Raw genomic sequence first — 72,089 nt, 5'->3', positions numbered from 1 at the left:
CAGGTTTGGACAAAATCCCCGGGGATCTCTACAAGCACGACCTGAAAATATGGGTACCATATATTAATTATCTGTGCAATAAACTATCATACAGCTTAGAATTCCCCGAAAGCTGGAAGGGAGCTGAAATTGTTTTAATATATAAAAAAGGAGACAGGAAGGATCCCGGTAATTATCGGCCAATAAGCTTAATGGACATCCTTCAGAAAATTTACTCACGTCATATCTTAGTACGAGTGAGTAACTGGTTGGACGAAAATTCATTTTTGACTAAATTCCAAGCCGGGTTTAGAACAAAAGTCAGCACTATTGATCAGTGCTTTAGATTTTGCTGCCTTTATTGGAAGTATGTAAAGATAAAAAAAGCCCACTTATATGTTGCCTTTGTTGATTTAAGGGCAGCATTTGATCTGGTGCCACGTGATCTACTGTGGAAAACGCTGAGCACAGTGGGTATGCCAAACAATATAGTAGCTCAGATTATAAAATTACATGAAGGGAACTTCGCGAGAATCAGATGGGGTCAAAATGGCGAATTATCACGGAAAATTCCAATTGAACGTGGAGTTCGCCAAGGATGTGTTCTGGCCCCAACCCTTTTTTCAATTTTTGTGAATGATATTCCCTTATACTTAGAAAGATGTAAAAATGATGCACCTAAATTGAATGGCGAAAGGGTAGCATCTCTATTATTTGCTGACGATACTATTTTGATATCCCAAACAAAAAATGGCTTGCAGAATTTATTGAATACTTTTAACGATTATTGTAGTCAAAAGGGGCTTGAGATTAATGTAAAGAAAACGAAATACATGGCCCTAAACCCAACCAAACCAGACAAGGGTTGCCTAACCTTAAAAGGATCAAAGTTGGAGTCAGTGTCTCACTTTTGATATTTAGGGGTGACACTGGATTCCAACTTTACTTGGAAAGCACAATTGGAAAAAATCAAATTGCTATTTGCTCATAATGCCAAACCAATACTTAGAGAGCAAAGCTTAAGCACCAGTAAAGCGGTGCTTCCAGTAATGGAACTTTTTAGATCTAAAGTTCAATCATCAGTGCTTTTACGGTGCCGAATTGTGGGGGCCAGGGTCCAAGGAGACCTTTAGTATCCAAGACAATAATTTCATGCGAAGCTTGGTATGGGTTCCGAGAGGAACTCCATTAGTCCCTCTGCAATTGGACCTTAACTTTAAAAGAACAGATCACCACGTTCTTATTAGGCCGCTTATGCTCTGGGTAAGATTGTGGCATGTTCCCGAACTTCAGGCATATAGAGAAGGGCTGATAGAGATCATGGCGCTGGACAGCCAGAAAAAAATCCCATGGCTTAGGCATGTTAGCATTTGGTTTAACAATATAGGCCTGAAACATTTCTGGGAGTGCCCTGAGCTGTTACCATCTAATCCCAAATTAGTCCTGAAAAAAGCTTTTTGGTCCTATGTAGCAAATGTGACTGTAAATACCATAACCAGTGGCTCATTAGTTTCAAAATTTTTAAATTTTAAGGATGAACCCTTATATGAGGCCTTTATGGATGAAATAGAGCCCCCACTTGCCAAAACATTGTTTTTAAAGTTTAGATATGGCAATCTTTTAATAAAATCAACTTTGGCTCGTTGGGCAAGGAACCGTGATCCATCTTCCGAGATATTGGACGAAGTTTGCTCACTTTGTGAAAACAACCAAAAAGAGAATGAGCAGCATATTCTTTTCTTCTGTCCTATCTACAGTCAAGAAAGGAAAAGATGGATTAAACCTATATGCCTATTATTAGGCTTGAGGTCCTGCCCTCAGGCTCTGAGAATTTTAACTACAAACACTTCGCAACAGATAGTATTCAGTGTTAGTAGATTCTTACTTTCTATTTGCTACCGTAGGAAAAAAATGGGCTATCAGCTGTGAACCAAGTCTCCTTAATCTATGGTCCTGAACTCTGGACTTGAATCTGTTTGCAATACCATTCTTTAATTGAAACTGCTTTTAGAATAATTGAGGTGTCCTCCTGTCTCATATGATTTTATTGTTATGCTCCGAGTGTTTTTCAACATATGTTGCACAGTTATATAGAATGTGTTTTACATTTCAATGGAATGTTATTAATGTTATTAATTTTAATTGAATTGTAATGTTTAATTTGTTCTTTTATGGCGTAATGCCGAAATAAAGATTTGAATGACCCCCCTTGACCCCGTAGGTTTGATGTGGGGGCCATAAAAGGGTCCCGCGGGTGAAAAAAATAAGTAATTTTTTTTCGCTTTTCGCGGGGGGAGCGCCCAGTACGCGCACCGGGGAGCGTACCGGGGAGCGTACTTTGGTGAAAAATTGTGAAAATAATAATGTAAAATAATCATTTTGAGTGATTACAGTAGGGTAGCTCTGAAAAGAGCTTTTGGGTTCTGTGGCTGTTTTAGGTACCTACAAGTACGTCCCACACACACCCACACACACACAACCCCACACCCCCACACCCACAAACTCCCCACACACACCTCACACACGCACACCTCCACCCACACCCAAACACCCCACACCCCCACACCGACACCTTACACATCCACACCCACACCCACATCCCACACACCCACACAAACACACACACCTCACCCCCCCAACAAACACACAAACACACGCACACACAGATACCTCACAGACACACCCCACACATCCCACACACACACCTCCCCCCCCCACACACACACACACCTCACAGACACATCCACACATCCCACACATACACACACATTCTAAACACATACCCCCCACACCCACACACACCCCACATACACCTCACACACCCACACCCCCACCTACACCCAAACACCCCACACACCCACACCCACACACACACCTTACACACCCACATCCCCACCCACACCCACATACCCCACACAGCTACACACACCTATACACCTCATCCCCCAGACACACACACACACACATACACACCTCACAGACACACCCCACACATCCCCCACACACCTCCCCCCACACATGGGGAAAACTCAGTGAAACACTACAGAATAATTTAAAGTGCTTAGAGGTAGGGTAGCTCTGAATAGAGTTGTTGTGTTGTGTGGGTGATTTAAGTACCAACATGTAGGTACCAATGCTAAGTCTTACATTTAATGTACACCGTTTCCTCTGTAGATATCTTGCATGTTGTTACAGACGTTATTTTGGTTTATGGAATCCATATCATAGTCTGTCAGGAAAGCAGAAAGAACATGGAGGCAGGAGATGATAAAGAGATGTCAAATACTCATTGGAGATAATATAGTGGGAGAAAGGAAGTAACTATGAGCAAAATTACTATGTAACATAAAAAAGTTGTACAGTATACTATAAGTCTGAATTTACATTATAATCAATTTGGTACTAGTTTATGAATTACATATAAAAATGAATAATGTCTCGAACAATTTTTGATTATTAAATATACATTTATTTTTCTGATTCTTTTTCCAAATTTAACAGAACTTCTAACAACACATTGTCGGAAATGTCCTCATTTTCAATCAGTGAATCTACTGCTTCTACACATTGAACTAATTCATAGTCCCGTGATTCATCCATGAAATCTAAGTCATCATTGTCTTCAATAAATTTTTCAGCGTTGTTCTCCAGAACAATTTTGAAGGAAATATTGTGCTCTCCTTCCATTTTCTTGCTGTAATTTGCATAAAAAATAAATATATCAGTAGAGATAGGGCACTGTTGGGTTTAAGTTCAGACAGGTAGTTTTGATTTTTTAACAGTGAAGTTATCTTTGGGCAGTGTATGGTATCAGGCTGGAAGTAGAAATATAAAAAAGTGTATATCATAAAGCCTAAGTAAATTGATAATTATACAAGACAAACCTAACTCCATCCATATCTATAACAGAGAAGCCTATCTCAATCTATAACTATTACAGAAGGATAGTATATAACTATCAGAAAATGTTTTCCAAATTAACTTAAAGTGCACAACATACTTCAGTTTTCAAAATAACATCTTTCCTTTGAAAACGAAGTTTAAGTTCTCAGTGAAAATTCTTTTGAAATGTACTTCAGGAAGTAGTAGTCAAAATGGCTGTGTTTCCCTCTTTTCCTATATATATATTCGTGTACATAACCAATCAAATGTCATGAAATAATAGTAGAAAATGAAAGTAACATTTTAATTGGATGTAAATTTCAGATGTGTTTTTGTCAAGTTATTCACCTCAGGATATTTAGAGAGGGCTACAGGCCAAATGGCTCAATGGAATTCCACCAAATTTGGGAAAATGATAGGGACTGGTATGTAGTATGGCCTATTCTATATTTGGTGAAAGTGTCTATAGTGGTTTTTATGTAAATTAACTTTTAAAATTTTTGGGAGCGCTTCCCGGTGCGCGCCCCGGTACGCGTACCGGCAGCGCTGCGGGAGTCCTCCATTTTGTGTTTTGGTAGATTTGAGACAGAAAATGGAGGACAAACAACGTTGGGAATGGGTATAAGGGGGCATGGTAGGCACTCCCTAACCCTGTAGGTTTTCTGAGGGGGTCTTAGGAGGCCTATATAGGCGGGGAAAAAAAAAGATTAATTTTAGCGGGGGGAGCGCCCGGTACGCGCACCGGGAAGCGTACCGGGGAGCGTACTTTGGTGAAAATTAGTGAAAAAGTTAGAGTAAAATAATCACTGTGAGTGATCAGATGTAGGGTAGCCCTGAAAAGAGCTTTTGGGTTCTGGGGCTGAATTAGGTACCTACAAGTAGGTTCCAATGCACCATCTTAAATTCAGGAGGAATATTCTATTCCCCTCATCTGAGAAGTGCACACCATCTCCTCTGTAGATATCTTACATGTTGTAACGCAAGTTGTTGTTGTATATTGAACCCATTCCATAGTCTCTCATGTAAGCAGAAACAGATTTATTCACATGTTTCCTTGCTTTCTCAATCTGTGGACAAAATTGGTTGGACCACTTCCATTTCTGCCTTTGGCATATATTGGAATATACCAAGGCAGTTTGTGGAAAAAGTGTAATCAATTGCCCAAAGGTGTCCTTTAAAACCATTTCCAGACCTACCCCAGTCAAAGTGCCTAGGTCATTTCCACCACAGTGCAAAATTATAAGGTCAGGGTGTGGCAGATGGTGAAAGGTTTTCACCAATGGTATCAATTGATGACATCTCAATCCTCTTTGGCCAATCCATTTTATGTGCACATTTGGTAAATCAAGGTTGTGAAAATTTCTGGTAGCTGCATACCTTTGAGCCCAGTGAATGTAGCTATGTCCAATAATCCAGACAGAGTACATGGTGAGAGGAGGTTCTGGTGCAGTCAGATGAAGTGTAGGAATGAAATGGCAGTTGGAACAGTAGGAGTTTGCAAAAAAAAAAAAACTGTCGAGTTTCAGTGCTCATGATTGGTGGATTCAGATAGTTGAAAAATGAAAGTTAGGGTGCATGGTTCTGTTTTGTGAAAGAAGTAATTTGAATGGTTAAGAAAAAGTCATTTAAAGAAAGATTGCAGTGGATAAGCTGGTGTATTGAGAGGTCAAACATGCTTGCTGATTTGATTTGCAACATTGTAGAATAAACTTTTAACCCTGGGAGCTCAGTGAGGAGGGAGTTGCTATGGTAACAGGTAGACAGGGCTGAGGGGGGGAAGGGTGTTGATTTGAAAATAGAGAGGGAAGAGTTTTGATTGGTTACCATGAGGAATATGTGTGTAGAATTAGAGGTTTTCTGTGCCATTAATGGTTGCAGTGCCTGGAGAACATACCTTTTGATCTGCTAAAGAAATATTGGTGTGTGTATCTGATACTGTTCTGAATCTCCTAAAGCATTTGTAAAGGTGAGTTATGATTCATTTAATATAGATAGAGACTTGTATACTCTATGGAGAAGATTTGGAAGCAAAATGTGTTTTTTTAATGTGACTTTATTTATGTTTTTTGAACATGCTTGATAAAAAGTTGTTGCTGGAAAGAGGAATTGTAGTTTGTAAAAATGTGATGTTTCAGTAGTGACCTGGAATGCTTGTACATATGACCTGCGCTTTGTTTCTAAAATGTTATTCAAAAAACGATTTTGGGGAAATCAATGGCTTTCAGTAGTGAACATGAATGCTTGTACATAGGACCTATGTTCTGTTCCTAAAATGGTAATTGAAAAACGATTTTAGTGCAGATCCATGGCTTTAACATTTTTAAGAAGGAATAAATAGTGTGTGCATAATTATTTAAAAATATTTGATTGTTTTACAAACATGTTACCTGTTTTACCTCAGATTGGGAAGCAGAGTGAGTTTCTTTGCTGTTGGTTTGTTTCATTTTTTGGGTAATGCTTGGTAGGAATGTTTGCAAGAGATGGGAAATGTATTTTGTAAAATAGTGACTTTTCAATACTAAAATGGAATGATTGTACATAGGACCTGCACTGTGTTTCTAAAATGTTATTGAAAATCGATTTTGGGGCAAATTAATAGCTTTTACATTTTTGAGAAAGAATAAAAAGTGTGTGCATGATTAAATAAAATAATTTGAAGCTTTCACAATCATGTCACCTGTGTTACCTCAGATTAGGAAGCACACTGAGAGCGTTATTTATGAAAACAGCGATGCGTCACTTTTAACTGTGCACTCCTTGTGACACCAATGATGCATTATATTTAATGTATGATGCATCATGTTTCTAGGACTTACAGATAACTCAGTATTTCTGATGTATCTGTAAGCGCAAAAGTGGCTTTCAGTAGTGAAAATGAATGCTTGTACATAGGACCTGTGTTCTGTTCCTAAAATGTTAATTGAAAAACGATTTTAGTGCAAATCCATGGCATTAACATTTTTAAGAAGGAATAAATAGTGTGTGCATAATTATATAAAAATGTTTGATTCTTTTACAAACATGTTACCTGTTTTACCTCAGATTGGGAAGCAGACTGAGTTTCTTTGCTGTTGGTTTGTTTCATTTTTTGGGTAATGCTTGGTAGGAATGTTTGCAAGAGATAGGAAATGTATTTTGTAAAATAGTGACTTTTCAGTACTGAAATGGAATGATTGTACATAGGACCTGCACTGTGTTTCTAAAATGTTATTGAAAAATCGATTTTGGGGCAAATTAATAGCTTTTACATTTTTTAGAAAGAATAAAAAGTGTGTGCATGATTAAATAAAAGAATTTTAAGCTTTTAGAATCATGTTACCTGTGTTACTTCAGATTAGGAAGCACACTGAGAGCGTTATTTATGAAAACAGCGATGCGTCACTTTTAACTGTGCACTCCTTGTGACACCAATAATGCATTATATTTAATGTATGATGCATCATGTTTCTAGGACTTATAGATAAGTTAGTATTTCTGATGTATCTGTAAGCGCAAAAGTGATAAATTGCTGGAGTGTGTCACAAAAATGACGCAACTCCAGCAATGCATCCTTTCACATGGGGAAAGCCCCATGTGAAAGCGTTTGCCTCAGTCTTACGTCTGCTGTGAGGCAGGTGCAAGATTTTGACGTAACAGTGTCCTAAAAGTGACGCAGTGAAATCTCATAGATTTCACTGCGTCACTATTACGGGGCTTTTTGCGGGGGAATGCCCCCTCTGTGTACATTACACCTGACAGAGGTATAATGTGGTGCAGAGGTTTAAAAAGTGACGCATCTACCTACATGCGTCACTTTTTAAATATGGCGCAAAAAGGCACATGTTTTATGCCGCCGATGTGTCAAAAAAGTGACGCATCAGCAGTGCAAAACTGATGCAGGGCCTCATAAATTAGGTTCATCTTTTTTTGCACACTACTCCAGTTTAGTCCTGTCCACTGCACTCCTGGACACAAGCCTCACCTTTTGTGCTCCCCTGGACAGGCTTCATCACATCTGCACTCTTGCTTAGGCCTCATAATCTTTTTTTAGAATAACATTTGAAAAACAGAGAAAAGGTCATATGTATAAGCTTTTCATTGCACTACTGAAACATTTTTGTGGGCAAATTAATGTCTTTTACATTTTTGAGAAAGAATAAATAGTGTGTGCATGATTACATAAACAAATGTGACCTTTTCACAATCATGTTACCTGTGTTACCTCACATTAGGAAGTAGATTGTGCAGATGAAGTGAGGCATGTCCAGAGGGACAGAGGAGTTGAGGCCTGTGTTCAAGACTGTAGTGGGAGAGAGGCTTTTCTTGGAGAGCGTAGGTGGTGAGACCTGTGTCTAAGAGTGCAGTGGACTAGGCTTCATGAAGCCTATCTCACACTGCACTCTTAGACACAGGTCTCAAGTTCTTTGCACCTGTGGACAGACCTCTCTTCTACTACACTCTTCAATAGAGGCCATAAACTCTTGTGCACCCCTAGACAATCCTTACCTCATCTGCAACCCTGAATAGACTTCAACTAATCTGCATCCTTAGACAGGCCTCAGCTTATTTACACCCTTGGACATGCGTCACCTCATCTGCACCTACTTACTATCAATTATACTCAATACATTGAGGCCTGTTCAGAGGACAGAGATGAGGTAAGGCTTGTCCAAGGGTAAGTGAAGGTTAGTCCTCTCCATTGTAGTCATGGACACTGAATGCTTGTACATAGGACCTGCACTGTGTGTCTAAAATGTTATTGAAAAATCGATTTTGGGGCAAATTAATAGCTTTTACATTTTTGAGAAAGAATAAAAAGTGTGTGCATGATTAAATAAAATAATTTGAAGCTTTCACAATCATGTTACCTGTGTTACCTCAGATTAGGAAGCACACTGAGAGCGTTATTTATGAAAACAGCGATGCGTCACTTTTAACTGTGCACTCCTTGTGACACCAATAATGCATTATATTTAATGTATGATGCATCATGTTTCTAGGACTTATAGATAAGTCAGTATTTCTGATGTATCTGTAAGCGCAAAAGTGATAAATTGCTGGAGTGTGTCACAAAAATGACGCAACTCCAGCAATGCATCCTTTCACATGGGGAAAGCCCCATGTGAAAGCGTTTGCCTCAGTCTTACGCCTGCTGTGAGGCAGGTGCAAGATTTTGACGTAACAGTGTCCTAAAAGTGACGCAGTGAAATCTCATAGATTTCACTGCGTCACTATTACGAGGCTTTTTGCGGGGGAAGGCCCCCTCTGTGTACATTAGACCTGACAGAGGTATAATGTGGTGCAGAGGTTTAAAAAGTGACGCATCTACCTACATGCGTCACTTTTTAAATATGGCGCAAAAAGGCACGTTTTATGCCGCCGATGCGTCAAAAAAAGTGACGCATCAGCAGTGCAAAACTGATGCAGGGTTTTGTAAATGAGGCTCATTTATGTTTTTTGCACACTACTCCAGTTTAGTCCTGTCCACTGCACTCTTGGACACAAGCCTCACCTTTTGTGCTCCCCTGGACAGGCTTCATCACATCTGCACTCCTGCTTAGGCCTCATAATCTTTTTTTAGAATGCAAATTGAAAAACAGAGAAAAGGTCATATGTATAAGCTTTTCATTGCACTACTGAAACATTTTTGGGGTAAATTAATGTCTTTTACATTTTTGAGAAAGAATAAATAGTGTGTGCATGATTACATAAAAAAATTTGACCTTTTCACAATTATGTCACCTGTGTTACCTCAGATTAGGAAGTAGATTGTACAGATGAGGTGAGGCATGTCCAGAGGGACAGAGGAGGTGAGGCTTGTGTTCAAGACTGTAGTGGGAGAGAGGCTTTTGTTGGAGAGCGTAAATGGTGAGACCTGTGTCTAAGAGTGCAGTGGACCAAGCTTCATGACGCCTATCCCCCACTGCACTCTTAGACACAGGTCTCAAGTTCTTTGCACCTGTGGACAGACCTCTCTTCTACTACACTCTTTAATAGAGGCCATACCTCTTGTGCACCCCTAGACAATCCTTACCTCATCTGCAACCCTGAATAGACTTCAATTTATTGGCATGCTTAGACAGGCCTCAGCTTATTTACACCCTTGGACATGCGTCACCTCATATGCACCTATTTACTATCAATTGTACTCAATACATTGAGGCCTGTTCAGAGGACAGAGATGAGGTAAGGCTTGTCCAAGGGTGAGAGGAGGTTAGTCCTCTCCACTGTAGTCATGGACACTGAATGCTTGTACATAGGACCTGCACTGTGTGTCTAAAATGTTATTTAAAAAACGATTTTGGTGAGAAAAAAATGACTTTTAGTTTTTTGAGAAGGAATAAGTAGTGTCTGCATGATTAAATACATATATTTCATCTTTTCACAATAATGTCACCTGTGTTACCTTAGATTAGGAAGTAGATTGTGTAGATGAGGTGAGGTTTGTCCAGAGAGACAGATCAGGTGAGGCCTGAGTTCAAGACTGTAGTGGGAGAGAGGCCTTTCCTGGAGAACATAGGTGGTGAAGCCTGTGTGTAAGAGTGCAGTGGACTAGACTTCATGAAGCTTATCTCCTACTGCACTCTGAGACACGGGTCTCACTTTCTTTGTACCTGTGGACATACCTCTCTTCCACTACACTCTTCAATACAGGTCTCACCTCTTCTGCATCCTTGGAGAATCCTCACTTGATCTGTAATCCTGAATAGACCGTTTGCTTTTTGTCATTGCTTTGTTGTTTGATAATAGTGGTCTATAATGTGCTATTTTTATTTAACACAGATTGAAATCAGGATTTTAAGAGTAAGGAAAGATGCCCTCAAGGCAAAGAAGAAGGAAAAAGGAAATACGGTTACAAACAAAAACAGCATCGGAATTACAGCAGTCCTCCACAACAAAGACTTCAAAAAACAGGAAAGAAGCTCCTGGTAAGATAACTAAGTGTTTCTTACGGAACATATGTAGAACAAAATAAAATGTTGGACAGCATGTAGAAAAAGATAAGGAGAGAGTAAGTTTGAAAAGGAAGGAGAGGCCCTCAAAAAATGATAGTACTGGAGCAGGAGAGAATGATATGTATTGGAATAGAAGGCAGAATCAGTTTAGAGACATTCGTAAACGGATGTTTTGCAATAGGGTGGTTTTAAATTTGTTAAAAAACATTAGGAAAGGAAAACAGAGAGCTGCTTTTTATAAGAAAAAGAAAAGTGTAGAGAAGATTGTTGATCAGTCTTTTGAAGTTAAGAAAAAATTATTTATTTTAATAATCAATAGAATTAGGACACTTAACAAGACAATTGATGTTTTCAAATCAAACAGTAGATGGAAAAGAGTAATTAATCAGACTAATTTTTGTAAAGTTTTTTCAGGAGAATGGATGCACAGTTCAAGTTGTGAGCCATTTTTTAATGAGGAGAGTTACTTCCAGGAGAATGATTTAGTGCATGCAGTTGACACCAGTGGTCGAGCGTATGAAGTGAAAGATGGTTGTCCGATTGAAAAAGAGAAACTTGTGCCTAGAGAACCAGAAGAGGTGTTAACTGATGAAGTTTTAGGCAGACGTACTAAGGGTCCAGTGTACACTTGGAAGTGTAGTCGTATTTGTAGTGTGCGACAGGAATCAATTGATTTGTTTTGTAATTTCTTACGTACATATAGTAAGAAAAGTCTGAAGCAGAAAGTGAAGTTGTTGCAAGACTTAGATCCTTGCAGAGTGAGAGAAAACACAGGCCTGCAAGGGCATTCACTGGCTTGTCTTTCTAGAAAAGTCTGTCAGAGTGTTTTTCATCATTTTAGGATGTTAGCAGTGCATCATACCAAAATGAGGAAATTAGTGAGAATGTTGTATTATGAAAAAAGTCCAGCACTTAAGCTTAAACAATTAAACAGTGCTCTTTTGCATGGAACTGAATTAGATGTGAAGAAGATTTGTGAAGAAATTGAGATTTGTTATTTTGGTGAAAAAGAGGACAGTGTAGAAATTGACACAGCAATTCAAGGTAATGTGGAAGACAATGTACAGATTTCAAGTACAGAAAAGTTTGAGCAGGAAATTACCAGGTTTAAGGTGAAATCAAGTGAAAGGCAGAATTTTACTTGTGTGTGTTGTCGAAAAACTCATTATAAGCATCAAACTAGATTAGTTGATTTATACGTAAAAAGTGAAAAGATGAATAATTATGAGTGGAAGGATTTTGCAACTTATTTGTGGGTGGAGAATTGTTTTGATTTGAGTTCTGATCAGCGTATTTGTAAATATTGTTATGATAAATTAAATCAAAACAGAATGCCTGCTAGAGGTGTTCATAATAATCTGGAGTTGGTAGACATTCCCCGTGAATTGATGGATTTAAATACATGAGTCTATTTTGATTCAATGTGTCCATCCTTTTCAGGCAATTGTTCGCATGGAGCCTAAGATAGGGAAATTGCCTCCTACAGATTTGCAGAGAGGATTAAAGGGAAGAGTTGTTTATTTGCCTCTTGATTTAAAAAAAAAAATTGATACAATTGGTATAGAAAAAGTAGAAGAGGAACCTTTAGTTATTCTATATAATGGGGTTCCGACAAAGAGTAAGAAAATCTGGCAAGATTTAGTGGATGTTAGAAAAGTCAAAAAGGCAACGTTGTATTTAGTCAAAAACAATGAGTATTACAAAGATGTATGTGTTGCAGCAGAGGAAACAGCTGCAGATGAAGACAGTGATTGTTCAGGCGGCCAAATTGAAAAAGTTGATGTGTCTAGAAGTGAAGAAATATATGAACATTATACTGTTCATCCTTTGCAATCCAAAGAAGTAATGGGGAATGCAATTGAATTGTTTCAAATGAAAGCAGCAAAAGGAAGTCCCATTAGTGTATGGGAAGAAAGTTTGGAAGCTCGTTGTTTTCCACAGCTATTTCCAACAGGTCGAGGTGGACAATATGACGATCGACCACGTCAAATTCCTGCATCTGAATACCGGACTGTAAGATTATATGCTGAAGATCCAAGGTGTGTGTGTCTGACTCTGTTTTCAATCTCCTAAAGCATTTGTAAAGGTGAGTAATGATTTATTTAATATAGATAGAGAGTTGTATACTGTATGGAGAATATTTGGAAGCATATTGTGGTTTTTAAATGTTGTTTGTGTCATGCTTTTTGATAATGCTTGGTAAAAAGTTTGTACTGCATAGAGGAATTGTATTTTGTAAAATTGTGAAGTTTCAGTAGTGACATGGAATGCTTGTACATAGGACCTGTGCTGTGTTTCTTAAATGTGATGTCAAAAACGATTTTGGGGAAAATGAATGGCTTTTACATTTTTTAGAAGGAATAAATAATGTGTGCATGCTTAAAGAAATAAATTTGACCCTTTCACAATGATGTTACCTGTGTTAACTCAGTGTAGGAAGCACATTGAGTTTCTTTGCATAGAGGAATTGTATTTTGTAAAATTGTGAAGTTTCAGTAGTGAAAAAACAAATGTGCGGAGGGTCAGGAGGGGAAATAATTAAACGACCTGTCAACTCATGCCCCTAGGAACAAGATGAGAAACACAGAAAGAGAAGACCAGGTCCAGGGTGGTGTGCTATCTTGAATGGTGAGTGGTAATCACACGGGTGCAAGTGTGAACAAAAGGTATTATTGAGTCTCGCTGGGCTAAAGAAATCCCATCAGACCACCCATTGTGGCGGCATATCTTCATATGGGGGTTAGTAGTCGCTCCATACACCGCCTAAACCATCAGGTGGCGGTGCAGAAATGGAAAGCGGCACATTTAGCCTGCAGTCGAGCTCAAAATATAATATAGAAAAAGTGCAGTGCTTTAGAAAAAGTGCTTGCTAAAATTGGCTACCAAGACTAAAGGAATTGCTTGTGAGAATTAGTGTAGGTGTCAAGATTAAAAAACACGCCTGGTAGTGGGTGAGTAAAACTACATTATGGCGCTGTGCAGAGTGGTCGACTAGTTTCAGCTAGAGAAGTATTACGCCAGCTTTCATCAGGACCTTAAAAAGGATAGGCTACTGCAACACAATGTTGGGGTGTATACACATGTAAAAGAGAATTGATTTCATCAATACCATGCAATATACTTAAGAAAATCTTGTCGCCCCCTCAAAACTTGGAACCCCTGTCTTCACTGACGACGGGAAAGAAATCGTCTCCCCAGCTTTGTGTGGGTGAAGACCTCACCTCGCCCGGCAACCGCTTGGGAAATTGAGGCCCCGCTCTCTCCGTCGGTACCCAATGCTCAGACCGAGCGGAAGGGGAGGCCACCCAAAGCTGGGGAGACGATTTCTTTCCCGTCGTCAGTAAACACAGGGGTTCCAAGTTTTGAGGGGGCGACAAGATTTTCTTAAGTATATTGCATGATATTGATGAAATCAATTCTCTTTTACATGTGTATACACCCCCAACATTGTGTTGCAGGAGCCTATCCTTTTTAAGGTCTTGATGAAAGCTGGAGTAATACTCCTTCTAGCTGAAACTAGTCGACCACTCTGCACAGCGCCATAATGTAGTTTTACTCACCCACTACCAGGCGTGTTTTTTAATCTTGACACCTACACTAATTCTCACAAACAATTCCTTTAGTCTAGGTAGCCAATTTTAGCAAGCACTTTTTCTAAAGCACTGCACTTTTTCTATATTATATTTTGAGCTCGACTGCAGGCTAAATGTGCCGCTTTCCATTTCTGCACCGCCACCTGATGGTTTAGGCGGTGTACGGAGCGACTACTAACCCCCATATGATGATATGCCGCCACAATGGGTGGTCTGATGGGATTTCTTTAGCCCAGCGAGACTCAAGTTTCAGTAGTGACATGGAATGCTTGTACATAGGACCTGTGCTGTGTTTCTTAAATGTGATGTCAGAAACGATTTTGGGGAAAATTAATGGCTTTTACATTTTTGAGAAGGAATAAATAGTGTTTGCATGCTGAAAGAAATACATTTGACCTTTTCAGAATGATGTTACCTGTGTTAACTCAGTGTAGGAAGCACATTGAGTTTGTTTGCAAAAAAACCCAAAAACTATTACATAATTATACAATATAAAATTCGTTATAAAAAAAATATTACTTTTCATACCTATAGAGATTTGCTATTAAAAAACCATTGAAATTCACTGAAAAAACCATAGGTTTCACACCAGTTATAGTTAGGAATTAGCATTTAAAAAACCTATGAAATTCACTGAAAAAACCATAGGTTTCACACCAGTTATAGTAAGCTGGAAGTTTTACTCGCATGAAACCATTGAAATTCCCACGTTATAGTTAGTTGGACTCACTATAACTTGCGCGTGCAATGCACTGCTGATGACGTCACATATTACATCACTCATGACATGGTCAGTGACATCACTCATGACATCACTGATGACACCATCCTTGTGACAGAGTGACAGACCTCCTTTTACTGTAATGTAACCCTTGAAACACATATTCCAAAATAGAAACTAAAATTTTCAAAAAAATTGAGATACCCATACCAGTTACAACAACCAATTCAGTAATTCCACCATCTATATAAACATCCACTTATTCACCAACAGTTCTATGTAGTCACTCATACATATACTCACTCATCATATGTAGTGATACACCTATACATCCTGTTACACACCGACAGTCATCCAAAAGGTACTCTCACACATACTCACACATGCAAATAAACTATTGAATATCCATTTATTTGCATATACAGCTATACACACACTATCACTTTACTTCTATGGAAAATTACACATACTTACTCTCTTAAACAATCACTTATAGAAACACATACTATTTTAAACAGGAACTCTTACAATCCCTCACTCTCACATATACTCACTTATATACATCAATATTCACATATACTAGAATAAAACATATGTAGTTACTGATAAAGACACTAGTGAGACAGTCATTCACTCACTAACACACACATATACACACTCATCCACCCATGCAGTCCTGCACATATGCTGTCTTCAAAACACATACCAAGAGAGAGTCAGTCATTCATGCATCTATGTGCTAAGTAATACCCCACCAAACCATACAAACACTCATACTGATACTAAGAAAAACATCTAATAACCCATATAAATACACATGTAGCTACTCAGCAACCCATGCAGCCACTTATACACAAAGTGAAACACTAATACATATATTTAAATATTTAAACATTACTCATTAATATTTATTTTTCATAAAGACACACATTCACTGGATGGTGTCATCAGTGACGTCATGAGTGATGTCACTGACCATGTCATGAGTGATGTAATATGTGACGTCATCAGCAGTGCATTGCACGCGCAAGTTATAGTGAGTCCAACTAACTATAACGTGGGAATTTCAATTGTTTCATGCGAGTAAAACTTCCAGCTAACTATAACTGGTGTCAAACCTATGGTTTTTTCAGTGAATATATATATATATATTCACAGAAAAAACCATAGGTTATAGACCATATATAGTTAGGAATTAGCATTTACAAAACCTTGAAAATTCACTGAAAAAACCATAGGTTATAGACCATATATAGTTAGGAAATAGCATTTAGAAAACCTTATTTTACTCACACAAAACCATTGAAATTCCATATATAGTTAGTTGCACTAACTATATATCGCGCACCTGCAATCCACTGCTGATGATGTCACATATTACATCATTCATGACATGGTCAGTGACATCACTGATGACATCACTGATGACATCTCAAATGACATCACTGATGACATCACTGATGACATCTCATTTGACATTACTGATCACATCACTGATGACATCATTCATGTGATGATACAATGAACCTCTTCAGACTCTAATATAACCTTAGATACACTCAGTGTAAACAGACACTCACAGACTGTCACTCATCCATGGAGTTACTCACACACCTAGTCAGTCTTGCAAAGAATCAATCACACCTCGATTTCCTCAACTATATAGTTATACACACCTTACTTATTGGAACATATAATAACACATATTTACTCTGTTATACAATCCCTGATACAAGTTCACAATAATCCATACAGCCACTCACACATTCACTGGCTCTTATGCACAGTTATTTATATATGTCAACTATCACATGTACTGTGTTTTACATATGTACTTACTTTGACATGTAGCACTGAGATATCCATTCACTCACCAATACACTCATGCACACAGTCAACCGCCCATACAGATGTTTCCACATGCACTTTACAACCCATACATCTAGTGAATCAACTGCTCACACATCTATGCACAGAGTCATACACCTCCCAGACACCCACACACACACTCAGTCTCCCATACAAATACTTGGGCAACTAATCAATAACCCATATAGTTAGTCATATAGCTAATGATCAACACATGCATCAGATTACAAAACAACAGACACAATGATGCACAATTTAAAACAGTTTAGTCACTAACCCATGCACTCAGTGAGACACATTTAATCACTCACTTATACAGTCAGTCATGCACCTACTAAATCCTTCATCCAGACACTTATACATCCACTCATTCTTCAATATGTAAGACATATTTTAACTTTACAGAAGCATACAGTCACTGGATGTTGTCATCAGTGATGTCATCAGTGATGTCATTTGAGATGTCATCAGTGATGTCATCAGTGATGTCACTGACCATGTCATGAATGATGTAATATGTGACATCATCAGCAGTGGATTGCAGGTGCGCGATATATAGTTAGTGCAACTAACTATATATGGAATTTCAATGGTTTTGTGTGAGTAAAATAAGGTTTTCTAAATGCTATTTCCTAACTATATATGGTCTATAACCTATGGTTTTTTCAGTGAATTTTCAAGGTTTTGTAAATGCTAATTCCTAACTATATATGGTCTATAACCTATGGTTTTTTCTGTGAATTTCATTGGTTTTTTAACAGCTAATATCTGTAGCTGTAAAATGTATTCTTCTTTAAATCCAAAAATATATTTTATATGTTTATGAATATTTTTTTTTTTATATATTTTTTTTTCTTCGTTCCCGCTTCGCGAATCAGGAAGCTTCCCGTTAGCTGACCTTGATGCCGCGAAATAGACCGCGAGCCGGTAAACGTTTCTTTACCGCAAGTGCCGCGTTAGAAAACAACATCGTGACGCCTCCCGTCCGCATGACGTTCCACGTTGTCGCTTGATACGTCATATGACGTGCTACGTTAGCGAACTGGTACGCGAAGCGAGTGCCAAAGCGCAGGTTTCTGGAAGCAAACAGGGAGGCCCTGCAAAGCGCTTAACGTAAACACAGCAAGTCATGTGACTTGGTAATAACACTTTTCATTGGTTCATTTCACTTTTGGTTTCCTAATGATGTAAGACTAGGTCATATAATCTAAAATGAACACTTTTGATTGGTTGAGAACTCTTGTTTTTCCCAAATGATGAAAATCCCTCCTTCTTTCCTCACTCTGACTTTCATCATTGTGAGAGAAAGACCCTTTGTGATCACTGAGCAATGGCTTCTTTAGTAGCTTCAGCTGGTGCTTCCCCACCACCTCCACCACATCCAAGGAAGAGTGGACCACCTGCTCAAGTTGTAATTCAACAAGAAGAAGAAGAAGAGGAACAGGAGGACGAGCACGAAGAGAGGCAGTTTTTGCCTGAGCAGCCCAAGACGTCTCACCGGAAAGAAAACTTCATTTGGCAATTTTTTAAAATTCCCAAAGGTCAGAAAAAAGTAAATGCAAGATACGTAACTTGCCTTATATGTCAAGATAGACTGTCCAGAGGGACCGACAAAAAATACAGTTTCGGAAACTACACAATGCATCGCCATATGACTAGGTGGCATCCTAACAACTACAGTGCTGCACAGTTTCGGAACGACCTAGATAATCTCCCTATTATGGCCAGAAGATCTGTTGTACCGGAAGTAACGGGACCAGAGGGCAGGGAGATGGTGCCAAATATACAAATGAGATTTGGTGAAGTAAAACACACCTGCGTATTTTGCGATGGATTCATTTCCTACGGAGAAAGAAGCATCACTCTGATCAACAGAGCTATTGACTATCATATGCAAGTTTGTCCGAAACGCCCAAAATAATAAATACTTCTTTTTTTTGTTTTGTTGCTCCTGTTGAGCCCTTTACAATGAATCGTTTTCATTGCCCCCTCCAAGAAAAACCCAAAAAAATATAAAACTGTTCCGAAAAATTCAAAAACAGTAAAAAAATGTTCAGAAAAATAAAAAAAAAAGTTCTTTTCAGAACTACCTCCCCGTTATTAAAAAATTGGTACAATATTTGGAACTGTGCCAACCTCTATTTCTCTTAGTTCGCTTCCTAGTTCGCTCGCTGGTACGCGAACTGGAAGCGAACCAAAAACAGTAAGTATAAGGGAAGGAAACACACACTTATGTTAAAAGAAAGACAGCTATAGGGGAGTAAACTAGAGATACTATTACCCATAATCCACTACTGATGATGTCACATATTACATCATTCATGACATGCTCAGTGACATCATCAGCAGAGGATTGCGGGTTTTTTGGCAACATGCCTTATCCACGGTTTAATAACGCTGCCTTTTGCTTTATATAAGTTTTCAAATTGTATGAAATATATACCAATAGGTCTTTATGAACCTTTAGGTAGTGCTTTTGTTCATGAGGTCTGGTCGCTTCCATACACATACAGATGTTTCAAAGATGATCAAGAAGTTTATCTGAATGGAGAGGAATGCACTGAGACGCCAGATCATTCACTAATGTGTAGGCACATACAGTTACACGATTCATGCAACAAACACCGACCAAATATGGCTTGCGTGTTGCAAGGCACGCCAGTTCCTGCTATCATCCCCACGTTCAAGTTGTTGGAAAATGGTAGTTATTTGATGCTCAATAATGAAGATTGTTCTGAGTTAATTAAAAGTATTCCTTTTATCGTAACAGTAAGTGAACGGGTTATTTGCTGCAGAAATGTTCTATTTCCTCCCACACATGAATATAGGGAGTTTTCAATCTGGCCACAAATACCAACCTTGGGACACGTTTCAACGGCATGACAAGAATAAGAGCTCTTTTGTCTCAGAGAGAGGTGGCCTTGAGTTCGGCCCGTGAAACTTTCGTACTTCACATAGCGAACACCCGTACACAGGTTTGCCTTTCAATTTCAGCAACATGTTTCCGACTATCTTTAACGCATCCTCCACAAAATCCCTGGCACACTTTTTTAAAGTTGTTACCAGTGGTCTCGTGACTTCATTTGAGAAAATCTTTGGAGTCATCCCTGCTCCCTTTCATTCCATTTTCTCCACTCTGGTTCGTGGATTGCATTTTTACTTGCATTACCAGCGGACGCTCTTGTGCTTTTTTACATTTTTAAATATGGATGTCCCTCCTATGCAACCTCCGACCCTGCAGCTGCTGACACTGTTCCGCAATCGCATTCTAGAATATTATGGCACAATGCCGTTGGCGATATTAAGCACGGCATATGGATTATCTTTTCGGTTCTCCTACTTCACCTGTGTCCAGCCTGTATTTCACTGCCTGACCTGTGATTTCGATTGGGCCATTGATTTGTGTCTCTGCGGACCGGTTTCTCCTGACGTCGACTTTAATCAGCTGATGACTCCTATCATTACTCACGAGTTGATTTGTCCTGGCGAAAGGATTATGGCTGTGGCATTGATGCATGGACTACTTGGTCCCTGGAATTTACTGGCGGCAGCACAGTCTTTCTTGGAACACAGCTTTCTTGAAAACCCACCGAGCTGTCCTCTGATGGTGATAGAGGATCCGGTGCTGGGAGAGCACGTATGTTCTTTTCCGCTTTTAAATTGGATGGCTGAACTGTTTTCGGATGAAGACGGTGACTTCCTATTGGAGGCTGTTGCAGCTTATTTTGCATACACAGTTATGTCATAGACCTTTTTCATGTTTCATATGCTGAGTACTAGCATTTCATTGACAATTCATTGACTTATTTGTCAAGTTTTTATTATTTACCTTGCCTATTGGCTTAAGACTCGATAAAGTACTTGGCTGTTTTATTTTTCTTTAGCATTGAATTTTCCTAGTTTTTAATGCTTTACCTTGCGGACCGTCCACATATAAACTTGCAATCTGCTCTCATGAGATGGCACTTCTATTATCTTATTCAGTTCGTTTCCGGATCATGAGGAGGTGTCATCTAGGTCCTGGATATCTTTACACCGTGTTAAGTTAGCATGGGCTCATTACCGGTTTAAACGCCATTTTTCCTTTTTTGCAACTTCTGCACACGACACTTAGTTGTTGCTTTAGCTTTCCACCTAGTAGTTCATCGTGGTTTACATGAGAATAATATGTTATTGGTCTACTATCTGCTTTACTTGTTAAACTATATCTGTACAGCGAGTGCTAAAGTTTCAAGAACAACACGATACAGAATTGTTATGAGGTCTGATCTCCACGACTTCATACTCATAACATAAGTGCAACTTCTGCCAATTCTGGGCATGAGGCGGGTTTTATATTGCTTTGCCGAACACACATACACAACAGTTGATGCGGTTCACATGAAGAGAGAGCTGGTGTATGCTGATGTGATTCCTTCAAATCTAAGACACTAAAGTATGGGCACGCCCTAAACCAACACAAAGAGACCTTCTTAGCAAATAATATAATATGTGTATTAGGGAGGGTGAGATATAAGCAGCCGCGGGCCGTGGAGGGAGTTACGGTGAGGCAGGGAGGCGGGGAGGGGGAGAAGCAGGGTGGAGCCCTCTCTACCTTGCCCCTCCCCCTCCCCGCCTCCCTGCCCCACCGTAACTCCCTCCACGGCCCGCGGCTGCTTATAAGTGTTGCTAACTCTTATTCATTTACAGCATGTTAACATACTGTCACCATTCGCTTTTTATGTACTAGTAACTATGCTGGTAATTTTGCTACTGATAATATGTGTACTTGTATTCTCCACCCTGCTTCTCCCCCTCCCCGCCTCCCTGCCTCACCGTAACTCCCTCCACGGCCCGCGGCTGCTTATAAGTGTTGCTAACTCTTATTCATTTACAGCATGTTAACATACTATCACCATTCACTTTTTATGTACTAGTAACTATGCTGGTAATTTTGCTACTGATAATATGTGTACTTTTATTATCTAAGGTACTACGCCTGAGAAGACGGCATTAGTAAATAAACATTTCAAATACACATGTGTTCTTCTTAACTCCATGTTCTGGTTTCTAAGAAATATATAACGACCGACTGTTCATGAGTTCCACGTATCCTGAGGTACTATAAGTTCATATTCTGGATTGTCTAAACATTGAGAGTTTGTTATATCCAATGTGACACTGTACCTAGCTTGCTAAATAGTTTTTGATTACTAACGTGAGTTTTGGGACACCCTAATTCGCCGAGGTTCCAATCCTCTGTCCACAGTTCTGTGTGAGAACAGAAACCCTGCGACAGGGGCACCCCCGACCCTTGCTGGACCTTCATCACACTTGCGATACAACTCCAGCAATGCGCCACCTTTACGGCACAGATACATCACGCATCTGTGCTGTTTTTGCCCCATGATGCGCCGCATTGTAAATGCAGCACACCATAGGTGACGGAACAGCGGCACAGAATGACTAACACATCCCTGGTGATGCGCCAGTCATCATAAATCTATCCCTATGCTTCTTATCTTGTTAGAGATGAACCGCCATATGTATCATCAAAGTTATTTGCATTTCCTAAATAGCGAACTTTAAGGAATAAATAGCGATTCTTTACCATTCCTAGTTTGCGATGAGCTATTTGCTAATTAGCCGAATGTAGCCCAATGAAGCCCAATGTAGCCCAATGTAGCCCAAAGATGGCCGCCAGACACACAAAAAAACAAATGTAGCCCAAATATCAGCCAGATGTAGCCCAACTATAGCCCAGTGACAGAATGACCAATCAGCTTCGCAAACCTCCGTTACGCGAAGCGGAGCGCTGTTACAGATATATATCTTTTTTTGAACGTTAATTTCTCAAAATCCACTGGAGCACATATATTGAGACCTAGCAAAGGCACATCGGGCTACCAGTCCCTAATATTTTGCCAAGTTTCGTGCAAATCCATTCAGCCGTTCAATTATTATTATTTTTTTTTTTTTTTGCCCCGCGGGGCCCTTTTAAAACCTCCACATCAAACCTAGGGGGTCAGCGAGGATCTACTATGCCCCCTTATAGTTATTTCCCCCTTTGTTTTGACCTCCTCTTGTCTCTCGATCCTACCGAGAGACAAGATGGCGGCCGCTACGGACTGTTTGGAATGTTGACAGACGCCGGAGAACCAATCAGCTTCGCTTCACAAAGCTCCGTTGCGCGAAAAGTCCGCGAACCAGAGCGCTAACCGGTCCGCTGTTACAGATATATATCTTTTTTTAAACGTTAATTTCTCAAAATCCACTGGAGCACATATATTGAGACCTACAAAAGGCACATCGGGCTACCAGTCCCTACAATTTTGCCAAGTTTCGTGCAAATCCATTCAGCCGTTCGGGCTAAAAGTGAGGCCAACCGCCCTATGGAAAACTCAATGTTAAAAACACGTTTTGGGACCCCCCTTTTTTCTCGGCCCCCACTGGACGAACCCCCCCCAAATTTTCAAGGGCTGCTCAGAAACAAAATGTGCCATTTTCCTGAAAATTTCAGCCAATTCCGTCCACAAACGCCAAAGTTATTAGACATAGAATTTTCAAAAAACCCATAGAGAAAAAATCCTAACTATATATACCTACTGGCGACCGCCAGTAGGTAATATATGTATATATATATATATATATATATATATATATATATATATATATTTACATATATATATATATATATATATATATATATATATATATATATTCACTGAAAAAACCATAGGTTTGACACCAGTTATAGTTAGCTGGAAATTTTACTGACATAAAACCATTGAAATTCCCACGTTATAGTTAGTTGGACTCACTATAACTCGCGCGCCCGCAATGCACTGCTAATGATGTCACATATTACATCATTTAAGACATGGTTAGTGACATCACTGATGACATCTCAAATGACATCACTGATGACATCACTGATGACATCTCAAATGACATCACTGATGACATCACTGATGACATCATCCATGTGATAATACTATACACCTCCTCACACTCTAATCTAACACATGATACACCTAGTGTTAAATACAAACTACCATTCCTGAAACCATTGACACTGTAAAACCACTTACCACATACGCACTCACTGATTTCTAGGTCTACACACACATCCACTGATTCACCCATACAATCTTTCATACATACAGTCACTCATCAATACAAGACCAACATATGCATTCATACACCTATACAGAGACTCACACACTGCCACTATTCCATGGAGTTACTCATACACCTAGTCAGTCATGTAAAGAATCAATCACACTCCCGGGCGCGTAGCGTAAGCGCGTCGGGTCAGGTGACCTTAAAATAACACTTTTCATTGGTTCAGAACAGTTTTGGTTTCCAAATGATGAAAGCCCGGGTCATGTGACCTGAAAATAACACTTTTCATTGGTTCAGAACAGTTTTGTTTTCCAAATGATGAAAGCCTCCACCTTTTTTCCTCATTCTCACTTTGTTCTTTGAGTGAGGAAGACCTGTTTCTATTCATTGAGAAATGGCCCCAGTAGCAGCAGCAGCAGGAGCATCTGCACCACCACCACCCCCACCACCACCACAAGGACCACCACAACACCACATTGGTGGTGAAGAAGAAGAGGAGGAGGAGGAGGAGGAGGAGGAGGGGCGGTTCCTGCCGGAAGATAATATCCCCTATAAACCGAAGGAGCACTTTGTGTGGGAATTTTTTAAAATCCCAAAGGACCAAAGGAAAGTCAATGCGCCAAAAGTGACATGTCTGATCTGTGGCACTGTACTTTCCAGGGGGAACCCTGCAAAAAAATATTCATTTGGGAACCATACAATGCTTCGCCACATGCAACGCAGGCACCCTAACAACTATGCTGCGGCAGAGGTCAGAGAACTGACCAGAAACCCTCCCCAATCTTCTCCGAGCACCTCCAAAAGCAAACAACCCACTCCATCGGGTCCAGAGACAAGGGAGATGGTCCCAAACATCCAACGCCAGTTTGGAGATTACAAAATAGTTTGTATATTTTGTGGGACTACAATTTCCTATGGTGAGCAAAGCATCCAACTCATCAACCGTGCTGGAGACAACCACAACTGCAGAAAGAAACCTTAATTCTTTTCTGATTTTTTTTGCTCCAGTTGAGCCGTTTACAATTCCCTGTTTTTTGTTTGTCCCCATAAAAATTAAAAAAATATATAAAATTGTTCATAAAAGCCAATAAAAGTAAAAAATGTTTAAAAAAAACTATAAAAAAAATATAAAACAGCAAAAAGAATAAAAAAAACAGTTATTTTTAGAACTACCTCCAATTTATAAAAAAATGCTACATTTTTTAAAAACTGTCATTCTTTTTTCTCCATGGTACGCTCCCCGGTACGCTCCCGGGTGCGCGTACCGGGCGCTCCCACCGCGTAAACCGATTTTAAATTTTTTTATTTTTTGCTCCGCGGGGCCCTTTTATGGCCCCCACATCAAACCTAGGGGGTCAGGGGGGTCTACCCTGCCCCCTTTTGGTCATTTCCCCCTTTGTTTTTGCCACCTCTTGGGTCTAGATCATACCGAGACACAAGATGGCGGCCTCTCCGGACTGTTTGGAATGTTGACAGACACCCGAGAGCCAATCAGCTTTCCGCTCGCGAACTCGCGTACCGGGGCGCGCTTATAGATATATATATTTTTTTGAACCTAAATTACTCAAAATCCACTGGAGCACATATCTTGAAACATAGCAAAGGCACATCGGGCTACCAGTCCCTACAATTTTGCCAAGTTTGGTGGAAATCCATTCAGCCGTTCGGGCTAAAAGTGAGTCCAACCGCCCTATGGAAATTAACATGGGGAAAACACGTTTTGGATCCCCCCTTTTATCTCGGCCCCCGCTTGACGAATCCCCCCCCAAACTTTCAGGGAAGGAGCGGAGCGGAGCTGGCCATTTTCTTGGAGAAATTCAGCCAATTCCGTCCATCAACGCCAAAGTTATTCCCAATAGAATGTTGCGGATTTCCTATGGAAAGTAGGTCCTAACTATAACTACCTACTGGCGACCGCCAGTAGGTAATATATATGTATATATATATATCCACTTGAAAGTTGCCTGCAATAAGGGAGCCCAAAAAGGTCATTTTAATCTGCCCCAGCTTTTAATGGAAAGAAAACATCACAGGACAGCAGCCGTGCCTCGCTGAAATAAAATGTCTTGCCCAACGCATTTCATGCTGAAAAGCACTTTCTCAAGGGCCGCGGACATCGTGCTGATAAATAAACATGGTAGATTTCTGTAACCACAGTTTTAAAGATAATTGTTCTCGCCCCTCCGGACGTGGCCACCCAAGTGGACTGTGGTAGCTGTGGGGCAGGTAATTTTCAAGTGAGCCATTGTGTGCATACTCCAAAATTAACAAATAATTAGCCCCAGTGGGTTGCGGTAAACATCTACTGCCATCCGCAATGTTGATAGCATCCTCCAACTGTGTGCACTCGCCAAAGGGTGGCAGGATTCCCTCTGACCCTGCTCGCAGGCAGATCGCTCCCCACGCCACCACACGGCCGCCAGCTGCCTCGTACCTGCTCCCTGCCACCCGCCTGTTTTCCTGCCGTATCCCGCTCCTTCCCGCCACTGCGTCCCTGTGGCCCCGCCCCTCTGCTCCCCATTGGCCACCCCGCACCCGCCTCCCAGCTGCTCCTCCCACCCTATCCTCCTCTTATGGAGGCCACGCAGTGGCGTAGGAGTGACCTCTGACCCTGCTTGCAGGCAGGTCGCTCCCCACGCCAGCACACAGCCGCCAGCTGCCTCGTACCTGCTCCCTGCCGCCTGCTTGTTTTCCCACAGTTTCCCGCTCCTTCCCGCCGCTGCGTCCCTGCGTCCTCGCCCCCCTGCTCCCCATTGGCCACCCCGCTCCCGCCTCCGCCTCCCAGCTGGCCCTCCCTCCCTATCCCCCTCTTATGGAGGCTGCGCAGCGGGCGCGCCGCTGGTGCGCCGAAGGCTCGCCAAAGGCAAGCCCGTCTGCCCCCGTCCACGCCTTGACCGTGCCCACCCCTGAACCCCTGGATCCCACGAGCGCCACTACACCAGACTCCGCTACGACACCAGCACCCTCTATGCACTCAAAGCCGGCCGAAACCACACCTGCTTCCAAGCCGCCGCGAAACTGACTCACGGATCTTTCTCCTGCCACACCTGCAGCTTCACCTGTGACAGAGCCACCAAACGTCCAAGGACTGGACCCAACCACCTCCGCTGCATACTCCTCAACACCCGCTCCGCACGCAAACACGCCTTCGAGCTCTAGGATCTGCTCGACACCTCCGCCCCAGACGTGGCCTTCCTGACCGAGACCTGGTGGAACGACTCCTCGGCGCCCGACATCGCCATAGCTATCCCGGACGGCTACAAGATCACCCGCAGGGATCGCGCCAACGGAATTGGAGGAGGAATGGCCATCGTCTACAAGTCCACCCTCAAGGTCGCTACTCACGCAGACGACACCCTCAACACCGCCGAACACCTGCACTTCCGGATACACACCGACCCCAACACCACCCTCAGAGGAACACTCATCTACAGAGCCCCTGGACCCCGAGCTCAATACGGCGACTCCATTGTCGACCTCGCCAGCACCCACGCACTCGCCCCCATGGACTACATCCTCCTCGGGCACCTGAATTTCCACCTCGAGAACAACAACGATGCCAACTCCACCACCCTGATCGACAACCTCACCAACCTCAGCCTCAGACAACTCGTCACCGCACCCACCACACCCCTGGCCACACGCTGGACCCCGTCTTCTCCACAGGCACCCACGTCACCTTTGACCACACCACCGAACTCCACTGGACCGACAACCGCTACATCCATTTCACCTTCAATAAACCAACCACGTACCACCGCTCCCAATATTTCGCCACTGCTGGAGCATTGTCACGAAGACCAGCTGATCACCACCCTCGCCCAAATCCCACCCACCGACCCCACCAACCCAGACACCGCTGCCCGCAACCTCAGACAGTGGATCGACGACTACGCCAACACCCTCGCCCCACTCAAGAAACCCTCCAACAACCACGCCAGCAAGAGAGCCAACTGGTTCACCGTCGAGCTGCAGACCCCCAAACGTGCATTCCCGGAAACTGGAGAAGATATGGCTCCACGAATGCACTCCGGACAACCAGGCAGCCCACAAGGACGCCACCCGCAGACATCACCACCTCATCAGATTAGCCAAGAGATCCTCCTTCAAAGACCACCTGGATAACAAATCACACGACAGCAAAGAGCTTTTCAGCAACGTAAAGGAACTCTCCAACCCCAGCGCCAACGACATACCGCCCTCACAAGAACTGTGCAACTCACTGGCCATCTTCTTCCACTGCAAGATCGCTGACATCCATGACAGCTTCAACACAATGACCGCCACGACTACGCCAGACCCCACCTCCTCTGTGAACACCACCAGCGCCAACCGCCTGACCTCATGGTCCAACGTCAATGATGACGAGACACGCAAGGTCATGAACTCCATCCACTCAGGATCTCCATCAGACCCGTGCCCACACCACGTATTCAACAAAGCAGACGCTGCCATCGCACCCCAACTACGGAAGGTCATCAACATCTCCTTCAAAACAGCGACATTGCAGGAACGCTGGAAACACGCCAAAATCAACGCCCTCCTCAAGAAGCTCAAGGCGGACACCAAGGACCTCAAGAACTTCCAGCCCATCTCCCTGCTCCCGTTTCCGGTGAAGGTCATCCAGAAAATCATCAACATGTAACTGGCCCGCCACCTGAAAGACAACAACATCTTGGACCCGTCCCAGTCCGGGTTCAGACAAAACCACAGCACCGAGACAGCCCTCATCGCCACCGCAGATGACATCAGGCACCAACTAGACAACGGCGAAACATCAGCCCTCCTCCTCCTGGACCTGTCAGCCACCTTTGACACGGTCTGCCATTGCACTCTAAAGACACGCCTCCTAGAAGCCTGAATCCAAGAGACGGCCCTTTTCTGGACCACGTCCTTCCTCTCCGGCAGAACCCAGAGCATCCGCCTCCCGCCCATCCGATCCGAGGCCACCGACATCATCTGTGGTGTCCCCCAGGGCTCATCCCTCAGCACGACGCTGTTCAACGTCTACATGGCCCCCCTCGCACAAGTGGCCCGCCAACACGACCTCAATATCATCTCCTACGCTGATGACACCCAGCTCATCCTCTCCCTCACCAAGGACCCGCACACCGCCAAAACCATCCTCCACGAGGGAATGAAGGCCGTCGCCGACTGAATGAGAAACAGCCGTCTGAAGCTGAACTCGGACAAGATGGAGGTACTCATCCTCGGACCCACCCCCTCAGCCTGGGACAATGCCTGGTGGCCGACCACACTGGGAACAGCACCAACACCCACCGATCATGCACGCAACCTAGGATTCATCCTCGACTCCTCCCACTCCATGTCTAAACAGGTCAACGCCGTCTCCTCCTCCTGCTACAACACCCTCCGCATGCGCCGCAGGATCTACAAGTGGATCCCGACCGAAACAAGAAAAACGGTGACACAGGCCCTCATCAGCAGCAGACTGGACTAAGACAACGCACTCTACACAGGAATACCAGTCAAATACCTACGACGACTACAACGCATCCAAAACGCCTCCGCCCGACTGATCGTCAACGTCCCTAGCCGCAGCCACTTCACCCCCCACTTGAGAGACCTACTCTGGCTCCCTGTCGACAAGAGGATCACCTTCAAGCTCCTCACCCACGCACACAAAGCACTCCACAACGCCGGACCAGCCTACCTGAACATGATGAAAAATGAAGATTCCACGGTATTTCCGAGTTATAATACACCCTGAAAGTCCACTATTCAGATGACTGAAACCCTTTCCACGGACAGCAGGTACAACCGTACTCGCGGATGGTGCAGCGCCGAATGAGGGCTTGGAAATAGTTTTAGTTTTTATTAAGAAAAACTGTATGCCCGTGTGTGGTTTAGTACAAAAATTATTTTAAGGAACTTGCGGCAGAACGTATTCAGTGCACGTAAGAAGAACTAAAAAAACACACGTTGAAAGAATATAGGACAATAGTGCAGGTAATATTTTAATCATAGCAGGTCGAACGGGAACTTTTCCCCTTGTAGTTTGCTGCGGGGTTTGCGTTTCTGCTAACTCATGTGTGTGTGTGATTCTTGCAACAACGCTGTGAGCATCTTGGGCTTGCGCGTCTTCCTCCCTGATACTGACAGATGCTCGGTCAGGTAACATGCACAGGGCAGCTTTTTAGCGATCGCTTGGAAACACTGCTTGCAGCGGGTTGACAAAGCGGTGTAGGCACTTTACGATGGGTTAAATATTTGCATCCTTGAGTTATTGCAACAACACAGCACCCAAACTGCAAGATAGTGTTGTACAATAAATCATGGAGCATACATAACAAACTGTCTTATAAATATTTAATAAAAATGTAAGTTTGCACAGCCTCATTAGCACGCAGCATACAACTGTTTAGGGGCCCGGGATTTCTTCTGTACTGTTTTTCCCTCATGTCCTGTTTCTCATATAATGTGTTTTAACAAGATGTCCCAGCGTGATTGCAGGCAAATCTGATGATCCCCCACCCCCCAATTACACTGACCAAGCTGGTGTTGATTCCACCTCATGCTTCTTTCTTTCGCCATCACACACTAACAGCTCCCTCCTACCTCCCGTCCTTCGGCTTTTCCTGCCTCAGTGATTCTGCCCCATACCCTTAATTACTGCCTTAGTAACCTCGCCTTCCTGAATACAATCATACTTCCAGTGTGTAGTTTTGCAATATGCAATGTACTACTTCTCTGGTATGTATTTTGAAAGCTGCAGTATTAGTATTGGTGGTGTGTGCAGGACTGTTTTTCACTGGCAAGTAGTTATTTAATAGTCTATATCAGAAATGTTTAATTGCTACTGTCCAGGGGCATGGGGGATGTTTGTCGAATGGACTTTGAACTGCTGTAACTGTTTGTGAAGGGAGCTCCTATTAGTAACAGGAGGAAGAGAGATAGCAAACTCTGCACTGTGGACCCTTCTTATGCATTTGTTTCTGAGGTAAGCTTGTTTTACTTTTTGTTTCGACATTCCACCTTATAGCTGATATACATTTAAAGTAAAGTTGCGTAATCACATATGTTTTGTTTACCAAATACGTACTCCCATTGTTCTGTCATGTGTGTAGGCATTTTGTGCCATAGTGGCATACTTAGGTCTCGCATTACTGAAAATTATAGTTATTGGTGTTGCATTATTATTTGCAACGCCAAAAACTCAAACTTTTACTAATGCGAGACCTATTGCATTGCAAATGCTTGTTAATTGTGCATTTGATTTTGATATCTACTTATTGCAATGTGATGTGAGCTAGATTTTCAGCTGTATACTGCTCTCATGTCATACATAATATTCAGTGGGCAGGATTACAACGAATTTTTAACTCATAAATCAGCCTCTATGCACGAAAAAATTTTGAAACTCTGCATTCAATGCCTTTTCTGATTCATAGAGGATGCTTTAGAATGGCTTTCGATTGGAGGTGTTGCCGAGATATGCAGCTTGTCCTGCATTCCTAAGGGGTAGCAGAAAGCGTTTCAAGACCAGTGTCAGGGTGTGCTCAGGATCATGAAATGCAATGCACTAATTTAAAGGATAAGCACACATATTTGCAATGGTCTTTCTACAAAATCCAGGGCTTCCACGGTGGGTTTGAGGGAGGAGAACATTTCACTTTGAAAATGTATTTTTTTATATGAAGAATAATGTTCCATTTGTTAATATCACCAATTTAGAGCAATTTATAATTCATCATTAAATATCATCACCATAAAATTTCAAGACATGTTGCTAAGTCGGTATTCTAAAAAAGTGATAGTTATGCATACATACACCTGATTTATATGTGAAAACCATGGGACCTATGCACAAAACCATTTTGGAGTAAGTAAAATGGTACTCCCATAGTGGAAATGAAATGGGGATATTCATGTGCAATTAAAAGGAATAGAAAAGGCTGTGCTCCCTTTATTCTTCTCCTTATAGGTAGTTGGACGTTCCTGGACAGATTCCAAATCCAATTCCAAATGCAAATCAGTACTTAAGTCATATTACTTCCCATACTGCGAAGGACTTTTGTGAATTGACCCAATATCTTTACACATGTAAACGGTGAACATTACAGGCAATGCAGGTGTATTTTTGGGGCACACATGAATCATCCAAGCAGTTCTAAATCTCGTGGTCCTGAGGAATTCGCCTCCACATTCAAAGATGTACTTTTTCGATGATCGGGATTATTCTTTATGAATTCAAGCACAAAGGCTGAGATGTACAGTATATATAGGCTTGGTGTATTCATTAAAGCATTTACTGTGAAATAACATTTTAAATGCCATCTGTTTTTGTGACGATTTATCTGGCTTGTAAAGAAAATCTAAAAAAAAAAAAAGATTTCTAATATAAAATAAACACTTAATGAAAATCATGAACCTGAGAAAGACCTTTTCCAAGCTGCCACCACTAGTGCTAAGAATCCACGTCTCTCTGAAGTTCCCAGAATCTTATGTTTCAAATTCACTTGTTCTGATCCCAGGACGAAGACTTTTCTTTAGAACAAGAAGTTGGCTATACTTCTCCTTTTCTTGAAATTATATTCCATTTGACTTATAGGACAAGGCTAAGTCAATGCATCCTTTTTAAAATATATGGACGTTTGTTTTTAATTTCCTTAGTTGGCCAGTTTCACAGCATATTTCATATTTTTGATGTGGAATTTTAGCTCACTTTGGACACTTGGGGGCTGATTTACAAGCCCCTTGCGCCAATTTTGTGTCACTTTTCCCATGCTAAAAATGACGTACACTTGTTGTACACAGCGCATATTTCGTTCCTGAGTTCTTACAACCTCTCAGTGAAGATTGCCTGTTAATAATATTCATTTCCACTCTCCCTCTTCCTCTTCACAGTCTTTATATCATAAGGATTTAGAAAGCAGTGCCCAATCTTCGACTGACCCTATCAGCACTCTCTCAAGCCCTGCACCATTTAGGAGATGCTGGTTTGAAAAACATCACTCCGGAATGCAAGCCACTATTTGGTGAACCATCAATGTAATAGCCTCACTAGGGAAGGCAAGCCACTATTTGATAAACCATCAATTCAATGGCCTCACTAGGGAAGGCAAGCCACTATTTGATAAACCATCAATTCAATGGCCTCACTGGGGAAGGCAAGTCACTATTTGATAAACCATCAATTCAATGGCCTAACTGGGGAAGGCAAGCCACTATTTGATAAACCATCAATGCAATGGCCTCACTAGGGAAGGCAAGCCACTATTTGATAAACCATCAATGCAATGGCCTCACTAGGGAAGGCAAGCCACCATTTGATAAACCATCAATGGCAACAAAAGAGTGTTACCTTACTATACAAACAGGGTCATCATAACATACCCTGTAAGAGGACATGTTTCTTAGAAGAAGCTCGAAAGTTCCAGAAGGACAAGCATAGTGAGAGCCATATTTATGGCTAAGTCACGCAGTGCAGCTCAACAAGTCACCTTGCTGCACTGCACTGCATGACAGATAAAAGGCAGGAATGCACCATATTTAAGTCAAAACGATGCATTCCTGCCTTTTTCCCTACACTGGCGCCCTTTTGGCTTCCTAGTGCCACGCAGACACCCTTGCACCATTGTGCAAGAGTTCCTGCGTTAAAAGCAGGGTTATTTTTATGCAGGAAGGGGCACCTTCCTGCACAAATCAATCCCCTGGGGCGTTTTCCTCTGTTTATGTGTGCTGTAGAATGTAGCACACATAGAACGAGGAAAAAACGAGGAGAAATAAATAATTTTTTTCCGCGTTACGCCTCACCTGGGGAGGGATAGGTGCTTGGCGCATTCCCAAATTTGGTACATCTGGGAATGCGTCAAAACCCATAGATGTTGCATGGGATTACCCACACAATGCCTATGGAAACGCTTCCCTGGCGCAAAGTAATGCAACACAGCAATTTGCACTGCATTGCATCAGTCAAGATTGGTGAAGCCACTCAGGGCTACGCAAGGTGGCCTTTCACTACATTGCGTGCTCCTCAGAGTGACGCGAAGGTGCTCATACATTTCCCCCTAGGAATATAAGGTATACTAGCAGATAAATATGCAGTGAAAAAATCATGAGCTGAAGCCAGGTATAAATGACCAAGAGGGGAGAGAGCTCTACCATGCAAACCATCCAAACAAACTACAAATGGTCAGAGACAGCTACGTTACCATGACTAAGAAAAGTCACATCTGTCAAAGCAAAAGCCCCAGGAACCAAAACAATCAGAAGAATACTGTCTCATCCGAAAAACAAATACTATAAAATAGAAGTAAAGCGGGGGCGTGGCTAAGCGCCCAAGACGGATGGACGCCTCGGGGTGAGGCTCCGTTTCCACCGAGGACTTCCAGCAGCCCTAGCCTTCCCTTGACGACATGCTGCACCGCAAACGGCAGCGGAATATCCCAGGCATGTAAGCAGTACCTCGCTGTTCTCCGGTTCTTCCTCCCAGCCCGGCAACTTCAATTCTGCTTCGGTCGCGGCTCTACCACCTCCGCGACCGCCATTTTGCTGCCTCTGCCGGCGCCTGCATGAAGAGCGCGCACATCGCGCATTTTGCCTGTAACAGCGGGCGTACTTCTCCAAACCGGCTCGAAATCGCAGGAGATGACGGCGATCCGCCCCCACAATGAAAGGTGACTTTATCCTCATTATGGAACTATTTTTTTAGTTTTTACTCGATTTACAGCTCTCTCCTCAGCTTTGGCGGCCATTTTGCGATTTCTACTCACTCTATTCATCTACCATCTCTGCTATTTAATTGGTATTGCTCAGACTGCGCACATTTCTTTTTCATTTCTTCTTGGCTCGTCCTGGATTTAACACCACCTCCTCCTATAACTGACTTTGTTGGTTTTTCCTCACTCCTGTGGTGTCTATCCACTCTATTCGCTCCTGGGGCTTCCTCATCATTGTAGTCTACATGGCGCAGGGTCCTGGCAAAACCCCCAAGAGCAACTTTGTTAAAAATTCAAGGCTATTTACTACGTTGGCTCAATTAGAAGCCTCTGCGGGCTCCTCCAGCTGCAAATCTTCTCTTAACATGGACGCCCCCCTCCTGCCAGGAGCGAAAACTACTCCTAAGAGATTGAAACACAATCCTCCGTCTCCCCCGAAGTCACCATCTGATATCTCCATGGAGCTTCTCCTTGAGGAAATACGAGCATTGCGCCCATATATGGAGGAGACCAATTCAAAGCTTCAAATTTTGACTGACAAGTGGTCGTTAATGGACACCAGAGTCTCTGCTGTGGAAAAGACTGTGTCAACTCTCCAGGAAGCTGCTACTAAGTCGGTGCATATGGATGTGAGACTCACCACCCTCCAGAAGCAAGTGGAGGACCTTGAAAATAGGAATAGACGCAATAGTCTTCGTCTCTACGGCCTGAAGGAAGGTTGCGAGGGGAGTGATGCCATTGCCTTCTTCAAATCCTTCTTGCCCAAGCTCCTGCATCTCCCTGAAGGCACTTCTCTCAACATACAGCGCGCACATAGGCTTGGTAGAGCTCCCTCCAGTACCTCTCCTGAGACGAAACCAAGAGGCGTCATAATGTACTTTCTTGAGTACACAGATCTGCTGAAAGTTCTTTTCGCAGCTAAAGCAATACCTCACTTGAAATGGTCGGACTCCACTTTGTTTATTGTCCAGGATTACGCCAAAGCTACTGCCTCTCGCCGCAAAGCATTTCTTGACATGAGAGCGGAACTGAGATCCATTGGAGCCAAATATGGACTTTTTCACCCTTGTTTATTTAAAGTCACTTATAACAACAAGACTATGACTTTTGAAGATCCTCTCCGACTTCGCAGTTTCCTCAATTCCTGTGGTCCGGCTGATATGGAATTCTCTGGCCCTTCTTCTTCATTTCCACCGTGACTTTGTTGCTAGTATAGCCCGCCTTCTCTGGAATTTATGATATTTTGTTGCTCTTATAACGATGTGTTCTTTTTTCCACAGGTTCCTCAGTTAATGTTGGACCTCGTTGGTCCCAGCTCATTCTCGTCTATTTTTATTCTCCAATTGTTCACTCCTACGCCTTTTCCCGTTATATAGCCGTTTGTTTGTTCTAATCTCACTGTTTTTCTCTTCCTCACAGATTGTCTTATTGTGTTCCGCCATGGTCCTCCGGTGGGACGTCCTGGGACCCCGTTTGCTTGGCCTCCGTTGGTTGGCCTTTCCTCCCTCCTCACGTCTCCGTTGCTTCCCTTCTGTTTCCTGTCCTTTGACATCCCACCCCTCATCATTTTTTGTAAGTATTGCCCCATGTTTTTTCTCTCCATTGTTCACATGTCCCATGCATTTCCGCTGGTTTTTGTCCTCATTGTTTCCTTGTTCTTCCACGTTCTTCCGAACTCTATTCTCTTTCGACCGCTCTTGCTTTGCTTTTCCTTTCTTTTTTTCTCTTCCTCTCTCACTTTCCTTCAGACATCACTTCTATTACTTTTCTGCCCCTTTTTCGGTCATTTCTACTTCTCATCTTTAACTTCTACTCTATCAACTTTTTTCCTTACTGTTTTCTCTCTTCAACACTCTCCTAGTATTTTCCTAACACGCACCTCTTCTCTTCTCATCAAATTTTTCTATCTCATGCTCTCTCCTTTTAGCACTTCTTTACATGTTTTCTCCCTTACACTTTCCTATTTCCATTCCTTTTTTCACTTTCTCCCTCTCGAATTCTTTGAGGCTTCCCTTCACTTTTGCTCTGCACTATCCCCTTTCATATCTTCTTAATGTCTGTCCGTATTGTCTCTTGGAACGTTAAAGGTTTGCATTCACCCCTTAAGAGGCAAAAGATACTTTCTCATTTAGCTAAATTCAATGTTGACATTGCCTTTTTACAAGAAACCCACTTAACTGATAGTGAGGCTGCTAAACTCCAAAGAGGTTGGGTGGGAGCGGTTTTTTCCGCCCCTGGTGATGGCAAAAGAAATGGTGTTGTTTTGTTAATCCGTAAATCTTTTACTCATTCAGTGCTACATTCTGACTTTGACCCTGAGGGCAGGTGGTTATTTGTCAAACTTTCTTCTAAAGGCGTCCCTTTCTCTTTGCTTAATGTATATGCCCCTACAGGTGGGAATCCACTTTTTTGGAAAGCATTTGCCTCTCGTATCACTGATTGCATAGATGATAATTTCATTTTAGCAGGTGACTGTAACCTACCATTAGACCCCTTTTTGGATAGGCGCTCCAAATCTCCATTTGTCCCTAATAAATCCCATAACCTCTTTGCCCACGCCATCTCCCAGCACAAATTAATTGATGCATGGCGAATTTGTCATCCAACCGATGAAGAATTTACGTTCTACTCCCCGGTCCATCACTCCCAATCCCGTATTGATTATATATTTCTCTCCCACCATATCTCCCAATCCCTTACCCAAGCGGAGATCGGTCCCATTGTTTTCTCTGATCACGCCCCTGTCCTGGTCAACATTGATTTTTTACCCAAATCCAGTGGTCCTAAACGATGGCGCTTCAACAATACCCTCCTAACTGATCCAAAATTTACCGCCTCCTTTATTGACTTCACTAATGAATTTTTTGTTCTTAATGAAACTCCGTCCTTGTCTGCTCATACTGTCTGGGACGCTTTCAAAGCAGCTGCCAGAGACTTTATCCTTAGACATGTTGCGGCGAAACGTAAAATTGCCCGTCAACGCACTACTGATCTTCTATCTCAGATTAAACTCCTAGAGCGCTCCTATTATACTTCTCATACTCAAGAGTCTTTGACAGCTCTCATCACTGCCAAAATGATCTATAATAAACAATCCACTGATGATGCTTCCCTGTACCTCTTGAAATCCAGTTCGAAATTTTATGGTGGGAAAAATAAGGCGGGGAAAATTCTTGCTAATTATTTAAAAGTCAAACAAAACAAGTTGAATGTTGAATCTGTTTTTGATGTCCACTCAGTATTGCAACATAAAGATGCTGACATCCTGGAGGTATTTTCGCACTTCTACTCTACACTTTATTCCTCTGACACTCAACCCTCTGATCACTCTATTTCCACCTTCTTATCCAGCATACGCCCTCCTTCTACCTTTCCTGTTGATTTGACCTCCCTCGAGACTCCCCTTACCATTCCCAAACTCCGCACCGCACTCCATTTACTTAAAAAGGATAAGGCTCCCGGCCCAGATGGCTTCACCGTCGAATTTTACCAACACTTTGCAAACCTTCTACTACCCAAATTATTTCACCTTCTTGATTCCTTCACGACAGGCGATGCCTCTTTAGGCACTTTCTCAGATGCTTACATCTGCATCATACCGAAGGAGGGCAAGGATCATCAACATTGTAAGAACTACAGACCAATCTCCCTTGTCAACATTGATTATAAAATATATGCTAAATCTTTGGCCATTAGACTTGATCCTTTTCTCCCAGATCTCCTGGGCCCTGAACAATCGGGTTTTGTTAAGGGTCATTTTATCTCCGACAATACCAGGCTCCTTTTTAATGTCTTATCTAAGTCTCCACGATTCAACGGTTCCTTAGCTGCTATTGCTTTAGACGCCGAGAAGGCATTTGACAGGGTAGAATGGTCATTTCTTTTTTCCGTGTTAAAATGGTTTGGATTTGGCCCCAATTTCATTTCCCTTATATCCCTCCTCTATGCAAACCCTAGAGCTGCGGTGTGTGCCAATGGACTCATTTCCTCATTTTTCCGTCTCGGTAGAGGCGTCCGACAAGGCTGTCCTCTCTCCCCATTTCTTTTTAATCTCGCCTTGGAACCTTTCTTATCCAGAATACGTCAAAACCCGAACATTCATGGCTTCCCTCTTGCTCAAACGCAGGTTAAATTAGCTGCCTATGCAGATGACATTTTGCTTTTCATTTCGAATCCATCTGTCTCCATCCCCGCTTTCCTCGCTGAAGTCCGCACCTATTCCCATCTTTCTGGATATAAGCTCAATAGTGATAAATGCGAAATCCTACCCCTCACCAAATTCACCTTTAAACCTGATTTTGCTGCATCCACTTTCACTTGGAGTCCGGCTCATATCAAGTATCTTGGTTTGCACATTACTCCTTCTGTCCCAGATACTATTTCGTTATGCCTTACTAAATGCTCTCAAAAATTGTCTGACCTTACTTCTAGATGGCACCCCTTATACCTTTCTTGGTGGGGCCGTCTTGACACTATTAAGATGATGCTGTCCCCAATTGTCCTCTACACCATTTCTAATTTACCGATTTCCATCCCTGCAAAATTTTTCACTAAATTAAATTCCATCCTCTCAGTCTTCTTATGGTCTGGTAAGAAACCGCGTATGTCCTTATCGCGTCTCCGCCTCCCCAAATCGGAAGGTGGGGTTAACTTTCCAAATTTTCCTGCCTACCATAAAGCGTTCCTCCTGAAACAAGCAGCCGTTTGGCTTACAGACCCTACTGACCCCCTTCCTCTGTGGGCTGAACTTGAACGTCTTTCTCTTTCTCCTTTTTCCTTTGCTGAATACTTATCCTTTTCTCGCAAGCCCCAATTCTTGTCCAGTCCGATTCATAAACACACCGCGAAACTACTTCTAGCCACTACTCCGGCTCCTCCCTCTTCTATTGCAGAACTTCTCGCCACTACGATTTGGTATAATAATAGCATTCTTATTAAACTGAAACCCTTGTACTGGAAAACTTGGCGACGGCGTGGTTTAATCTGGGTCTCCCAACTTTTCACTGGATCTGTCTTCACCCCTTTTCCGATTCTCCGTCAAATCTTTTCTCTCCCTGCCTCCTTTGTTTATAAATACACCCTACTCAAACATGCAGTTATGTCTGCCTATGATTCTCTCTCCACTTCCACTTCGACTGTGACCCCTCCGACTCCCGTTTCTTCTCTACACACTCAACTACGCTCTCACCCCTCAGCGTCCTCCATATACCACTCCTTTTACGATCCTCCATCACCTAGGCCTAAATCCAAAGTTGAGGAGCAATGGGAATCTGATCTTGCTGTCTCGTGGCCCACATCCCTGTGGGATAAAATATGGACTAAAATTCGCAAATCTTCCAGGGCTGCCTCTCTCACACAAACTCTTTTTTTCATTTACAATCGCCTTCTGTACACGCCATCTGTTCTCCACAAGCGCTTTCCCCTGACCCTAGATCTCTGCTGGTCTTGCTCTCACCCCAATGCCACACTTTTTCACATGCTTTTCACATGTTCTCCCACACATGCCTTCTGGACTAAAGTCTGGAATCAAATCAATTCTATTTTCAATACCTCCATCCCCTTTTCTATCATTGACATCTTCCTTGGTTCCCTTTCCTCTTCTTGGACTGATGTTGCAGCAAATGTTCATATTGTTGACTTACTATTGGCTGTTGCGTTTCAGCAAATTACTGTTAACTGGAAAGACTCCAAGGGAATTACTTTTAAAGCTTGGTGGTTCAATGTGTGTTACAATCACAGACTAGATACTGCATTTGTTTATCCCACTTCCCTGGCTCCGAAAAGGCTTGCATTATGGCTCCCCGTTACCCTTTACCTGGATGCATGTGCCAAGCGTTCCTTTCAATTATCCCCAGTTCAACAAGAAGTTTCGAAACCCCCTTGAATAACCTTTTGTTCCTTCTTATTCATTACTGTTTATTTCTCTGCATATTTGTGCATTGCCTCTAATGTTATATAGCTTCAAGGATTGTAATTTTTAAAGTTTTAGCCTCATTGATATCTCCCTTTCCTTTCTCTCCTCCCTATCCTCCCTTTCCTCCTTGTCCCTCCCCCCATTTTCTTTCATCACATTTTGTGTAATGCTCTCAGTTATTATCCATGCCATTCCTGTTGCTTTCACTTTGTATACTATGCTGTCATTATTTGGTTATCTTAATAAACTTTTCTTTGAACTAAAAAAAAAAAAAAATAGAAGTAAAGCAAAATGGCATAAAGCTATCACTTTATGGTACCCCGGTCTAGTTAGAGTTACTCATGCCAAACTTGCAATCCAAGCGCAATCCTAATCCCCCTTTTTAGTGATCAAGAAGAAGATAAAACAGAGAACACCCATGTGTATGAAGAACCTGCACCTAAGTAAAAACAATTACCATGTAAACTTGGTGAATATATAACTCCTGTATCAGCTGTGGAAAATGTGAAGTTATCAGCCAGAAATTCTCCAGGCCCTAAGCTCACCCCAAGGGAATGCAGAGGGAAAGCACCTCCAAAATGCAAACACAGAAACTCCCGGAGAATTAAACCAGCCTGAGGAACACTAATAGGGACAAAATGTAATGGTCTCCATCATCTAATCAGGTACTGGAGATAAGCCTGAACAGCTTGAGTAGGCGGCTACATTTGTATGTGTACATATAGTGTAACTCTGAAATCTCACCAATTTAGCAATCATAACAAAAAACATTTCATTTTCATAACAGCAGCATTCATGAGCCCGCTGAGGTCTGGAACTCTGTACATAAACGGATTCACCAATAAAATCATAACCATTTACAGACTTTTCTACTCAAGACACTTGCAATGCAAACCAACGCCACATCATTGACAACACATTATTTTTAAATCCTAATGTCATTTGAACTGATACTGGCTATCAAAATACAAAATGCCCTGAAAGAGAACAGAACAAATACTGGACCCACAAACAGTGTTATTATGTGTTTTAAAAAATAGTTGTTTCACATAATGAAGCTTGACTTGAGAGGAGATCTGGAGTAATGCCTGACCTTCGGTCATGGGATATCTCAGTGGATTATTTTAGAGGCAAAGGGGACATTTCACAAAAGCATTTATGTTAACTGGCACTAGTGGGACTGGATTACTCATTTACTCACTCATACATACCTTAGTGAATCCATTCCCTAAACATGTGACTCGTATTATTAAAAGAGCACATAGACTTTTATATGTGTACTAATTGTACTTGAATATTGCCTGAATATTCCTATTTTATTCTCATTTATGTTATCTGGGGCCAAGTTAAAAAGGTTTGTAAAAGTACGTAAAAGAGTGCTAACAGAATACAACTTAATATACTGAATAATCCCTTTGCTACCAGGTAGTTTGGTGAGATGTTATAGGTGCACATTATACGTATGACTTATTTAGCAGTTCACTGGTTCTTCACTTGAAGTATTAGTGGAGTTAGACTGTGGCAAGACTCTGATAAGCTTCCTTAATCATGTTTGGGATAACTAAAAAGTGTATAAGTAAATGCAGTATTTTTTCTTTAATTATTAGGTGTTTGTCTTCTCCTGCTTTCCTAAACAGTGATGTTTTAGCCCGACCAATAATACTCACTTTAGACATGCTCCAAATGTTGGATTTTTTAGCAATGGAACCTGTCATAATTTGTGTGGTGAAAAATTGATTAGTCTGAGCTTATACACCTCACCCAGCACAAGGAAAACATGAAGTAGTGCCACATTTCCCCACATTGTGAGGTGCAGAACTCAGAATGATGAGGTGTTACTGCACCTAGTAAGTACCACACCCCACATTTTTGCTCTTTACCGGGTGCAGTATTACCACTGGAAATATTGGGTGATTATATAATGAGCCTCCGGGGCACATTTATCAAAAATATTTGTAGCACTACTCAGCAAATCACTTGTTGCAGATAGAAGAGGCTTTATCCTCCTTTTATCAAGATCAATTATTTTTCCTAACCTTAACTCTGATACCTTATTTGATACCCAACGCCCTGAAGAAGCCCCAGGCCAGATGGCCAGTGTAAGGGGGTGAAACACGTGTTGGCTGCAATATGTTTCGTCTTTGTCTTAAAGCATTGTGAAATAAATTGGAATTAGAGAAAAGAGAACAAGTGATTTTCCTTACTTGTTCTGACACATCAGCAAAGTGATAGGGAAAGGGCAGGAATGCATTGTATTTAACATTATATGGCATATTCCTGTCTTTTCCTTGCACTGGCACACAATGTGCTGCCTAGCGTCAATGCAGGCACCCTTGCACCAGTAAGATTGTTTATTCGAAAGAATGGGAACCTTCCTGCAGAAAAACAAATCTAAGAATGCAGCACACATAGAAAGAGGAACAAATGAGAAGAAATAAAGATATTTCTCCTCGTTACACCTCACCTGGGGAGGTGTACCATTTTGATGCATTCCTAAATCTACCAGTAATGGTAAATCTGGGAATGCACCACAATCCATGCGTGGATGCGTGGGAAAACTCACACTCCACCCAAGGAACGACTTTCTGGGGCAGAGTAAGGCAACGCAGTGATTTGCGCTGCATTGCGTTACTCTAGATTTATCAAGCCACGCAGGGCCATGCCAGGTGGTCTTGCCTGGCTTGATAAATCTTTCTTAGTAGTTGCATCACCCTTGTTCCCTATTGCATGGCACAAGGGCACCACAACTGCTTGACAAATATGCCCCTCTGTGTCTGTCAATAATAGCTACACTTCCATGTGCACCCCAGTTTAGCACTTGCACTTTTCCCAAACCATATGGTCACTATTAGGAGCTAGGTCACCTAATCCTGATTCACAGTCTTTTGTAAGTTACGTTTTTGTTATACAATTCAAATCAAGATTGTTTATTTGTATTAATTCCTGACTGTGGAACATATTGCAGAGTGGGCTTTCATACCTTTATGCTAATAGAGACAGATGTTTAAAGTTTTTGCACCAGTACAAAGTCACTATAAGTGTTGCAAAATAGTTCAGTGTTGCCTTTTCCAGTGCATAACTTGTTTAATGCTGGAAAGCTGTCTAAAAGAAACATATAGCAGTGCTTTGCAGTGTATTGCATTGCTCTTTATCGAGGGGATATCCCATGGATGGTACATGAGTGTTCCCACACAACCACCCATGGTTTTGTATGCAAAGCTCTATCTAATAAGATTTGTAGACAGTGCTTGGTACCAAAACATTTTTGTGCCTCAAGGTAGGCACAAAAAACTGTTTTCATTCCTCCAAACTTTTTTAATTAGCATGTGCGCTGCAGTGTATAGCACATATGCAATGTGGGAAGCATTTAAAAGTTACTCTAAGCATAGTATTTTGTACTACCAAACCTGTGCTAGACTCACACAGACACCTTTGCACTATGAAGCAATGGAGTGTGGGTGGTGCTAGGAGCCTGAAAGTGCAAACAACAGAGGATCACAGCAGCAGCTAGAAATGGCACTATGCTGCTCTCTCATGCAATACAGCACAGCATCTTAAGTGTAGGCAGTGCCTTGCCTGAAATACTAGTAAATTCTGGCCTTAGCTCTTACAGTAAGACTTATTGCCACTTACAGGTTGGCAACATCGAGCTTTAGTTAGAGTTTTGTGAATTGGATACTCCATCACAAATGTGGTGGATGTCCTGTCTGCTGTACTACAAGTGCATTATAGTATATGGCAGGACGAAGGGAAATCCCTTACATCTTAAAAAAGAAGCCCATCCATGAAGCTCTATGTGGAATAGACAAGCAATTTCATTCAATGAATGTTCAGGCGATAGGAGTTAAAGTATATCAGGAATGTGGCCTGATGCCAGATGATTTGGCCGTTATTGCTTAAGGCTCAGAGGGTGACCAACCAGGGAAGACACACTGCAGAGCAGACTCCCTGGTTCAAAGCAGCTCTTTAAAATGTGAGTATACAGGTTGTAACATGCGCAGAATCTTTTTTTTTGTGAGCTCTGAATGTGATTCGCTGTTTCACACCCTTTTGTCATGTTGTGACACATTCTTTCTTCCTCAGCATGCCTGTCATTTTCTTATTTCTGATGCTCATCTTTTGAACATTGAGTGCCTGATTATGAGTTTGGTGGTCCATCAGACTGCCAAACCTGTGATGGAGGTGCAGTGGCAGTCAGGGACCGCCGCACTAGTGGTTATTACAACCGTATTACATATGGCCGGGATGCCCGCCACCCCCTCCCAACACATATCCCCAAGGATGGGAAGTCGGACAATAGATGAACTTTTGGAAGACGGGAGGGAGTCACCCTCCCGGCCGTATTTATTAAAATATGAAACAAAATTTAAAACATTAAATAAAAGTTTCATCATAATGCATTATGTACAATTTGTCATTTATTACATTTCGATGCAGTCATGTACTTTTGGCTAACATCCTGAAAATGCATACACTCTAATTCAAATTGTACATCCTAGCATTAAGGGCCAACGGCAAGGTCTTAACCGGTGTCAGATCCCTACCTCCAAACTCCCGCCCTCACTGTGTGAGCGGCGCATGCGCAGAGGGCTCTACCCTCATTGCCAACTGTAACTTCCCTTGTCGTGGTGGGGGCCCCCTTTCTACTCGACGCCATCTTAAGGGTCGTCCGAGTTCCCGTATGAGGTCTCTGTAGGAAGGACAGCGTGGACTCTTCCCCCCAACCCCACACTCTCTATCCGCCGTCGCGGATATCCGGCCCCCGGGAAATTAGTAAGGAGGGGCATGTAACCGCCTCCCCCCCTGGGAGGGGCCCATGGCCATCTCCCCCTAGGCGCCCCATCCTTAGTGGGTGCCGCCTCCCCGTGGAAGGGGCCAATGGCCGTCTTCCCCCGGGCGCTCCCATCCATTGTGGGTGGCGCCCCACTCTAGGGACCTTGAAATTACTGTTCACCGATCATGACCTTACCGCCCGACAAATAAATACGACAGTTGTTTACCTACTAAAAAGAAAAAATTTCACATCATCTTACTGTTATCACTGATCTTTCCTGCAAGAAGACATTTCTCCAATGCAAACCAAATCTTCATTCTCAAAGTTCCTTTATTCACTCTACCAAGGAAAAAAGGCCTATACTTTCATCACTCAGAAAAACTTAATTTTCCTCCAAACATTTGCTATCAGGGGCTGGTGGGTGGGTCAAAATTGCTGCTTGTTCCGTCGAGGGCTCACGAGCAACGAGTGGGTGCAGCCTTCCGATCCGAGGAACAAGAGGACGATCTTCTGGATTCCCGCTCCTTTATCCGTCTGCGGGAGGGCGTGTACCCATCCCCGATACGCCTACTGGGCGTGGTCTTCCATCGATGTGTCTAGGACAACCCCTCTCGGGCGGGGGAAGGCGCGCCCCGGCTACGCCACTTTGGGCATACCAGCCGGGCTACGCCCACCTCGCCCAAAATGGCTTCCCGGGAGGTTCGGGCACCCATCCATACGTTCGGGGGGACCGAGCGGTCGCCCCTTTCCATATGGCCGGGATGCCCGCCACCCCCTCCCAACACATATCCCCAAGGATGGGAAGTCGGACAATAGTTGAACTTTTGGAAGACGGGAGGGAGTCACCCTCCCGGCCGTATTTATTAAAATATGAAACAAAATTTAAAACATTAAATAAAAGTTTCATCATTATGCATTATGTACAATTTGTCATTTATTACATTTCGATGCAGTCATGTACTTTTGGCTAACATCCTGAAAATGCATACACTCTAATTCAAATTGTACATCCTAGCATTAAGGGCCAACGGCAAGGTCTTAACCGGTGTCAGATCCCTACTACCAAACTCCCGCCCTCACTGTGTGAGCGGCGCATGCGCCGAGGGCTCTACCCTCATTGCCAACTGTAACTTCCCTTGTCGTGGTGGGGGCCCCCTTTCTACTCGACGCCTTCTTAAGGGTCGTCCGAGTTCCCGTATGAGGTCTCTGTAGGAAGGACAGCGTGGACTCTCCCCCCCAACCCCACACTCTCTATCCGCCGTCGCGGATATCCGGCCCCCGGGAAATTAGTAAGGAGGGGCATATAACCGCCTCCCCCCCTGGGAGGGGCCCATGGCCATCTCCCCCTAGGCGCCCCATCCTTAGTGGGTGCCGCCTCCCCGTGGAAGGGGCCAATGGCCGTCTTCCCCCGGGCGCTCCCATCCATTGTGGGTGGCGCCCCACTCTAGGGACCTTGAAATTACTGCTCACCGATCATGACCTTACCGCCACAGACCGGATAGTTGACCGACTATCCGGTCCCCCCTACTCCTCCTATAGGTCATGCTTCCTCAAACCTCTTAGCCATGCAACAAAGTCTCCTATGAGTAAATCATTCCCCTCCCTGGACAGGTGAACCCCATCGTTCAGATACATATGGTCACCCCGGATACACCCATGAGGAATACCATGCAACTGTGCAGAACGGAACAATCTACCAATCTTATTATTGACCCGTTTAACTGAATGGTTCAGAGCTGACACCGAAAGGCCCCCCTGCCACCTCCTTCTAGGAATCATGTGGGACCAGGCAATCGTGCACCCCGGGACTCTTTTAGCCAACCAGCTAACAGCCGACAAGATTCGTTCAAGTAACACTCGTCTACCCAGTGTCACCAAGTCGTTGCCTCCCAGGTGTACTATGACTACAGATGGCGGTGACCTATGCCGCCCTAAAAGTCCCTCGAAAAATGACTCAAATTTGTCCAAAACGAGCCCACCTTTCCCATGGAAAGCCACTCTGAACCCGTATTCCCCAGGTGCGTGAATCGCGTCACCTTCCTTGAATACGTCACCGGTGCGCCTCACGTATGAGTGGCCCACGACCCATACCATCCTCTCTCCAGTCGGTGATCTCTGACCGCTGGTCTCCTGATGCAGGGTCGACCTCCAATTCCGCCCTGCATGGCAGGCTCGCGAAACTGCAAAGTAAACAAACGACAGAAAACGTGAGTGCATGTCAATTGATCACTTACAACATGTGCAAGCGCACATACCTCTTGAAGCAATTCGAGGACCAACGGCCCAATCGTTTCACTTCCTCAGCACTCTGACCCCTGGCTGTAGCCTCAGTAGCAGCCCCTATCCTAAAGGAGTGGGTCCCAAAATCGCACGGGTCCATGCCCGCGACAGCGATTGCCAGTGCCAGCACCCTCTGAAACTGAAATCTCGTCAGTGGGGTGCCATCCTTGTGTCGGAGCAAGCTCCCCCCCAAGCGGCCGCTCTTAGCGCCAAATAGTCTTCCACACACTTCAACGGGCAGATGGGGGACCCACGGCTGCGCTGCACGACAACACTATCTCCCATAGCCCCCTGGTCAGTCTTGGACCTGGCTATCATGATTACCATCGAATCACCCCTTATCTGGATGTGATCCCTGCACAAACCTCCCTCCATATCTCTCTTGTTCTTTGCGACAAGTTCGCTCACCCTCATGGCCCCATGGAATGCCAATGTGAACGCTGCCCGGAACAGAACTGCTTCGTAATGGGAGGAACACGTCTCATCCAGCTTTGCTAAAAGCAGAGACAGTCTGTCTAAGCCCATTGGGTGCCTCGTATCTTTCTTGCAACCCTCAAGGCGCTGCCAGCCGCGAAGGGCTTTCTTCACCAAAAAAGAACCTGTAGGGTCTTTTATGCCGTGTACCTGGGCCATGAAGGAAATGGCCGCCTTATGCCTACCGGCCGTTGCCACTGATCGGCCCTCCCTGTGTAGTGCAACCAGGTACCCCAGGAAGGATTCCTCCTGACCCCAAATCTGACTCCCCGTGGGACCTAAATATGTGCAATAGGAACGAAACGCTCCTTCGTATGCTTTCCTTGTCCTGGGGGCTAGACTCGCTGCCACGAGGGCTTGTAATCCGAGGCACCGATTAGCCACAATGCTTCTGGGAATGGTGCTGCCTCTGGGTCTGCTGTGGGCAGATAACCCCTGAATGCCTGTATACGTGAACGAGAGAGTGCATCAGCGGCATGATTCAGTACACCTGGCACATGTTTCGCCCTGAACAGTACATTCAGTCTCATGCAAAGTAGCACAATCTCTTTCAACAACCTCAAGATCATTTTGCAGCGTGCTGCCTGTTGGTTAATGCACTCGACAACAGTCATATTGTCAGACCAAAACACCACTGAGCGGTCCCTAAAGTCGTCAGCCCATGTCATCAGAGCAACCCAGATGGGGAATAACTCCAAGAACCCAATGTTACCTGTGAGACCGTTGGAGTGCCACCATGTTGGCCATGTTTGTGCCGACCATCAATCACCAAAGATGGCGCCAAAACCCACGCTCCCTGCCGAGTCGGTCCATAGACCTAATTCCTCCGAAGACTCTGGCGGGGAGCTCCAGACGACTCGACCGTTGAAGTCCGCCAGAAATGCCAACCAAATACGCATATCCTGGCGAACCTCTCCAGACAGTCTCGTACGGTGGTGAGCCTCTTTGAGACCACCCATAGCTTGCGCGCTAGAGCGCGAAAACGGGCGGGCCATAGGAATCACCCTCATGGCAAAATTAAGCTGACCCACTGTTTGTTGTAACTGGTGCAGGGTCACTTTCTCCCCACCCAGGCATTGCATCAAGGAAGCCTGGAACTTGATCACTTTGTCTGCTGGTAGTCGGAAACACCCCTCCACAGAATCGAGCTCAATTCCCAGAAACTCCAGTGAAGTAGATGGTCCGACCGTCTTACCTGGTGCCAATGGGACACCAAATTCATTCATGAGGATGCCGAAATCATACAGCGCAGTTCGTATCACCGGCTGCCCCCAAAAACAGAAAGTCATCCAGATAATGCATAACATGTCTATGCCCTGTAGCCTCGGTAAATGCCCATTCCAAAAAACAGCTAAACATTTCAAAATATGCACATGAAAGGGAGCAACCCTATGGGCATGCATTTATCCATGTAATAACTTCCCTGAAATGCAAAACCTAGCAGGCGCTGATCCTGCGGGTGCACCGGAAGCAACCGGAATGCTGATTCGATATCACATTTCGCCATCAGCGCCCCAGGGCCTAGGTGGTTCAATATGGCCACGGCATCGTCGAACGATGCGTATCGTACCGAACAAACTTCTGGGTCAATGGCATCATTCACCGAGGAACCCCTAGGAGCAGAAAGGTTATGTATGAGTCTAAACTCCCCCGGGTCTTTCTTCGGGACAACCCCTAACGGGGAACAGATGAACTCGGCCACCGGCGGGCAGGAAAAGGGGCCAGCCACTCGTCCTAAACTGACCTCTTTTGCTATTCTCTTTTCTGGCACGACTGGGTTGTGCCGTACCGATAACTGGTTTCTACAAAAGGAGTTCCCCCGAACTTCCCCCGCCGGGATGTGGAAGCCATGTAAGAATCCCTTCCTCAACACCCCAGCGGATACATGATCAGGGTATTTGTTTAACCACGGAATCATAACCATGAGATCAACGGGTGTAGGCAATCGGTTACAAAGGTCTACCTCACTCCTGCTTAGGTCCACCTTTTCCTCCCGTCCCGCCATTTTTTGATCTACATGCACTTTCCGGGTGTGAGGAATTCCCACAGCCGGCACACACATGCTTAAACTTGCATGTCCCCTGCGGTCTGTTACAATTGCCTCGATTGAAGCCCCAACAGACCCCTCCTTTTCCGCCATTCCCGCCAACTCTAGGCTGATAGCCCCCACCTGTGCCTGCTCGAAAGGGCACCCCGGGCATTTGGCGGACCACTCCGGACCCGCTCCCGCCTGGCGAGGACGTACCTGTCGCCCCTGGCAGGAGTTGCTTGTGCCATGACACCGAGTCCAAACAATCCCAAGACAAAGAAGCATCATATTCTTTTGCTTTACGGAACTTCATGTCATAGCCTTTCCATTCTTCCCCCTCATACATTAAATAAAAATCCATAATGCGATTCTGATAGCAAACCAACTCAGTCATAACCTCAGGTTTACGTTCCCCCATAACTGCGGTAAATATAGAGAAGGCCTTAACGCAGTTCGTCACTGTCTCTTCCACCCTGAACTCGGCCATCTTGGCGCGCCAGACACTAGGGTGCCACAAATCTTTCTGCGTTTTAGCATACTCCATCTCACGATGGTCCGTTAACAAAGAAAACATGTTGACATACTTGTCTCCCCATATTAACTCTTTCGTGGCCAAGGGAATGTGCTGTGCAACCTTTTCCCGCCTTGAGGGTATCGAGCCCTCCCCCACCATCGGCAATGCGAGCTTACCCAGATCGGCTGTTGTTGCCGCCGTCTTTTCTTGACCAGCTGCTGGTACTCCCGGCGCCACCTGAGGGGGAACAAGAGGAACACTCGCCTTCGCGACATCTCTCGATTGCCGCAACTGCTTTATTAACACTCTTGCTTCTTCGGCCGGATCTCCCGGGGTCGCTGTGCCCCCCACCTTTGTTTTGAGCCATGCCGTCAACTGTGCGGCCAATTCTGGGGGTATTTCATCGTCCTCGACAGAGGTGATCACCACCGGGATAGGCTGGCCTACATCTGGGTTCCGAACCGGGTTATCGACCGGTACGAGGGGGGCGATGAGAGGTACCTCTGGAACTGGGACCCCCCCAGAAACCGCCCTTTCCTTGACCCGCTTCCCTCTTCCCCCGGGGACTATTCCCGGCAAAGCCGGGCCTATAACCTTTTTTGGCTGACCTGGGTCGTTCAATGCGGCCAATTGCTTCTTTACCTCCGCTAAACCTCTCCCGAGCGATTGGACTTGTCCGAGCTTTCGGTCCATACAAGCCATCCGATTCGACAACAGGCGTAACATCCTCTCTGTCTCGGAACCCTTTCCTGCTTTCTTGCTAGGCATGGTTTCGAGTCTTCCGCCCTTGGTCGATCCACGAGGTCCTGAAATCTGTGGGCCCTCGAAACTGAAAGAGAAAAAACAAGATTACCACATTCAAAATTGCTGCTTGTTCCGTCGAGGGCTCACGAGCAACGAGTGGGTGCAGCCTTCCGATCCGAGGAACAAGAGGACGATCTTCTGGATTCCCGCTCCTTTATCCTTCTGCGGGAGGGTGTGTACCCGTCCCCGATACGCCTACTGGGCGTGGTCTTCCATCGAGGTGTCTAGGACAACCCCTCTCGGGCGGGGGAAGGTGCGCCCCGGCTACGCAGCTTTGGGCATACCAGCCGGGCTACGCCCACCCCGCCCAAAATGGCTTCCCGGGAGGTTCGGGCACCCATCCATACGTTCGGGGGGACCGAGCGGTCGCCCCTTTCCAAGTACGGTGGTCAGACCATTTTGGAACCGCTGCAACTACCAGGAAAGCATGTTCGCTGGCGGTGGCACAGAAGTATGGGGCAGCAATATGCTTCCCAGTGCCGCTGCAGTGGCCAAGCATATTCTGAGTTTTCCCACCACCAGCTTTTACATGGCAGTAAGCCCAGAGTGAAAAGGCTAGATATAGGGAAACAAAGGGGGCCCTACAAGGTCCCCTGTAGAGTGGGATGCATGCCGGGGAGTCACATGGATTGCATGCACAACAAGTTCCTGCACGGGATGGACTAAACATTCTCATTGCGGTGCCCTTTTCAAAGGCACCGCCGTGGGAACGCCAAAGGGCTGCCTGCCAGACCAGGAGAACATTCCTAATCTGGCGGGTGGGCTGCAGTTTACTTTTGTGATGCGGGAGTGGGATAGTGGATTGCCCCTTTGCTCGAACTTTCACTTCAGCTTGGTTGCATACATTTGTGCCCTATTTTCACATTTTGTAAATGCATTTTGACTGCAACTAGCATTATATATTATACATAATTGGGGAATATTTATCAATCAATCAATCAGTACATTTGTAGAACGCACAACTCACCCGTGAGGGTCTTAAGGGGCTGGGGGGGGGGGGTGCTGCTACTACTCAAACAGCCAGGTCTTGAAGAGTATCCTAAAGGCCAGCAGGTCACGGGTCTGTCGGACGCTGATGGGGTGGGTGTTTCAAGTTTTTGTAGTGAGGTGGGAGAGCGATCTGCCGCAGGCGGTTGGTCGACAGATGTGGGGGGCGGTGGCGAGGGCGAGGGAGGGAAGCTGGCGGTTCGGGGTGTAGAAGGTGAGTCATTCGTTGAGGTACGCTGGTCCGGTGTTTATAGTTATATAACTACTGTTATTCTTTATTCCTGCTGTGTATATGGAAAAGGCACGCTCTCAAGCAGCTAGCCTTAAGTTGGTAAAATAAGTAGCCTTTTCTATGGATCTTACTGTTGCATAATTCACACGTTATTCCTCATTTATGGGCAAACTGAGGAAATTGAAGGCCATTTCTATGTGTTCTACGCACGCATATAATACGCATGTAGCAGGCAACCATTCTGACAATTTTACTGACATAATGGGTGTTTCATGCATGTCTAATCAAGGACTTGCATCTACATCTTCATGCAAGTTCTCAATAAATTCATCTTCATTTCATTCCTCTATAAGTAAATCTTACGCAAATCCTCCTGGCCTGTCTACTAAAAAAACATATCCTCCTTCTTCAGCAAAAATACCTCCACCTATAGCGATGGAGTTGTTACGAAAATCCAAGCTTTCCTCCCCTACTGGGAGGAAACCAACTCAAGGTTACAAAGCCTTGAAAACAAATCGTCCAGAATGGAGGAAGAAATATTGAAAGTAGAACAATAGGCTTCTATTCTAGAAGACGCTACATATAATGTTAAGCATTTACTATTAGAATCCCACCCCCTTGTCCAAAAGCAAGTAGAAGATTTAGAAAATAGATAAACTAACTTATGGATTTATGGCCTACTGCAAGGCACAGAAGGCACTGACGCCATTTCCTTTTTTTCAATAGTTTTTACCTAAACTTCAAAATATACCGGAAACATCATCACTCGATATTCGGAGATCACATAGGTTGGGACACAAACCTACCACAGCCTCTTCAACCTCTAGACCTGGAGGACTTATTCTTTACTTCAATACACAGACTTGCTAAAAATCAAATCAGTGGCCAAAGCTAAGAAGCAAATATCTTGTTGATGTAATTATTCAAAAGACTTTGTCAAATATGCTGCTTTTAGATGAACAAAATTATTAAGTATGACATGGGCACTTTGTTCCCTCAATAGACATTTTTGCCTTTTTCATCCTTGCCTTTTCAAGGTAACCTATAAACACACAACTATGAAGTATGAAGATCCTGCTAAATCATTAGAGGACTGTAAAGCTGAAGAAATTGAAATTTTCTCAACTATTGAACACAGACTAAATGTTTAACCTTGCAATGTCTGCATAGTTCATAACATTAACACTTAGGGGCTTATTATTCTGACTGGTGGATCGCCACCGCCTGACCGGTAGTGGTGATCCACCCGCAAAATCTCACCTTCTGATAGCCATTTACCTCGCCACATTAGCATGGCAGGGGGTACCATGGCAGACCGAAAGTCTATCCACTGCTTTTCCGCCCATAGGCAATAGTCACAATTGCCTGCCGGACGGAAAAAGGCCCATAATGTGCAGGCAGAGCCATCCATATTATGATGGGTGTGGTAGAATGCCTTTCCATGGCGGAGACTCCGCCATGGAAAGGCATGCGGTCTTTGGCTTGGGGGGCTAGTTGCGGGAGGTGGGGGGTGCACATGCGGGGGTACCCCTGGGACCTCCTTTCATTGGCATGCACAAGGTGGCAGGCACCACGGGGTGCCTGTCACGTTGTGCATGCCAGTGCACAACATGCCTCATTAACTTTGAGGCGGGTGCTGCTTACAGCACCGCCCACCACAATGTTAAATATGTGGGATGCAACCAACAGGGTGGCGGTCGAATCCTAATAGGCACAGCGGGACCGCCGCAACTTTGGCGGTCGGTCCTGTTTACTGTTACTGTTCGTAATGGGCCCCTATGTTTGTTTGCAAAGTGTTTTTGTAATACATTTTCTTGTGAGGTACTATTTCCCCTAAACCCATTTCATTCTGTTTCCACAGGTTTGTTTTACTCTTCTCATATGCTGCTGTGTCTTACATTTCAGTCATCAAAGCGTTTCCTCAATCCTCTCTTCAATGCCCAGGAATGCCGTCTTCATTATGTCGCCTCAATACCCTCATCTTTGTGTCTGATAGATAGGTATGATTTTACTTCTCTGCTAGATTTCCCTTCCTGCATGTACTTCTTCTTGCTATATCACATTTTTCTTCTCTGTGTTTCATAAACCTCTCCTTCTTCTTTTGCTTCCCACTTTTTTCTTTTCCTTTTTTCTTTTGACAATGATTGTATGCTTCTTCCTCAATTAATTCCTTTTCTCAATATACATATATTTGGTTACCATTGACTTTTTTATATGGCTTTAACAAATATATCTTTGAACGTCAATGGGTTAGGTTCTCCTATTAAGAGGCAATGAGTATTCGCTCACTAACTCAATCTTTATGCTGATATTGCACTTATACAAGAATCACAGATCCTGAGACCTAGGCTTAAAAGAAGAAAACAAAACAGCCAAGATGAGGTTGAGAGTGTGAAGTTTTATTTTGTCCAGTGAATGGTAAAACAAATGGTGTTATAACTTTATGAAGGAAGGTGATTACTCACTGAACACATTATTTATGGTATTCCAATTTGCATTTTTCTAACTCACACAGCCTATCAATTATCTTACTGCTGTTACTCAACATCTCATGAATTGCTCTGGGATACCCTGATGTTGGCAGTTGATTGGAACCAAATTATTGACCCTTTTTATTGACAGATGTTCCACATCCACTTTTATCATTAATAAGTTGAAAAGCGTTTTGTCAGTGCAATCAATCAACGAGTGTTGATGTAAGATAGGAGGTTATTTAATTCCAGTTTAAAAGAGTTTACCTAATTTTTTCCTGTTTATCACAATCATTAAAGAACACATCACATTGCAATTTCTTATTGTTTGTCTCAAATTTTTAATTTTGTGGAAATTAGTTCAGTCCTAATTTCCAATCATGCACCTGGTATTGTAGACCTAGGTGTTCTACATAAATCTAATGGCCCAAAACAATGGAGAATTATTAATATGTTATTATTAAACACTTATTTTATTTATCCTTTCATTATTCAATCTGTATTTAAAAAAGAGTTACAAATTAGCAATTTAAAGAAATGTTGAAAGTTATTAAGCAGTTTGAACATGGTTATTGGGCCACCAAATCCACACCTTGTTTACAAGAACTAATTAATGCAAACTTCAACTTCAATAAATTATCCACTGAAAATGCAGAAGTTTATCTTAGATCTAGGGCTAGGTACTATTGTGGTCAGAATAAATCAGGTAAGTAACATCGTGTACATGTATGCAGCAGTTTGTAAACAACTCACTCGCCTACTAACACTGCAGTCATCAATACCTCCTCTAATGTTGTTTATGACCTCTGGGAGCAATGATGCCAGATCAAGCAAGTGACATGGCCCCTTCCTTTGTGCCAGATGAGCTGGAGCTGCTGTCAAAGTAGATCCTGTACCTATATAACCAACTCCGTGGCTCACCAGGGGAACAAGTACATGTTAGAAATGTATATGTGAATCTGTCTAACTGTTTTTCCCATTAACACAGGCTACAATGTCCCTTTGAGTTCTTGAGTGAAGTGTAGTGATTGATATGAAGTGTCATATATTTTGTTCCTTACATACGACAATGATGTTGGAGATTTTTAAGCACTTTACAATTTAAAAAACAACATTGGCATTTTTTGTGCGTTCCAAAGTCCTAGATTTTATTTGGTGTGTAAGTAGAGAAATATCTATCTATATGTTTGATTTACATGTGAATTGTAGAAATCTCACATCATGTAAATTAGAAAAAGCATTACATTGCCTTTAAAACTGTACACATATATATGTTTCTGTACAAACCAAATCAAAATGATGTTTGCTATGTCTATCATCCCCCAAATCCCTCAACCTAGACCAGGGGTCTCTAAACAGTTGATTGGGAGCTACCAGTAGCTCTCAGACCCCTTAGGACTCCTTCAGAGTAGCACACAACCCTGAGGTCAGTTATTAGATGGGCACAGGTCATTTTCTCTTATAAAAGTTAATGGAAGGATGTGTTCATTTGACATCTTGATCATCAGGCTGCAGATATCAGGGCCTGACAATGAGCATGGTTAGTCACAGCAACAAACAACTGAAGAACTGAGGTATATATCTCATGAAAAAATTTCCTTGTCAACTCAAATTTGAAGGTGTGAGCAGAAATATGCCCCATAATGCGTTTAAATCGACTACAATTGAAATAGAGCGGTACCCAACTTCTTGAGCCAACACTTCATTTAACTTTACTCCCATTTCAAAGTGTTTCATTTCCAAACTGCAAGCCCTTTACTCCTAGTGTCCAGTATTCACTGTGCCATAAGTACTTATGCAAGATACAGCCCTTTTTAAATGTGAGCATTTTAAAGTGCAGAAAAATGTTCCATGATATGAAGTGATTGGTAGAATATTTCTCTGCACTTCTAAATTCTCCCTATTCAAAAGAACATACAATTGTATGTTTATGTCATCCATGTAACTTTGCAACATATGGCAAAAGGTGTGTTCTGTGCTACAGGTACATACCACACAGACTCTGTCACCAATACATCCCATTCATACGTACACATGTTAATACAACCTCAAAGAGCACTCTTTCACTGACACACATGGCAGCCTTTTCACATTGCCCTTAGTCATAGTATGTAGTTCAAACCATAGTATCTGGCTGTTGGACTTGCCCCTTTTTTCAGGGTTATCCCTGAACTTTTTGCCTTCCACCTAGCCTTTTTTCTAACATGTTGTTGGTGGTTTTAGGACTCTGGGCACTTTTGCACTGTTTAGCAGTGCAAAGTATGTCTGCTCTCTGCCCTCCATAGCCTAACATTGGGAACCCCCCTCTTCTGGGGTAGCTCCTAAATGAAACAAAACAAGTATGTCATTTTTGGTATGTGTGGAATGGAAATAATAAATGTTGCGCAATGGTGTGCACAGATTTATTTCCACTATTTTAGAAATGCCACTTTTAGAAGTTGGCATTTCTGTGTGCTGTGTACCTCCCTGCCTGCATGTCTGGTTCTTGAAGTGACCGGGGCTGGTGAGGTGTGGGTGGCTCCAGAGAGGGCCGGGTGAGTCAGTGTCAGGATGATTAGGAGATCTGCAAATAAAGTGGTGGGCGGAGAAGTCCCCTGCCCCTGAATATGTCTGTGCCTGCCCTGTACAATGCTGCCCCGCCCCCATGTGGTGTGTCTGATTACCAAGCCCCAGCTCACAAAGGGAGGAGGGAATCCTGGTAAACAAAATGCTCTACACTCCCCCAAGACCAGTTGGGACTGGTTTCCCAAAAGACCCTTCCAGAAGCTTCTTCCCCTTTTTAGTAGCAGGGCAGAAGGGTGTATAAATATAGGGGCTGTGACCCCATGAGATTGTTGTGCTTGTGCTGACTTGGAGGGGACACTCTGGCAGGAGGAACCGCCGTGGGACCCAGCTGCTGACTCCTGGGGCTCCCTGGGTGCTGGCCTGCATGTGCCCAGCGCAGCCCCTCTACACATTTGGGGGCACTACTGGACTTGGAGGAGACTGTGCTGGAATAAAGGCTGCTGCGCCAGGAGGATTGCCACCTTGCTAAGTTTTTATGAACTGCTACTTCGTTGGGCTGAGTTGCCCTACTGCCTCCTGAACTTTGCCCAACCTGTACCTGCTTCCTAGCACCTCGTGAGCACTATTTTTGAATTCCCCCAAGAAGAAAGAGCGTGGATCCTGCTGCGCTGCTGAGGAATCAACGTCCCAAGGGAATCCCAGCGTGTGGGATTCCCCCTGCGACGCCTACAGCCTGAGCGGGAGCCTACCCTGCGTTTCTGTGCCCCCAGGAGAAGAATTCACATTCCAAGCGGAGCTCCCATGTGCCAGGGAGAGCCCCGCATTTCAATGAAGAGCGGATGCCCACTCGGCATATGGACACCATGGCATTTTAAAGTCAAGCGGGTGCCCACCCAGCGTTTTCTGCATGCTTTATTAACAGGAGCCTACCCCACGTTGTACCTTCAAGCATCTGCCCACCCCGCATTTTACCACCCAGCAATCACTGCCGCTGCCCGAGGAGAAACACAACCGGAGCCAGGCACCTGCTGCCTGACTTGGGCCGGATAAATAGCAGGAGGCGGCCATGGCTGCCTATCCCAGCGCAGCCGAAGAAGAAAGGACCCGGAAGTGATGCCTGCCTGAGCGGGGCTCTCGTGAGTCGGAAAGAGCACCACAGCCACCGAGAAGTTGGAGCCGTGTGTGCTCCATCCTAGCTGCCCCCCCCACCTTCCAGAAGGGGAGACAGCGATCGCAAAGAGACCCAGGACTGCAGGTGGGGGCTGGCCTGGGGGCAGGAAGCCAACTCCCAGAGAGGAACAAAGCCCACAACAGAAGAACCTAGTGAGTGGGGCCGGGAGCAGCACCAGAAGTGTCCGTGTGTAGTGGTCTACACAGCGGCGCCACAGTTGCGGGCTGCCTCAACGGTGGGGCATTTTTAAATTCTAGAGTCCCGGAGGGGGACTCCAACATGCCAGTGTTCTTGTGGAGAACATTTTTAATTTGAGAGTCCCAGATTAGGGGCTCCCCAGGTGCTGTAACACCACATGCTTATTTGCACAGCTGCGCCGCAGTAGCGGGCAGCTGCATTGTTGTGGGCACATCCTTGCATTAGAATCCCTGAAAGGGGGGCTCCCCAGGTACGGTACTGATAGTACTTGTTTTTACAGCTTTCACTACGAGAGCGCGGGCAGCTGCAATGAGGGGCATGGTTGTTTTGCATACCAAGGTGGGCCCTACAATGGAATTGTGATAATCTGGGTGCACTACTGATCATAATCATGTTTTATGCCCCAAGCTCAGATGATGTTGCCTAATGCATATGTTTATGCCTAATGAGATGCCGCGTATTATGCCTAATGTCATTATTGGGTTATGCCTAATGCAGTTCTTGAGTGTACATGGGGGTTACCGTGATTCACTAGTACTATAATGTTTAGACCTCATTATGTGTGATAACGTATTTAGGCTGATGCTTGCCAAATGCGATTTATGCCCCATGATTGTTGTATAATGTATCTGTATGCCTAATGATGTTGCAGTTATGCTTAAGAGGATGCTTAATGTCAGGTTATTAGGTTTGTGCCTGAGCTAATGTGTTTATACCTCATGCTAATGTGACAATGCTAAGTTTATGATCTTGCCAGTAGGTACTGGTTGTTTTGCAATGATTGGTTGTTTTATCTTTATTACCTGTACTTTTTCAGTGCTTAATTTGTGCTGGTGCTTTCCGGTGCTAAGCACCGGCACTTATTTCTCAGGGCCGGGTCTATAGAATTTAGAGCCATGGGTATGCTCCAGAGGAGTGTTTCAGGTGCTGACTTTTTATTGGTGGAGTTTCTTTCATTGCTTGAGCCAGTGAATTATCTGTACAGAAAGCTCCTGATATAGTGTGATTTGGTTGAGGTCATTGACTTCAATTGTTGAAATAGGCTGCAAGCTATCCCTCAGTCATCAAAGGGAGGTGTGAATGGCAACCAGTGCTTAGTTTGAGCAGTGGTTTCCGTGCTTGAACCAGCGAACAAGGTGGCACTCTCTGGCTAATTTGGAGGTGACCACAAACTAGGTAATTATTCATTCAATAAACATCAAAATGACTATTACCCGCCACCCATGCCATTCTTATAGCTTTGGGGGCCTGAAATAGTCCGAATAGTCACACTTGTAAGAGTTTGATGGTTAGTACTTGTGTTGTTTCTATCGTTGGCAGCATAGCAGGGTCTATGTGTGATATAGGCTGCAGGGGCCTCCTGTCGAGAGCCCCGGCACTTCTTATTTTACAAATTAAGCACTGGTGATGGTTCTGGCAGCCACCCGATTGGCGCTGACTTGTACATAGTCCCCTGTAAATTATGACCTGGGGCCTGTAGGGGAACTGCTACCTTTAGGTCCAGCAATAGAAGGAATATACTGTACCTACGTTGGTTACTCAAGCCTTTGTTGGGTTGCATAGAATGGACCTTAAACTGAATTATCACTAGATGAGTGAATTAAATTACTTTTCCAGCATTTTTATAGTGCTATGTCCCCAGTATCTTCATCCTGAAGAGACCCCACAACAACAGAGGGTCAAAATTTCATTGAAAAGGGCAGTCCCAGAATACTAGAAACATACTCTAGAAACAATTATTTATTCTGAATTCTCAAGGACATCCTTTTAAATACCAATAACCACTCCCTTTTTAAAAATAAATGCCACTGTACCTAGATTCACTGTTTGGTTATGGTCACTCCACTGGGGTGAGATAAGTCACGTTGTTTTGTAAATAAATGTGTACATAGTGTCCACACACAGTAGAAGTTTACTTTTCTATTTTCTCAGACTGTAATTACAAATAAAAAGTGCTTACTTCGGCTGAAGTGAGTGTTGCATAAGAACTGTTTGTGTTGGGCTGTTTTCTCCTCAGTCATATTTTTGTCTGAATATTATTTATTAATATTACAAAATTAAAAGCGAATGTAATACATATCAGATACCTATTTGCTTAAATTGTGCAAGATATTATTTCCTTGCTAAAGTGCAAATTTGTTTCTAAATACGTTCCATGTGAACAATTCTATTGTAGCTGATTAGCTATACCCAGTTCTTAAGGACATATGTTTCGCTCTTGTTTTTGTTAAAATGTATTCAACAGCATTGGTAAAGGCATAGTGCATGATATATTGATAAGCTACTTCAGTACTGAAACCACATAATAAGATGTACATGTGTACTATACTTGAGTTACTTAAGGTAAGTGTTACCATTGTGAAGAAAGGAGACAGACTTTCAGTTTCTACAAATATTGGTACAACATTGCAGTATTTGTTGACACACATTGATTAATATTTTACATTTAGTGAATGTCACTAATTCAGCTTTTTGACCCTTGTACACACTGTATTCAAAGTTGGTTTCGGTGTATATCCTTATTGGTGACATGAGTTCACTATTCTGGAGAACTAAAGCTAACCATTCAGAGGTGTTCAACAGTTTCATTAGAGAAATGGATATGGTTAAGAGACAAGATCATATATGATGTAGCAGCTATCATGGGGAATTGCAAACTGTGACCAATGGTTTCAAAAGATGTTGCCCACATACATGAGATGATGATATAAAGAACAAAAGTTTGTGATCCTTGTAGCAGGTGCAATATAAAAACTAGGAAAATATTTTGTTCTCAAAGTTATTGATCAGTTGTATTCACACAGCTACAATAAAACTATTGTATATGTCTTTTCAGGATCATCTGAAGCAGGCAAAGAAGATGTTAGCCACGGAGAAAGGAAACAGCTGGCTGCTGTTTCTCAGCTCGTGAGACCTCTGACATCGAGGGACACAGCACAACAGAGGGTGAAGAAACTGCCAAGCAAGCCACCAGGTCGACATCTCCGAGGACCTCCCCAGGTCACCAGTTCTTAATGGTGGCAGACCCTACTTCTCCAGTTACATCTACATCCTCGTCTGTCACCTAGATATCCATCTCCACCCTTCGTCTTGCTCTCCCAGTTGGCTAACCCCACCCCCTTTAATGGGCTGGGATCCCCTTTGCTACGGGCACCTCACCCTCTGCCCCTGTCTTCCCGGATGCACTGAGTGAGGTGGCTTTTGACCTCCTATGCAGCATTGCGGTAGGCCAGACTGAGCTGCTGAATCGAACTGAGGGGCTTATCTGCCATATGCAACAATTGGCAGCATACCTGGAAAGGATTCATAGTGGTATGTCTGGTCTACAGTGGTCTGTTCAAGGTCTGGCCTCATCACTGACAGCAGCATTCTAACCACCCCAACCTTGTGCCTCACCTCTCATCCCTTCCCCATCCCAATTCCCTATTCCCAGCCCTGTCCCTTGCACACTCACACCATTGCAGTCACCCACTCCAACACACACAAACAGACACACAAACATAAACACAGAGACAACAAAAAGCACAGGCACACTCCCAAACATACAGACATAACACCTACCACCACACCCACATGTACAACTATCAGCACCCCCACAGACACCGTACCGACCACCCCACCCACATGCCCCACCACCAGCACACCCACAGACACTGCATCCACCCCACCCCCACATGTACTACCAGCACACCCACAGACATTGCACTCACCACCACACCCACAGTCTCCACCAACACACCCACAGACACTGTACTCGCCACTACACACACATGCACCACCAGTCACATGCACCACAACCACACTCAGCACCTCAAAAAGCACATCCATCCACACATACATTAAACAACACACCCACAAAACACTAATGCCCACACTCACCTAAACAACAGCCACCTAGGAAGCAACACACTCCAAAATGTACATTATTACACCAGACCCACAGACACCTGCATCCCAAACAGACAAAGGCACACCTGCCACTACTTCTCCCCTTACCTCCGAAACCCAACTCCCTGCCAAACATCCTACTCATTTTCCCCATTAGACTTCGTTGTTTGTCCTTGCCTTAAGCGATTCCGGACCCAAAATCAGCCCTCCCAAAATCAAAACTACCCCTCCCAAATGCAAAACCACCGCTCCCAAATGCAAGACCACCCCTCCCAACCCCAACCCCATCCCCTCCAAGTAAGATCTTGAGGTGCCTGATCTCCAAACTAGATGCCCCTTCCTGAGGAGGTTCCCCTTGGCAGTGAATTAGGAGGGAAGGTTTGTGCCACAGTACAACACTGCACAGGACGTTTTGAATATCATAGACTGCCATTTACTTCCTTATTATTTTGAGAGACGTATGTTTTTAAAACATCTCTAGTTCTCTTTTTACCAAGTTTGTCCTGGCATTATTTTCCTTTTCAATTGTTTGATTCCTAGAAATGTTTAAAATATGAAGTACATATTTATCTTTACCATGATGGCAGGAAATACAACATATTTATTATTGTTTACTTTGCATACACTAGTTAACATAGTAAGTGATGGTCATTTGAATCTAGAGGAAGGCACTTATCATGATTATGGACACTTGCACCAACACATAGATGTTTCAAAGTATTTTTGGATGTGTTACTACAGTTGTGTTTGTTTCATCCTGATTAATGATACCTATTAACGCATATGCATTACACCATATTACATGTATGACAATTGCAATTGGATACAATGCAGGACTTGCACTAGACAAAGGGAAATGTTACATTGATGAATATGTTGGATGATTCAAATTTCAGACTGACATTGATTTTACAGGTAATTAGGTAAAAAGGTTACACCTCGTGTAGAGCCATTTCTCAGTCATGTTACATTGCACGTATCCAAATGGAATGTATGACGTTACTGAGCATGCTATTACTTAGCATGCCTTTTCTACGAAGTTTGTACTTCGCAAATGCCTTTACTTAGCAGTATTTTATTACGCATACCATTACTTCGCAAAAACAATTAAAAGCAATAAATTGACATTACTTAGCAGTACATTACTTCGCAGGATTTTACTACGCATAAAGATTCTTTTTTTATTTCTTTCCCTACACACCAACACTACCCTCCATGCCCCCTACACTTCCCAAAACCCTATATCACTACCCTACAATACACATACACTACAACACTAACCTAAACCCTAAAACACTTCCCCTACACTACACATACACTACAACACTACCCTAAACCCTAAACCACTACCCCCTACACTACACATACACTACAACTCTACCCTAAACCCTAAAACACTACCCCCTACACTACACATACACTACCACACAACCCTAAACCCTAAAACACTACCCTACACTACACATACACTACAACACTACCCTAAACCCTAAAACACTACCCTACACTACACAGACACTACAACACTACCCTAAACCCTAAAACACTACCCTACACTACTCATACACTACAACGCTACCCTAAACCCTAAACCCTAAAACACTACCCCTACACTACACATACACTACAACACTACCCTAAACCCTAAAACACCGCCCTACACTACACATACACTACAACTCTACCCTAAACCCTAAAACACTACCCCCTACACTACACAGACACTACAACACTACCATAAACCCTAAAACACTACCCTACACTACACATACACTACAACACTACCCTAAACCCTAAAACACTACTCCCTACACTACACATACACTACAACACTACCCTGAATCCTAAAACACTACCCTACACTACACATACACTACAACACTTCCCTAAACCCTAAAACACTACCCCCTACACTACACATACACTACAACACTACCCTAAACCCTAAAACACTACACCCTACACTACACATACACTACAACACTACCCTAAACCTTAAAACACTACCCTACACTACAACACTACCCTAAACCATAAAACACTACCCCCTACACTACACATACACTACAACACTACCCTAAACCCTAAAACACTACCCTACACTACACATACACTACAACACTACCCTAAACCCTAAAACACTACCCCTACACTACACATACACTACAACACTACCATAAACACTAAAACACTACACCCTACACTACACATACAGTACTACACTAACCTAACTACACTGTCCCACTTACCTCTCTCCGCCCTTGGTCCCTCTCTTCACCTTCAACCATGGATCCACTCTTCTCCTGCGAAGTAACGGCATATGCTAAGTAAAGGCATATGCGAAGTAAAGGCATGCTAAGTAAAAGCATGCGAAGTAAAAGACAATGCTAAGTGAAAGATGCTAAGTAAAAGAAGTGCGAAGTAAACGATGCGAAGTAGTGGTTGTTTACCATCCAAATGATGTGTTATACATATGTTTTTTGAGTTTTAAAAAGGTTGTATTTGATAAAAAGATAAAACATATTACAATAAGAGAAAATATATATCATAAGCATAGAACAATAATGCAAGATCATATAGGGGGAGGGGACGGAAGAAGAAAGATGGGGAAAGGAGAATTATATATTAGTATGATAAGCAAATGCAAGTATGTTCCTAATGTACTAAATTTGCATACAACCATGTGATATGATTATTTAAAAACAACAATATTTGTAAAGTCAAGGGGGATTGGATACTTCCTCAGTGTATGGGTTATGTGAGAGCATCTTTTTAGCTGATACATTTAAGAAATCAGTGACAGGTAACCAAAGGAAGTCTCTTTTCATAGCAAGCGTGATGGGGTGTACATTGGCTCTATCTAATCTAATCCATACCACTATACCTGAAAAGACACAGCAGATGTATCTTTCCATGGCATAATAATTTGTTGAAAAGCAACAGCTAGGAGCAAATCAATAATACGTATCTCAGAGGAATGAGATGACCAAACCTCACAGGTAATTCCTAGAAAAATATGGGGAAAAGAGAAAGGAATATGTGTGTGGCAAATAGTATTGATTTGTTGCCAGACTCAAGTCCAAAAGATTTGAATGGTTGGGCATTCAAATAAAATATGTTTGAGGTCTGCTGGTGAGGCAGTACAAGACCAACAAGAAGAAAGTAGAGGGGATGTCATGGTCAATATTATGTAATTTAGCTGGGGTGATCAAAAGTCTAATATAAATAAAAAACAAAGTTTGATTGGTATTGCTTCTCTAGAAGACTTCTTTATTTTAGTTCACATTTTATTCCATACTGAAATAGGAAAAGATTCGCCCAAATCAGTTTCCCAACTACATTCTACTTCTAATTTATCATGAGTAATGGGAATATCCATTAGGTTTTTATAGCTTTGAGACACGGAAGGAGAGTTACATAAAATCAATCTTATGGTAAGAGGTGAAGGAATAGGTGTGTCGGTAGAGGGTAGAGCATTATACGAGACTTGAGCAACCGCAATCAAGGACATATATTTGGATTGACATGAAGGGGGAAGAGAAAAGAGGGATTGATTTATTGAAAAGGGAATACGAATACCAGCTTGAAAAAACTGATGAGTCCATTTAAGGCCGTTAGCTAACCAATCTTTCCAGAAAATAAATCTGCTGTTAAGTTTAATATATTTATTATACCAAGTCGGTGAATTTAAAAATTGTGCACGATCATCTTGAGCAGAGTAGAAGAGTGGCTGAAAGATTTTATGAGCATTTTTAAGACTAGGAAGAGACACCGATAAGGAAATATGAGAAAGGGAAATATATTCCTCAAAGGAAAATGGGTGAAATAAGGACTTTTCAACTTCTACCCACAAAGGGTAAAGTGTAGAGTCATTCCCATTATCAGACAATAGAAAAGAAGACTGTTTAAGAAAACATGCAGTGTGATAGGAGTGAAAATCTGGAACATTAACTCCTCCCATGAGTTTAGGCTTTTTAAGTTTACAAAGAGACATTCTAGCCTTTTTATTATGCCATAAAAACTTTAAGAGAATAGTTTATAATTTCTTGTAGAAAGATTAAGCAATATTAATCTGAATGTTGGATAAATAGAACAATATTATGGGAATTAGCATCATTTATATAGTATCTAGTCTACCCGACCATGATAAATATAAAGGGTACCATCGCGATGTAGAAGCAGTTAATATTGATTGTAATTCCTTTCGATTTTTTATTTTTTTATTTTTTATTTTCATCAAAAAGGGCACATATATACAACAATAACAAAAAGAAAAATCAGCTGCAGGTTTTAGGTTTACACATTAGGCGAGGACACACGGGCAGCAGAAAAAAAACAAGCAGAAATCATTACAAAGGGGATACAAAATAGTTTCATACAAGTCTGTCAGTGATTACATTATTCCATCCAGAGTCAATGGTCTCCACAGTGCTTCCAACTTGACTAAGGAATGGACCCCCCTTGCCTTAGCCAAGGATGCCTCTAGTCCATACATCTCTCTAATAATATACCACCAATCCTCAACCGAGGGTGGTACTTCAGAGACACCTAAGCGACGGTCAATCTGGCAGCCGCCATCAGAATTGAAAAAAGACGGGCACCTGCCGGGTTATTCTCCTTATAACCCAGTATATTTTCAAAACTAGTGAGCTGAAGTAGCTGTTTGATTTTCCGCCAATAACTGGGCATTCAATAAACATATGTATCAGATTGGCAGCGTATAATCCGCATTTAGGACATCTAATCGTATCCCCCGTCCTGTTACCCTGAGCCCATTTAGTTATTTTTGTCGGTGTGTAGTACAGCATACAAGTAATGCGTAATTGCTGAAGTTGCACGCTAACAGAGTGAACTGAATCCTTGACCTGACCAAGAGCCTTTTTGAACACCCCCGGTGTAACACATATACCCAGAGTTTGACTCCAGCGCTGTGCTAATTTCTCGCTGCTATCTGGTCTAAAACAATGTAGATGTTCATACATTAACCCTATTAAAGGTTTAATTATCTCTCCGTGCAGACAGTCCCAGATAATTGAATGCCTTATTGCTTTTACCTTCAGATTTTGGGCCAAATAGTCTCTAATCTGTAAATACTTGAAAAAGAAATGAGTAGGATGTTTAAAAAGGAGCTGTAGACTTTCAAATAATTTAATTCCTTTCTCATCATTATATATATAACCTAAACAAGTGATTCCATATTTGGCCCAAAGTTTACCTGATTGATCATGGAACGCTTCAGGAAACAGAGGATTCCCCCATAATGGAAGTTTTCCATGATATGCTGGCAATTTAGCTCTATCAGCCATAGCTTGCCAAATAAATACAGTGTCTCTGACCCTCTTGAGCCTAACTCACTTAAAGTAATTTGGATCTGTAAGGCCATATAACAACGTATCCCTCTGATTGCCTAAAATAAAACTAAAAACGAAATCTGTGTGGTCTAGGCCCAACAGGCTGCGGAAACAACCTGTAAAGGTGGCCCAAAAGTACATTTTAAAAATCTGGAAAAACAAGTCAGCCTAGCTCAAATGGAGATTTGAGCGAATCAATTGCCCTCCTAGGTCTTTTATATCCCCATATAAAACTACTAAAGATCCCCTCAAGTTTTTTAAAGTATATATTAGAGACTTTAAAAGGAATAGACTGAAACAAATATAAAAACTTAGGAAGTATTTTCATTTTTATGAGGTTACATCTACCTAATAACCCTATACGGAGCTTATGCCAAGTTTTAGCAGTTTAGTAATATCGTTCGGAAGCGGTGCGTAATTTAAGTCGACAATCTGATTGACTTTAGCTGTTATCTTTACCCCCAAATAAGTCACAGTAGTACAAGCCCCGATAATTGAGTTTTGAGTCCCAAAGTTAGTGAGCACTTGGGTCTTGTTAACATTCAATTTATATCCTGAGACATCGCCAAATTCCTCTGCTTCTTCCTTGATGCTCATCACGGCCTCGCCTGAATTAGTTGCATAGACCGTGATATCATCTGCATATGCCGTGATCTTGAGTTTGGAATTCGCAGATTCCAATGGCTTAATATGCATGCAAGATTGCAGCGTGCGTATAAATGGCTCTATATTTAGAGCGAACAATCATGGAGACAAGGGACAACCCTGCCTAGTCCCACATAAGATTCTAAATAGAATGGACCGAGAACCCATGTAAGATAACTTTGCCTGTGGATTACTATATAAAGCCTGCTCCCAAGCCCAAAACTGTGATCCAAAGCCAGCCTTGACCAGTACAGCCCAAAAAACTCCCACCTGACCCGTTCAAAGGCCTTTTCAGCATCTAAAAGAATCATACTGAAGTTGATCTTTTTTTTCTCAGCAAAGTCAAACGCTCCGATAGCTATATGAACATTGGAAGTAGTGTCCTTACCCATGATAAATCCATGCTGTCTCTCAGAGACTAATTGCGGCATTAACGGGGCCAGACGAGTCCGCAAGTGGTGGAGTTTAGCAAGTAGCAGTGCTCACACTGATTTTTAGCACCAGGAGTTTGTCCCGCTCTCTAAAATCAGTGCGAATGGCACTATGCGCAGTGCAAGAGGGCGCAGCTTCATTCTGCTGGTCGATTAGATGCTCTACTGGAGCGGCAGCATCCTCAACGTGAATGGCAGATTTCACAACACGAGTGGTCGCGACCTAACGCGAACGGTCGTGACCTACCCCGACTACCCGCATTAAGAAATCTCACAAGGAGGAGGCTCCAGCGCATGATTTTTTCTCGCGAGTGCTCACAAAATGAACGTTGGTGAGCTGTTTGAGAGAAAAAACTCTGCTCCGTGTCACTTTGCGGAGTTTTGCAGAACTTCGCCATCCCGCGTAACGCGGAGTGAGCAAAACTCTGTGAACTCCACAAGCAGAGTTGAATTCTTCGCCGACTCCTTGTTAACATACAAGTCCTGTAAAGTAACAGGTAAAAGTGGAGCTTCCCATCGATTCCATCCACAATGGTGTTGATTTTGTACATCATCAAGCAGCAGTGGCAGTACTTGGAAGATCGAGTCCGTGGCAGAAAAGGAAGTGTGAAAGTAAGAAAGGGTGAATTTCTGCCTTTTATTCCTTCAAATCCGCCAACTCTGGTGTGAAGGCTTTACCACCACAGTCATGTCAGAGGGGGGGGGACATCGTGATTGGCCCGGTGGAAAAACTGTCTGACCTCCCTCTCCCAGCCTCATTTGCTTATTGCGCCATATTCATCACAGCCTTTGGATCTAAAATGTGCAGGCAATTGGGTAGAGACTAATCCTGCAGAATCCGAAATATACTAAAAAATAATACAACATCTTTTCTAAATTAGAGAGAGTAATATATAAATAAGGAAACAAAGATACACCCATCAATACCATTTGTAATTATGGTATTAACTTATATGCAGAATAAGCTTTGCCAAGAATAGTCTACTGTTGTTTGGCAATTACCCATCACCATTTGGTCATAATAGAATAACATCTTATAAACTGTATGCAAATCAATCATATTTACTATGGATAAATTGCTACAATCTCAAATGAATTTGCAAGAGTTTTAATTTCTTCTTGGTTCATTGCAATGTATGGATAGCTGCAGGACATATTGAAACAATTTTTTGTCTTCAAAATAATTTTGAACTGGTGATTGCACTGAAGCCATCATCATGATTGCAGTTCATATTTTCTATTAATGCTTTTTCCAACTTTAATCTCTTCTGGATGTACGCTTCACAGTTCAGAGGTCTTTGGGTGGAGAAATGTCGATGCAATGATTTTTCTTGCTCTAAATTACTGAGTTACTATTTTATTTCTATCCTTAGTTCAGACTTAACTAAGCAATCAATCAATCAGAGGGTTTATAAAGCGCGCTACTCACCTGTGAGGGTCTCAAGGCGCTGTCGGGCGGATCAGTTGAAGAGCCAAGTCATGAGGCCCTTCATGAACATGTGCAGGGTCAGGGAACATCTGATGTGCACAGGGTGCTTGTTCCAGGTTCTGGCTGCGATGTAGGAGAAGGCTCTCCTGCCATTTTTGTGGGCCTGGTTTTAATTTTTGCATACAGTCTGCTCTCCGCCAACTTGGCAGAAAACATCAGCTCTGTCATCCTGCCAGAGTACTGTGTGTAAAATGTATAGATGACTCCCAGCCCAGGGTCTTGGGAGTTTTCTCCCAGGGTGTAGATGTCATTATTGTTTTTTCTGTTCCTCATCACTGGACTTTTCCTTGTGGTGAGGGACCAGGGAAAGGACAGTAGTTTTCACCATAATTAGGCCGGTCAGTATAACACCCTTTCTCAGACAGCTGCTATTCTGTTGGAGGAAACGTTCCATCAAAGGAGCCAATGAGACCTACATCAAGATAAAATTGGGGATATGCCCAATTGTAAATGAGGCTGGAGAAACAGAGATTGGCAGGCGGGGTACAACGTCGCATTTGCAACAGAGTACCCTGTCCGCCAAACTCTAAGTCAGATCCACAATCTGCACAAACAACAGAACACTATTCTCTACTACTCAAAATTGCCCTGAAAAGCAATCAAATAATAATTACCTCTGATATGTATGACCCTTGAGCCTGGTCACTATCAAGTCATTATTTCAGTAGCTCGGCAACCTGTGCCCTCTCATGGAACTTTAAAATGGAGGTGGGTGGACTGAGGCCAGGTCACTAGGGTGAACATCCCATAGAAAGTGGATATAAGTCCTTACAATGAGATGCAGCATTCCAAACCATGCATCTGTGATAATTGCTGCCCCAATGTGCTCCTGTGTGCATAACACAGCAGCAACAAATTTCAAAGAGCAAATTTGAATGTGCGTGGACACATCATTACAAAATACAACCTGCTTGCATTCTCAACAAGCTTTGCATCTATGCAAAGGGATTTGACAAAGGGGGGTTTGCAGGAAGAGGGCAGGCCACGAGGGTGCTGAGAAAATGTCTGACTAACAGCTAAATACTTTGAACAAATGCCAAGCCAAAGTGTTTCAGTGTCCTAAAGTCAGCAGCAACCAAAAACAAAGTGCAAACGCAAAAGTATGTAGCAAAATACATAAACAATGCAGATCTAGCTCTTTTCACTTTCAACAAACGCAGCCTGTGC

The sequence above is a fragment of the Lissotriton helveticus genome, chromosome 6, assembly GCF_964261635.1.
Source record: "Lissotriton helveticus chromosome 6, aLisHel1.1, whole genome shotgun sequence".
Classification (NCBI taxonomy): domain Eukaryota; kingdom Metazoa; phylum Chordata; class Amphibia; order Caudata; family Salamandridae; genus Lissotriton; species Lissotriton helveticus.
Note: the sequence above shows the minus strand (reverse complement) of the source record.